Source organism: Topomyia yanbarensis, chromosome 3, assembly GCF_030247195.1.
Source record: "Topomyia yanbarensis strain Yona2022 chromosome 3, ASM3024719v1, whole genome shotgun sequence".
Classification (NCBI taxonomy): domain Eukaryota; kingdom Metazoa; phylum Arthropoda; class Insecta; order Diptera; family Culicidae; genus Topomyia; species Topomyia yanbarensis.
In genome coordinates this window covers 194,495,573-194,567,661 of record NC_080672.1, presented here as the reverse complement: position 1 = coordinate 194,567,661, position 72,089 = coordinate 194,495,573, and the positions used below count along the sequence as shown (strand labels likewise).

Below are 72,089 nucleotides of genomic sequence, written 5' to 3'. Positions count from 1 at the left end.
TGATTCCTGATTCCTGAACTCTAATTTAATTCATTTCTATAAGAGCGTTTGTATATACTATAATTATGGAAATTCTTGCGTATTTCAAATTGGGTAATATGGTTGTTTGAAGACAAAAATGTTGAAAAGAGACATCCCACGTACACTTTTTTAAACTTTTCGTAAATTTTGAATGAAACATATGTACAAATGTGTCATTTGAAAATGGAGAACACCTGATTTGGGTTGATAGTTTGTTGTCAACTTCGCTTGTGTACTGATCGTGCCTGTGGACCGCTCCGGAATTTCAGTGAAATTTGTCGCATTGCGGATGAAAATAGCGTAAATTGTCTGGAGGAGTTTACCAAAATAAAGCAACAAATAAACGATATTCAGGAATTCTATTGCTGAGATTTCTCGTTTACGTTTCGATGATACATGCGTGCAAAATAATTCTTCCCCCGCTCAGTCATCTCCGATGTCTTCTACGAAACTACAGCAAGGCACCGGTAGTGTTTCGACAGTTTCGCACCACTCGAAAATTTCTGTTTCATCGCTCTGCTGGCTTTTCTTCACACGAATCAAGAACTCCGTTAGTGAGAAAGAAATCGCCGATATGGTTGCGGGAGCGTTAGGAATTGATTCTATCATTGTAAAAAAGTTGGTACCCGAGTGGAAGGATGCAAAGTTAAAGCGCATTGCGTTATCTCCGAGTACATGGCCGCCCGGAATTTGTTTTCGGGAATTCCACGAACAGTTCGACGTCTGGGAGCCCTAATATTATTAATGGTTACTGTAAATTTCACAATTTTCTTAATGTGTATTGCTTTGTGTGTTCTAAGTGATTTGTTTTGAAATGTATAGCAAAGTAGTTTAAATTGTTTTAGGTTAAGCAGTAGTCTGTATGGTGTTTCACACCAAAGACGATATAAAAAAAAATATTGAAAATGTAGATTCATTGTATTGGAATGCACTTTTATGATAAATAACGGATCAAATTCTAAAAATACCCACAAATTATATCTGGGAACAATGGCACCCTTGAACTATCGAACTATACTTGCATCCCAGTAAAAGGATGCTTTTAACTTATAGCGATGGTTTCAATTGCTCAAATTTGCCTTATGCTGAGAACGCTTCAATTGAAGCTTCAATGCCAGTATTAGTAAGGCATTGGACAATTCAATAGACGTTTCGTTTGAGTGCTCCGTATTCTACACGTAAATTAGCGAGGATTTATTACAGTTTATGCATTGGACAGATAGTTGATCTCACTGAATTTAGGTCATACATATTTCAGTGTAACTACAACTGATACTGAGTTGTACTGAAAATCCCAATATACATGATCAATGTGACTAAAAGCATATTTATTTGCGAAAAAATACGAATTGTAATTTCAAGAATCTGTCTCAAAAGCATGAACAACCACGTTTTCAAACAGCTTTTATTTTGGGGTTAGACAAGATTTTCTCACAAAAAAGTAAAACTAATAATTGTGGATATCACCGTTTATTTGGGCGCAAATAGTTACAAGAAATATCCGTAGAACTGAAGTTATTGCATTATTATAATTATTATCTCACTGAATTTAGGTCATACATATTTCTGTGTAACTACAACTAATACTGAGTTGTACTGAAAATCCCAATATACATTTTTCATGATCAATGTGACTAAAAGCATATTCATTTGCGAGAAAATACGAATTGTAAATTCAAGAATGTGTCTCAAAAGCATGAACAACCACGTTTTCAAACAGCTTTTATTTTGGGGTTAGACAAGATTTTCTCACAAAAAGTAAAACTAATAATTGTGAATATCACCGTTTATTTGAGCGCTAATAGTTACAAGAAATATCCGTAGAACTGAAGTTATTGTAATTTTTCTGATTGGATTTCACTGGAGCAGTGCTGCCAGAGACATTTACAGTTGTCGGTGAAAAATTATATTTAGATATATCTCCGTTGTCTTCAAATATTGTTGAAAACTGATAAATTTGATCAATGTAGACTGCTTTCGGCTGTCTTTTCTGCCCAATCGAACTATTGAAAACTTTGCAGGAGATGTGTATTAAGGATCGGTATGTAAAAATTGAACAGCATCTCACACTGCTAGATAAGCATCTATCTTGATCAAAACAGGTTTTTCGTGTTTCTTTACTCTAACACTTTTGAGAAAAACGAAGAACCATATAAGTGCTAGAAAAATACTAGGTATGTAATGGTTAATTTTATCCATATTATTCATATTATGTATCTCATTAATTTAACAATTTTTGTTTTGTTTTATTTATATTATTTGTTTAATTTATTTTAATCATTTTATTAAATTGTTAATTTTTCCCAGTTTACATATTTTATTTCGTTTCTTCATTTTATTAATTTGGTTCACTCAGTTCTTTTTATTATTGGATGACAGTTTGTTAACTTGAAACAATTTAATTTACTCCCTTAATTTCACAACTTTTTTAATATTGTCTAATTTTTGTTTGAGCTAACATGATTTATTTTATTATTTTGATTTACGTTTATCATTCTATCCATTTCAGGAAGAACAGTGATATGTGTAAGAAATGTATCATCTCACTTATGGGTGGATTAAATCGGTTTTTAGGGTATAATCGAGGATTTTCATGCATCTGAAGGGAAAGCTGAAAACTTTTTTTGTACCTAAATCATATTTTATTGTTTCGCATAATATATGATAAAGGCGTTTAAATCAACTGTTATACGGTCGTGATTCGCTGTTTGGGCCACAGCCTCTGTCCAAGTAACGAATTTTATTCGCTAGTAGGACCGACTGACAAATGTCAGAAACTCTCCAAAGAAGACGTTAGTAGTGTAATTGATTGATAGATAGATTGTAAATTTGACATGAGATTTTTGTGTTCAAATACTTTTTAGTTTGACAATGGTCCAACTAGCGGATGTCCAACTAAAAAGCGGCACAATTAAAAAGTGGCACTTTCAGAAATGATTCCGAATTCATTACTCGTCCAGCATGGATCACAACAGCAAACCATAAAGAAAACTTCGCACTGGACATACTTCACTCAGTAAAAAGAGTATTTAGCGACGTTTTCTTGTATAATGTATAAAAAATGGCGTAAAATCCAACTGCCACAATAAACTTTAATGGAATTTCGAATTAATCGTTACATGCCAACCACTAATTTGGACAGTTTCCAAAAAACAAAAGATTTCGTGTACTGTTGTGGTTTGCGTTCGACTAGAAACGGTTTGTCCCAACATTTCTTCTTGAAGGAGCTTATAATAGTTGGCTTAAACGAGCATCATCGGTTCTGTAAGCCCCAGCGGAAGCATCCAAATTTAGAATAAATTTTACATCGGTTTCTAGGAGATGGCAGAACCGATTTTAATAAACTTAGTCTCAAATGAAAAGCGTTATCTGCCGGAGGATCTTTAAAACTGATCCACAAATTTGCTTGATGCTGTTTGTAGTACCGTCAAACCCGTCAACCTAGGGGAGGGAAAAGTCGCCACACCCAATATATGGGATTAAAAATTTAATATTAAAGGAACAATATAAACAAATACAAATTTAAATATAAAACAACACATTCACTTAGTTGATATGATCATAGCTGAAGAACGGTGAAGCAGACATGTTATTGGATAAATTAACTTCATAATCTGAAACCGTCAAAATAAGCAAACGCAAATCATTTTCTCCTATACCTGTATTTACCTAAAAACGTTGAAAGTTATATTCATTGTTTTCTTTCGTATGTATATCAGTACACAAAAATAAAACATCTTTACATTTTTATTAATGGCCTGAGTCCTAGTAATTTCATCCCATTGTAGAGTACTTTCCGCGCAGCATTGAATAGTAATATCCGTTGAATCCGTTTATCTTTGCATCGTTCGTTTTTCACATTAAGAGAACGCAATGCACGATTTGTGGAATTGCTGTAAATAAAAAAAAAATGAAATTTAGCCCAAATGGTGTTTATTTTTGGTCGACAATACAAAATAAAATGGACGAACGACACCTCTGAGTTGTGCAATACGCGTATAAAAAGGCAACGAAAACTCAAATCGATTGTCCCATTTTTCCCCATCCCATTTCACTGTTCATAATCGCACAAAGAATAGTTTCTCCAAAATGTTTACCTTAGGGAGATTACTCATTTTTTCTCTAGGTAGAAATATAGTATATTATCGTTACAGTTGAAACCTGGAAAATCCAACCAGCGCCAATCTTTTTAACGTAGAATACATTTAAGCTTTCAATATAGGGGTCCCGTTTCAAAATATCGGCTGTGGCGCCGCGTCAGATTTTGAACGTTAATAACTTCCATCATACTTAACAGAATGATTCGATTTTTAGGTCAATTTGTCGAAAATATGTTCCTCTATGCAGTATTAAAATTTGAAGTATGTATAACATGCACTAATAACGAAAAATCTTGCTTTGAAAAATCTTTCGAAAACTACTCGGGAATGGTGAAATTTTTCAGAGCATCTCGATCAGAGCCCTCTATATGGTGCACCAACCGAACACTTAAATGATAAAAAGTTTTAAATATAAGTCCGTTACAGATTTGTTTCTATTATCATTCTTATTTGGCTGCTTGGGATGAACGGAGGACTGTACAATACCGAGAAGAAAATATGTGTGAGCTGTACAAGACTGGAGGATGAATCAGTTTTTGTCATTACGTGCTACTTGCAGAGGCTATCATTTTCATTTCTGATGGTTGGAAGATAGCATACACTCCCAAACTCACAAAAGAACCGATTTTCAATCATCTGACCGAAGCTCATTGGTGATTGGTTCCCACTAATTTCATGCACCGAGCCGCAAATCTCAGAAAGATTTGTGATTTCATTCGGTTGCGGCAAGTCTTGTCAAATGTCCAAAGACTGTATGTCAACACCGGGAGAGAAGGTCCTGATTACTAGCATGGAGCTGCACAAATTAATACACGAAGATGAATCCTAATACACTCAGGTTTTTTTACGCGGGGGATACGAGCCGCGTAAATGAAAACCGCATAAATGAAAACCGCGTAAATTTCAAAATCCGCGTACATGAAAACCGCGTAAATTTCAAAATCCGCGTAAATGAAAACCGCGTAAATTTCAAAATCCGCGTAAATGAAGACCACTTAAATTTAAGAATCCGCGATACAGGGAACCTCATTGATGGATACCGCGTAAATTCCAAAATCCGCGTAAATGAAAACCGCGTAAATTTCAAAATCCGCGTAAATGAAAACCGTGTAAATTTCAAAATCCGTGTAAATGAAAACCGCGTAAATTTCAAAATCCGCGTAAAAAAAACCGCGTAAAAAACACCGCGCAAAAAAAAACGCGTAAAAAAACTTGAGTGTATTAGGATTCATCTTCGTGTATTAATTTGTGCAGCTCCATGCTAGTAATCAGGACCAATTAGAACAAAAATCTCCCACCTGGAGAACATTTACTTTGGCAAATAAATTAGCCCTTTTCAACGCTAACGCTTCAAACCTCTCGAATGAATTAAATTTGAAAATCTTTTCCGTCATCAACTATTATTGTGACTACGACTAACGGTTAAATATAGGCACCTCATTTCAATATTTCGAAAGAAACGGAACAGAAGGTCGAGTTTAGAAAGTTTGTAACTTTCATTGTACTTAACCAAATTACACAATGTTTGCAGTAATGATTCAGAAAAATTGATTTTCAGGCATCAATTATTATCTGTTCTGTCATTGGCCAGTACTATGAGACTTGAATCTATGAGACTTGAATCTAACAATTGATTTCATCGTTAGCCACGCCTTTTTACGACGTTAAACAATGCAACGATTATAAGACACAAGGCCTGTTTGAATTTTTCGTCATTCGTTTACCTGCTGCCGAAGTGCCGACAGCAGTGCTAGCAAAAAAAATCGAAGCAAAACAGGATCAGCTTGAGAATACAGCGGCAGCAGAAAACTAGCAGCTTGTAAAGTGCAAACGAGCCAAAAGTACACCCGCCGCTTACGACATGTGTGGCATCGCCAGGCTGGCTTTGTTTCTCAGGCTGGAAAGATTTTAATGCCGGTGCCGAAATGGAAAAAAATCACAGACCACGAGTACTAGCGCTTCCGGATCGTTGAAGGTCGAGGATAAGAAACCGACAGTCGATAAGAAGGCTGTAGCGAAAAAAAGACAACCGCGCACCTATCAATGCTGCCTCGCAGATCACCGCCAGCAGAATCAGAATCAGAATATATTGGCTTAAATGGCACGTTCCCGTATGTAGTCGGGGATTTGTGCCTTGCCGTGTGTTTTCATCATTTCCTGAGCGGAAGGAAAGGACAAGGAGGTGTGGGGAAGTAGAATTGGAAGGGTGGGAAAAATAACAGCACAAAACAAAAATAAACAACAGGCAAGTAAAACTCACAAGTAATTCAACTTGCCTGCGAATGAGCCTAAAGCTCTTTACCACATTGTATAAGAAACTTTAGTATGTCTCTGAGTTTCAGTCGTCCAAACAAGGTTTCGTCTATATAAGGACGGCCGAAGACTCGAAATCGCAATTGCGCTACCGCTGGACAGTTGCATATCAGATGATATGAGGTTCCGTAGTCGGATTCACAAAGATCACATGAAAAAGACTCAGCGCGCTGAATAGTTGCCATGTGATAATTGAGTTTGCAGTGACCGGTTAAAGCCCTAGTCAGCATGCCGCAGTGGAGCTTCGAAAAATGTAGGAGATTTTTCGTAATCACTGGGCACGGTTGTTCTAGAAACGCCTTTGTTTGGTGACACGTTTGTAGATTTCTCCAATAATAGCGGTGTTCAGACAAAGCCCAGAACCGTATTTTTCCCTTATCCAACTTGTCGAAATTGGCAGCGCGAGCTCAGGACCAACGAAGTCAATCGCTGAACCTGCCCTGGCCAATTCGTCAGCCCATTCATTTCCAGTTATACCGCAATGTCCGGGCACCCAGACAAGGCAGATAGTGTTGACAATGCTTAGTTCTTCGATTTGGGTTCGGCACGCGATCACTAGCTTGGACCGGGATTTGTCTGAGCTAAGGGCCTTGATTGCAGCCTGACTATCGGAGCAGAAGTTTATAACACTGCCGGACAAACTCAGTTGAAGGGCCGATTGTACCCCGCACATAATCGCAAAGATTTCTGCTTGGAATACAGTACAGTATCTACCTAGTGAGTGAGATTGTTCCAATCACATTTCACGACAGTAGACACCAGTACCAGCACGTCCCTCCATCAGAGAACCGCCAGTGTAACATACCACTTGCGTTTGTTGTTGTCTTTCCATATAGCCAGACAACCACTCCTCTCGAGAGGGAATCTTCACGTGGAATGTCCTGTAAGGAAAACTACATGTGAGTGTAATATCGCTGGGTGAAAGAATATCTTCACCCCATGTAACCATTTGTGACCACAATCGTGTATGACTGGTAACAAGATCAACATGATTACTGTTCCAAAGCCCAGTAACCTGCAGTCTGTATGCACATGATAGTGCTTGTTTGAGGTGTATGTGTAATGGTTTGATATATAGAAGTGCCTCAAGAGCAGCTGTCGGAGTCGTGGTGAAAGCACCAGTCAACGCCATGAGCGCCATTCTTTGCAGATGGTTTAGCTTTGACTGGACTGTCACCACCTCTCCCCTCTGCCACCACACAAGGCATCCGTATGACAGTATTGGACGTACAATTGTCGTGTAAATCCAATAGATGTATTTAGGTTTGAGGCCCCAGGTCTATCCAAAAGTTCGTCTGCACTGCCCGAAGGCCATGCACGCTTTCTTGACTCTGAACTCAATGTGAGCAGACCAACTCAGTTTGGAATCCAATACGACTCCAACGTATTTGACTTGATCTGCACACAGTAGCTCAGAATCAAAGAACTGCAAGGGACGAACCTCGGTTGTTATTCGCTTCTTCGTGAAAAGAACCATTGAAGTTTTGCTTGGGTTAACTGATAATTTGACTTGTCGACACCACTGTTCGACAGCTCTTAATGCCTGTTGCATTAAGTCAAAGATTGTTCCGATGCTAAATCCAGTAATTAGTATTTGGTAATCGTCAGCAAACCCGTAGGTTGGAAATCCAAGCTCATTGAGTTTCTTCAACAAGCCGTCAGCTACTAAGTTCCATAACAAAGGTGACAGAACGCCGCCCTGAGGACAATCGCAAATACTCAACTTCCGTATCTCAGCCTGTCGCAGTGACGAGCAAAGTATGCGGTTACTAAGCATTGCGTTTATCCAACCCGAGATACATGCAGTTATCCCATTACCGCGCGTCGCTTCCAGAATAGACTGGAAGGACACATTGTCAAAAGCACCCTCAATATCTAGGAATACACCCAAGCTAGATTGCTTGAGCGAGAAGGCTTTGTCAATGTTGTAAACAACATCGTGAAGCAGAGTGATCGTGGATTTCCCACACTGATATGCATGTTGAATTTTGTGCAGTGGATATTCCACTAAACTAACGTTCCTGATGTGATGATCGATTAACCGATTAACCGTTCCAAAACATTCAGAAGAAAAGAACTTAAGCTGATAGACCTAAAACTCTTGGCTTCTTCATAGCTTGAGCGCCCCCCTTTGGGATTAAATCTAACAGTTATTTCTCGCCATGCTTTCGGGATATACCCAGTAGCAAAACTGGAAAGCAAAATCTTTTTCAAGACATGTTTAAGAATATCAAATCCCTTTTGCAGTAGCACGGGAAGTATTCCATCTTTTCCGGGTGATTTGTATGGAGCAAAGCTGTCAACTGCCCACTTGACCGATTCAGTGGAAACCAATGTGCGTGCTAACGCCCACGAGTCCGAATCACCAGAATAAGATCTGTGAACATTGTTCAACTCTGGATTGAACCTGGAAAGTGTGTGTGTCGAAGAGACAATTAAGACCATCTTTTTCGTCCGTCACATGAGTTCTTCTGAAAATCATTCGATTTGGAGAGAATGTTATTTAACCTGCTATCCTCGTTCAGACTAGAGACATTAGTGCATAGGTTTGGCCAGCCAGCCCGTTCTGCAGACCTAAGACATTTCTTATATGCACTACGAGCTGACCTGAAAGCCCTGGAGTCATCACGCTGACGCCGGTTCCAAGCTCTTCTCATAACTTTCTTCATTCTTTCAAGCTCAGCCCTCCACCAAGGGGTTCCCCTAGTCGATTTAACAGTACGAAGTGGACAAGCTCCATCAGTTCAGAGCCTCTCAGATTGATGTCTGAGCTGCCCCAAATGATGTGATGAGCATTCGCATCACTGCCGATAATGAGCGGAAGCCCATTTCTGCTACAGTATGATACGCTTTTGAAATCATCAGAAGGAGATGACTCGTTATGCGGTAGATATGCTGAACAATATATTTTTTGTCTACGTTTCCGGCAGTCAGTGTAACTGTGACAACACAGATATCGCGAGTTGTGAATGCCGATATGAGACACGCGTCAATAGCCTGATTTGCAATAATGCAAGCACGAGGCATTTCACATTGGTTAGTCATGCCTGTCTTGTTGTAAGCAATGAAGGCAGTGTTAAGTAACTTTCCGAAATAGAAGTTTCCTTTATGGAAATACGGTTCTTGAACCGATGCTATGGAAGCTTTACCTTTCTGCATGAGTCGAGATAAATTCATAGTTGCTGTACGTTTATGCTGGAGATTGATTTGTGCTATTCTAACCATTGTTGATTAGAGAACTGTACATTTCATTTCCAACATAAATTGCACAACAACTAGAGGACACCAAGCGAGTTGGGATGTTAACGCATATAGCGAGCCATATAAAGTTTAAATGGGACACGATCGTTTGATTCCCACGATTTGCGAAGAAAGTAATGGTCCACTGTGTCAGAAATTCACATAACACAGTAAGGGCGAAACCCAAAATGCTCCGTGTGCGAATGGCATATTTTAGACCCTCCAGTCATCAAGTCCTCGGCACGGAACTACACCTTGACTTGGGGTCTCCTACTTTCAGTCGCCTCCTACGACATGGGAGCAGGACCCCAGTGGCTCAATTCTTGGCCGGATACCACACGGCCTCTGGACAGGTTCATCTGTACACATCGAAATTTGATAATCGAAACTCAACAAAACTTTACCGAACTACTATCAGCCGAGAGTCTCAGCCAAAAAAAATTCGGCAAAATTAAGCGGATCATCAGTGAAAACAAAAAAAACTTCGTTGCGTAGAGTGAACGTTCCGCTGCGTAATGCAGCGTACTGGGGAGTTCGCCCAACTCTTCTCAGGCTCCGTTCGCCATTGAGAATATTTTAAACCCCCTCAACAATTTTACCCATAGCACGGGTCGCATGACGACACTACACGGCTTATCTAGGCTGTTCGGAGAAAGAAGCTGACATTGAAGGACAGCTTCCATAGATGGCCGAATAGCCGACAGCAAAAAAATCGAAGCAAAACAGGATCAGCTTGAAAATGCAGCAGCAGCAGAAAACTAGCAGCTTGGAAAGTGCAGACGAGCCACAAGTACACCCGCCGTTTACGACATGTGTGGCATCGCCAGGCTGGCTTTGTTTCTCAGGTTGGAAAGATTTTAATGTCGGTGCCGAAATGGAAAAAAATCACAGACCACGAGTACCAGCGCTTCCGGATCGTTGAAGGTCGAGGATAAGAAACCGACTGTCGATAAGAAGGCTGCAGCGAAAAAAAGACCACCGCACACCTATCAATGCTGTCTCACAGATCACCGCCAGCAAGAAGTAAATTCGCGCGTCCAAAAGGTTGTCAAAACAGTCCTTTTCAGGACTAACAAAATCGGGTAAAGAGTTATTAGTGCATTTTATTCGTTAGTGCTTTTTCTCATGTTTCTAGTTTGAACAGTGTAAACCTATTCAAATTGTCATAAATACTAGAGTAAAAAATCGAAAAAATCTGATATTGCAAAAAAGCAGTGTAAATGGCTACCCTGTCATTCAGCAAAAACCACACAAAAAATGGGAAAATATATTTTTTACATCGATTTCACGGGCCATACGTTGGAAGGGCAGCTTGTGGAATAGTAGCTCCGTTCACTTCCGATAGCGGCGAATTTCTCACAGAGCGACAGTTCTTATTTCGTAGCACTTGGCTTCTCAACGCCACCAGGGGTTGGGGTACGTTTGCGGATGGACTTCCTTGCTGACTGCTTGCGGACGTTGTTTGGTACGGGCCATGGAGCAAAAATTCCTGCTTTTCTGCTGGCTGGTAATACTTACAACGATGGCCATTGGCCACACGAATGATGACAAAAACCGACCTACAAAATTTTAGTACTGTAAAACGGGGTATCTTTGATCACCGGGGTAAATTTGATCAAATGAGACTTTTTCAGTAACGTGCGATAAGATGGAACCCTCTAACAAAATCATCGAAACAATATACAAACCCTATTCACAATATGTTCAGCAGTGACGATTATTTCGTCAGTTCATGTACTATTTATGAACATAAATTCAAATTGAAAATGATACAACTCTCATGCATCATTTCAACCTGTTCAAACAATACCTTGTATATTAATGAAATCAGTCAAATTCAACTAGACTGATATTTTTTTAGAAACCGTAAATATTTCATTTTGGATATTTTCCTAAAAAAGTTTGATAAAAGCCAACTGTATCCTTCTGGGAAATTTTGTTCTCGTTCGAGACGTCACAATATAGAGCCATGAAATTGCCTGCAGATATGCAATTTACACAACATTTCAAGCGTTATCTTTCATTTCGATGGACATATTTTGTTGATCGAAGTTACCCCAAAAGCAACGAATGAAAATTTACAACAAAGTAATTTTATTTTTATAGTAAAACACAATAAAATACAAAATTATTTGAACACTGTCAATCTATGATTACCAGTACTTGTTTTTAAAATGCAAACAGTTACTTGAAGCGAAGACAGTTATTCGAAAAACATTGGAAAATGTGATCAATGTTCCTCCGTTTTACGGTATAGTAGAGCGAATACGCACTACTATCGCTCTATCGCTCGCTCGTTTTCGGGTCATGTTCCTTTTTATTACTTTCTGCTACTAATACTTTCATAATCAAAACGAATGTGCGTCTTCCCACCATCCATTTAGTGAGCAGTGTTGCTAAACGCATTTTCAGTATTTCATCAATAACATTTCAACAATATTTTCAAAAAATGCTGTAGATTCGAAAAAAAGAAAAATAGTTGGTGATGGCAAAGAATTCCCAATTAGAATTTTTTGACCATAATTATAACGAATCATTTGAAAATTTCACATGCAAACGTAATTTCGTTGCATATCATTAAATTTGGATTAACGTCACGAAGTGTAGTCACGGCACTCCGGTTATGTCGCAGACATTACCCACCCATATTTTAAATCTAGAAATCAGAAATTTTCGGAAATTTGTTATTGATATTTAAATATCGGTTTTTGTTTTGCAAATAGAGAAAACATTCTGATATTTCAGAAATTCAGTGAGTACCCTAGTAACAATTGAGGTTTTATGGCACTCTTCAAGCCCTTCTTAAAACTTAGAATGCACTTGTAGTGTGCTATAAAACTAGGAATGCTACTTGGGTATGGCAATCCTGTCAACGAACGAAAGCCGCACCAAAAAAGAATGAGAAAATATTTTTCGTTATGATGAAAAAGGCGGGCCTTCCATCAACATTGCAAATGTTATAAAAAGAATGAACATCGACTCAGTAGCTATCTATTTTGGACTTGGCTATCATGGAGTGTATCAAATGGCACGATCTCGTTCTTTGAACGCTAAGTATGCGGAAAGTTACCGCAAGCGGAAGAAGCAGGTGCCTCCATCGACTTGTGAAGGAGAGCCGACTCGCTTTTCGAGGCGAGTAGAGCAGCAGCAGGAAGAAGGACAGAGTCGCCGTGTGGGCGAGTGGAGATGGATGGACAGACGAGACGAGCGGAGGAGGAAGAAGTGGAGTGGTGCCAAGTTCGTTGGCACAGACGAGGCGAGCGGAGGAGGAAGAAGTGGATGAACGAACGAGTGTCGAAGTGGTGCCAAGTCCGTTGGCTTCAGGAGCAAGCGCGATTCGTGAAGAACACTCAATTGGATGCATTATTGGTTTGTTCTATTTATTTATTGGTTAATAGTACAGACTTTACACACAGACTAGCAAAGTGTCACAAAATTGCAGCCAAACGCACTGTCAAAAAGTGCAGTCTAACGAGCAAGTTTTTCATATAAAAGTAGGCCTGTTTATATTCATGGTTGCTAGTATAACTGTTTTTGTCTCCGCAAGTCTGTTTGTAATGAGTCTGTAGTTAACAGTTATTTAAGAAAGTTCGTTCAAACATAACGTTACACTCATGTAGGGATACTATTACATTCGCTTGCTACATTTCAATACCAGGCGTTAAGACATTCCTATGACATTGTATATTTATTGGGGCTTTAATTGGGTTGGTCATTCGCCATTATCCTATGATATTATCTAAATGTCTTATCAGTGATATCCAGTGGCATCTTGTCCAACTGTTCAACCTGTGCAGTGCACGGGTTGTGATTTTCAAATACAATAAAAGGCAAAACACTGAATATTCAAATAAAAATTAGTGGAATTGCCAATATAATACTTTTGCTGAGATGTTCAAGTTAACTAGAGGCAGCCACGCTTGCACCAACGAAATCTTTCTCAAGTGTTATTTTTTCAAAACATTTCAGTATACAAACCGTAATGGGATAACGAGAAGCAGAACGCGTGCACCAAAGAATCAGAACAGGTTGAGCATATTCGTATATAACACAGTTGTTAAATTGTGTGCGTTTCCCTTCAACCAATTTATCGATGTGTATTCGTTGAACTGGTGCACCTAATAGTGATGAACAGCTCAATATTGGAAGCTCATATTCTCCCTCACCATCATTCTCTCATGTGCAGCTGGCACGTATATTCGCTAAGACATAGGAATTCCACGAAGATCCGTTCGAAAATCTTTAAAATCGTGACCGACCATCTTAGATTCCAATGAAACTTTACACGTTTCACCGTCATGCGAGACTAAATATTTTCCACAGGTAATAAGATTATTTTGACTCAAGAGCAACTTTTCAAAAGGGCGTAAATGTTTCTACGTGCATGAATTTCAAAAATTTTTTGTTCGATTACTGTATTTTATACAGCAAAACTATCTGAGAACGAGTTACAGGTAATGAATACTTCTGTCTGAAAAAAATATACACTGAAAAAAAAGTTGTGTCATTTTTCAAAAAAACAAAAATTTATGATAAAAATTTAAATTGCGAAAAAACCCATTTTTTAAATTTTTTATATTTTGTTACCAAAAACCTAAAGAGAAAAGAAATATTTTGAATGTGATTGCATGATGGTGAAAAAATCGGTAAAAAAGTTTTCCTAACAATAACTTCGTACATGTTTTTAAATTTCATACTAATAGACATACAAAATTGTAATTCTATTACAGAATATAATTCTAAGCACCATTTAAAATCAAAATGCATTTAACAAAAATCTTCCAAAATGTGGTAGTTTTCGAGATATTTGAAATTTTGCTCCTTCAAAAACAATTAATTCGTGTAATTATGCTCTTTTTAAAAGTTATTCGCGTTACCCCATCAAAAAATGTCAAAAATTTAATGTTTATCGTTTTAAAGACGTAAAAGCAACTTTTTTAGTGTATTTGGATCCTGGAGAAGCTTTCAATAAAAAAGTTTTCCTAACAACAACTTTTGACATTTTTTATAATTCTTACTATTTGCAGTCAAAAATACAATTTTCTTTTTGAATATGATTCTAAACGCCATTTTAAATCGAAATGCTCTTAACAAAAATTTTCTAAAATGTAGTAGTTCTCGAGATATTTTAACTTTTGTTTTAACAACACAATTATTTTGTTTTATTACGACCTTTTCATAAGTTAGTCGCGTTTCTCCATCAACAATAATAGGTTTTTCAAAAGGCCCGTAAACTTTCCTGCAACTTTCTCTTTGACATCAAGGCGATATTGTGAAACATTTTAAAGTTACATGAAAACAACCAACATATGATTCAGCTATATAGTTTAATCAACAGACCCTATGGTTGAAATATATTTTGGTTGCTTTTATGTAACTTTTCACCTTCTTTATGCTCTCAGTTCTATAGTGACGTTGATGATTATTCTCTCGCTGTCTTCATCTTCATCTAGTCGCAATGTTGCTGGAAAGTCGAATAAATACTAATATTAACCCACTATTATTAATGGAGTTCAACTTTACTCGTTTTCGTTCTGTAAGCGATAGAAAATGTGTAGTTTCTGCTGTCAAAATACCAGTTTTAGTACTTTTAAAGAAAAACGGATTTCACAGTGTTGGTTCATGATGAATAGCACAACGAATGTTATTGAGGTCCTTTCTCTAAACGATCCATTGATTAAAAATTATTTCTGACGACTATCCATTCCTCGGCCGAAAATGTATTGCTTGAAGAAATCTTTTACCAGAGGAGACAAAACTGTTACAGGAAATTGAAGTCTGCGTATAATGCGTATGGCTATGCAGAAAAACTACAAAAATTGTTTTGCTGGTCTTGTTTACTTTTGCAAGGAGTCTTGAAAAATATATTTGGAATGGAGCGGGGTATAATGATTTCAATCATTTGTCATCCGCTGTCAAAACTCTCGCCGCTTCGCGAGATCATATCGACAACTCAATAAAGTATCTCACCTTTGGGAAAACACGCATTGGTGAAGCATTGCATAATGGTCGAGAAATACGACGAATAAATTATAATGCATTTGTTAGGAAAAACAGGAACGATTTCTCATTGATTGAGGTAGTTTATTTTTTAGGTGCGCACGGACTAGATTTAAGCTAAGTATGCACCTCTTGCGAAATGAAATTTCCTATACAAAACCTATGTATAAAAAACGTCGCGAAATGCTCGCGAAAAAAATTTTCGTTTCCATTTCGTAAGCGGTACGCAGCTCTCGCGAAAACGATAACGAAAAATGCAGTTAGCCGAGACACGGTTCGACAAACGATAAGTTTCATAATACTTCCGCGAGATAGCGCTGCTTTCTATGCGCTGTCACCAAGGCAAACTTTTTCCTTGCGAAATAATGGTCAATGGTATTATTTCGCACGGAGGCTCGCGAAATTTTGACAGGTTGCAATGAAAAAATATAAAAAAACACAAGATTAGAATTTTTTGTATTTTTTTTCATCGCGACCTGTCAAAATTTTGTAGTTTTGAGAATCAATATTTTGAATTTGAATGGTAAGTTTTAAAATATTATTGGAATTGTGATTGTTTCTAGTAATTATTATTATTTACAGCACACCCGAACAAAGCAGCCACAAGAGCAGCATTTTTCGTCAGCAGCAGAAGCAGCAGCCATCTATCTACTTGATAAGTTTTCATCAACAACAACCAGATGCTACAAATCAGCTCAACTTGACTCAACATCCTGGATCTGGCAATCAGCCAACCAACATTAAATCGATACAACCGTAGCAGTACCAACAACTCCAAATCCAGCAGCTGCCAACAATCTCTCAAAAAAGAACCACAGCAATTACAGCTCAGAACCAACAAAGCAACAAGAGCTTTTTTTACGAATAATGGACCCAACGGACACACTTTATCGGCACATTCTGTCGTAAAACTTGCCTGCCACTATTCTTACCAGCGGTTACCTTCCTGATGTAGAGAAATCAGAGTCAAACACAAACGTCATATTACTGCCTTGGCTCCTACCAGTTGCTTGCATGAAAAGATCGCTGCCTCCACAGTGCTCGTAATTCCATCCCAGCAGCAGCTAGCAACCACAATTCCAGTGCTTATCGCCAGCAACATCAGAAAATTAAGATTTTCCCTAGACCATGACCATCATCCGACAGATCGGTAGCAACAACGTTCAACTGACGGTAGAACCTGGCCAGCAACCGCAACTAGTGCAATCGATCCAAGCCAATGAGGGCCAAATGTAGAAGACCATTGGTCAACCGCAAAAAAAAGATACATCAACAGCACCTTCAAACACAGTAGCAGCAGCATACTGTACTGTACCACGCCGCGCGCAGGAGGACTTTTTTATTCAGTTGGTGCAGCAAGGTGAGTCATTTTTACTACCTTTTTTAGTTTCGAAGGATCAGTACCGTGTTCAGTACATTGTAATGTAATACCCTATTCTTCTTTCAAAAGCTCGCGTTCACTCATTCACGGATATTTTTCATCATAATTTTTTTCAGATCGAACAGCAACCATAGCGGATACACATCACCGAACACCAGCAACATAATGCCATGGTAACCACCCAGCAGCAGAACACGGCGATAATGGGCCAACAGTAAATACAACATCAAGATCCTCGGAAAGGACTTTCTCTTTCGGTATGTGTTTAACAGTAGCTTCTCTCCTCCAAGCATTCCTTTGCATATTTAGATGTCCTTGTCAATTTACAGAACAAATATAATGGAAGCATACTCTACACGCACGACATATTCAATCGGGCCAACCGTGTGACTCGTTTGGAAAAAAGCGCTCATCATCGGTTTCATGGCAGCGAAGTGAGCAGACAAAAGAAGGCGTTTTTTCCGCAAGGTCGCTCTGGGCAAAAGTTCAGCCAATTGCAAGGAATAAACCACCGGAGTGACAGTATCCGTGCTGTTTAGGACCTTTTTCCATATATTGTAGCTTTTGAATTTTAATACCCGGTCGAAACGATGGCAAGTGCTGCCGATAACTGGGTCAAAAAGGCGGAGGGAGGATCAGGAAATTTCTGCACTCGGTAAGTGTTTTTTTTTTGTCATAACCAACTAACCTATTTTTGGAGCGATAATTTTTCCATAGGTTTTGAATTTTTCTTTTCAATGCAAATAGGTTATGGATCTGAGTATCCCTAAGGATAAGGAACCAGAGCCGGCGGCTGACAGCCCAAAGAAAGAGAATGCGGAAAAACCTTCTAGTTCACCGCCAGTACAACCAGCGATCAAATTACTCCCGTAGAAACGGCTGCACCTGCAGTTTTGTTTTCGGTAGCTACAGAAATTAAGACTTTAGCAGCTCCTGAAGAAAAAAAAACTGCTAGCGAAAATGGAGAAACAGCTTCCTCCACGGAAGATGCAGAGGCATTCAAGTAAGTCGAAATCTGGAGAAAATTTTGATTAGGACATAAGTAACATTGAGAGCCTCTCTCTGTTTACTTTCTGTTTCGATTATTACGTCTTTATAACACTTTACACTAATTTTCCAGTACATATCAAAAGCCGATAGTTTTTACTAGAATATTAGGCAAAGAGTTGAGTACTAAATATTGAAACGACCGAGTAATTAACAGAAGAGAAACACACCAAAAAGAATCTCATTGTTACTTACGTCCTATTCAAATTTTTCTCCAGAAATATTTAATATCAGCTTTAAAATTATCCATGATTCATCTTTTAGCCCGGCGGATGCAAGTTTGCTAATTAAACTTATTCGCAAAGGTCTAGTAGAATCAAAGCTGGATCTGGGGGTGAAGGATCCTTCTTCGCCGCTATACTTGGTTAAAACTTTCGAAGCTTTGCACATGAATTCGGAACTGCTTCAGGGAGTCTATGCTATGGGTTTCAACGCTCCTTCCAAGATTCAGAAGACGGCTCAACCTACTCTGTTGGCCGATCCGCCACAGAACATAATCGCCCAGAGTTGGTCGGGAACAAGAAAAACCACCGCCTTCGTGCTGGCAATGCTCAATCGAGTCGATCCGTTGAAAAACTATCCGCAGGTGATTTGCCTTTCCCCACGTATGAACTGGCAATTCAGAAGGGGAAAGTAGCTGCAAAACGGCAAAGTTTTGTGCGGAAATCGAACTTGGTTAAACCGTTCGCGGTGAGAAGATCGTCAAAGGGGCGAAGCTGACTAATCATATCATCATCGGAACAGCCGGGCGTTCGACCTTAAGAAGATTGCAATTTTTGTACCGGATGAGGCGAGCGTTATGATCGCTGTTCTTTTTAGCCACGTACGAGCGGGAGGTGATGGGATTCGCCCAGTACATCGTAACCAATCCGATCATGATTCTTCTAGTGCGGGAGTAAAAATCACTCGATAACACCAAACACTACTACGTCAAATGCCGCAACCAGGACGAGAAATATCAAGCAATTTCAAACATGTACGGTGTGATTACCGTCGGACAAGCGATCATTTTCTGTCATATGATGTATAGGACAGTTGCAAACTCCAAGTAAACTTATTTTCGGCATTGTTAATCGATCGAAACAGGCACGCAAAACGGCCGGTTGGACCAGGATAATCACTCAGTAGCGGTACTGTCCGGTGATCTAACGGCGGAGCAACGGTTGGCCGTTCTGGATCGATCCTGAGCCGGACTAGAGAAGGTATTGATTGCAACGAACGTTTTGTCTAGGGGTAAGTTCCACCACTTGATTCTGGCTGCAGCACCAGGTTACGGAGAGATTCTTCCGCCTTAGGTATCGATGTTGCACAGGTGACCATTGTCATCAACTTCGACCTGCCGATGGATTAGCAGGGACGAGCCGATTGCGAAACACTTCCGGAAAAAGACCAGCTACTGGTGATAGGCATAGGAGCTTTTTGGGTCATACTTGTTATGATTCTGAATTTATAATTTTATTATTTTTTTTTCTTCCTTGACCTGACATATGTAACCAACAGGGTAATAAATTTACAATTAAAATTACAATTTATCTCTACCCAGTTCTATCCAAACATTTGAAAAGGGCCTAACTGCAAAATGTAACAAATTGAAATTTCATGTTTTCCATTAACAAATATCTACCCGAGCACGTACATAACGCAACATTTGATCATGAAGAATTTTGATAGCGATTTTACAACAATTAATAAAAGGGCCTAATTGATTTTTATGACCGAACTGATTATGAAAGGACCTAACTGATTGAAAAGTGCCTAACTAGCAATACACTCGTTTTAAATGGATTATAACGTATTATTGTATTATGACTGATTGTAAAAGGGTTATAACATCTTTTCCATAATTTACATACAGGGTCAATCTGACCATCAAATTAGAATTCAGTTAATTCACACATGGGACAATTATGCTTCTTGTGGCAGTAATGCAAGTAGTAGCAATATGCGCAATTCCTTAAACCTCTCTAGTGTTTCATGCAATAAGAATTACCACGAATTACTTATGGCAATAAATTTGAACTACGATTCTCACAATTGTTATACCAAAAATAGGTTTGTATCCGTACTGATTATTGGTAGCATTCCCTGAGACTTCCAGAACATTTAGTAGTAGCCATTGTTATCATAATCGATTTTTAACGTCAGCCAAAGTTTAAAGCCTAGGGTTTGGTTCGACCTGAAACCGATTGAGTCGGAGTCGGTTGTTATATTTGCGTTATATTTCCGGATTCCGAAGCGTGTTTCGAAAGGTAGTTTCCCCGAGACTTGTGAAAGCGGTAAAGGCGGCCAAGGCAATCAGATTTGCTTCTTAATGGTCAAACGCCGATTAAGAGTTACGATTCGGACAATTACAATAGATTTGGTTTGAGCGAATTTCGATCATTTCCCTGGGTCTTCTGGAACCGGTAGAAGCAGCCAATTTAGATAGAAAATGGCCAGCCAATGATTTAAATTTCCAATTGCAGGAATTGTGCTGTCTAAATTGGTCAGACTGAACTTCCCCGAGACATCCGGAACCGTCACAAATAAGCATTATGATTAATCATGCTCGAAATATGATTCACGCTGAGTACGTCACTTCCCTGAGAGCTTCATGAATGGCAAATAGGTTTACAATTGTTACCGATTTCATACACATCCGTGATGAATTAATAAAATGCATTATTTAAAACATTTCAATGACAACAGAAATATAAAAAAGAAATAAACAAACAACAGCTGATGTCGTTTTCCAGTTATCAAAAGCGACATCTAACAGCAAACACACAGACTAGTTTTCGCGAGCAAATGTCAAAATTCCGCACGGAAGAAGGAAAAATATTTCGCGACCTCATTTCGCAAGAGGTGCATACTAAGCTTTACGTGGGTACGATGAGTCAGAAGGATCGTCAAATCGTGGCAAACTTTTCCAAAAGACCAACTTGATAAACTCTGTGTTCGCTTCTCTGGAAATGACAAGAATAAGCTAATTAATTTAAAGTGTTATACACCAAAGGTGAGTTTGAAGTAAAATTCGCGACTGAGACAAGCGTTTGGATAATACAGTGGGACACGGTTACATAAAAAAAATAAAATTTTGCCACGAGTACACTTTTTGGGTTACATTTGGGTCCTAAAACAATCGTGCAAAGTCTTAGCTCGATCGGTGAAACTATATTTTTACGTCCATGGCTTAAAGTGTATTGTTGGAATTCGCATGGGAAAATTTATTTTTAAAAAATAATTCCTTCAGGAGTCTCCTATCACCTCCTAAAAATAAATCGATATGTGGTTGTTGTGACCAACGGGAAAAACGTGCCACAGTCCGAAAACGGCGCCCGTCCAGCAAGTATCGTGAAGGGAACAAATTTCTTTTCTACTGGTAGAATTAATGCCACAACGCGATATCACAATTGTTGGTAACAAAGCAGGCGGGTATATTTGCGTGTGCCCCACTCGGTGGTTATCTTTAAACTAATAGTTGAGCAGCAGCCGAACCTTCTCACTTATCAGTGCGTGCTTGTAGGTACTAGTGCAAGTAATATTCGCATCTGTGAGTGAGGGGGTTCGCTGTTCTGGTCGAATAATATTTTTATGGCATGGCGCGACTGGCCGTAGGTTGCATCGTTGTAGCAACATCGCCGCCACCTTGAAAATAACAATTTTCTACAAACTAACAAATGAAAATTATTTAAAGGAAAAATTACAAATAGTAAGATTTAACGTGATTCCTAATCTAAATCTAAGCGACTACTGCAGACTGCAGCATATTGTCCTCCTTCTCTTCCATCGGCAGCAAGCAGATCTTGGTGATCGGCCGTACAATGACTCCCCGGCTAGTGCGCAGTGAAGCAACTCGCACCAGCTTGCCTTTGCCTGGGTGAACGGCAATTATTCGAGCCAATGGCCACTTCACCGGCATTTGAAGTTCGTCAGTCAGCACTACGAGTCTCCCCGGTTGAATATCTGCATTGGGTTGACAAACCTTGGAGTCTCGTGGCAGCTCTTGAAGATATTCTGTCCGCCAATGATACCAAAACTGCTGATAGATTCGTTGCAGACGTTGATAATGGTCCAGACGGTTCAGCGGCAATCGATGCAACTCTGGTTCGGGCAGGCAGTGCATTGTGCTACCGATCAGAAAGTGCGCAGGGGTTAGCGCAGCGATGTCATTCGGGTCCTCACTCAGCGGTACGATAGGACGCGAGTTCATGCTCGCTTAGATCTGCGTTAGTAGGGTGGTCAGATCCTCGAAGGACAGCTTTGAATTGCCGAGCTGTCGGTACAGTTGACGTTTGGCCACTTTAACCGCCGCCTCCCACAATCCTCCAAAATGTGGGGCCTTAGGCGGGCTGAAGTGCCATGTGATTCGTTCGCAGGCTCGGTCAGACGTAATTTGTAGCATCTGCGACTCATCTTGCAGCATTCGGTAGACTTCGTCCAGTTCGTTGGCGGCCCCTTCGAAGTTCTTTCCGTTGTCGGAGTACAAGTCACTCGGTAGTCCACCACGGGCGATGAAACGGCGAAGTGCCGACAGGAATCCTTGCGGCGACAGGTCACTCACCAACTCGATGTGCACCGCCTTGGTGCAGAAGCATACGAAGATGCTGATGTACGCCTTAGTTGCAGCAGCTCGCTTGTGTACCGGCTTCAAGTAGACTGGTCCAGCATAATCCACACCAGAAATGGCAAACGGTCGACTGGGTGCAACTCGATGCAGGGGAAGTTGACCAATCTGTTGAGTAGTCGGGACAGGCTGGGCTCTGGCGCAACGGAAACAGCTGCGAAGGATGCTGCGAACTAGTCGTCGACCGTGGACTGGCCAGTATTTTTCTCGTATAGCCGCAAGTGTTAGGCGGCCGCCACCGTGAATAAGTGACATATGGAAGGATTTGGCAATTAAACGAGTGAGGGGATGGTTGCTGGGCAATAGGGCGGGATGTTTGAATAGGAATGGCTGATCTGAAAGTTTAAGTCTCCCCCCTACACGTATGGTTCCCTCAGGGTCTAGAAACGGAGTCAGTAGACGGATTGCAGAACGCTTTCCGACGGCCTTGTTATGCTGCAAATTTTGGATCTCCTCGTCGAATGCATCTGCCTGAGCCAGCTGCGTCAGTTTTTGTTCTGCGATGTTCAGGTGCTTCACATTAAGCGAGATACTGGGAATCGGACCAGTAAGGGGGAGCGGTTGCGTGCGCGCTTTACAGCGAGCATTGGCGATGAATCGAAGGATGTAGGCTGTAGATCGAAGCAAACGTTCGTAGGATGAAAATCTGGCAAAGATCGGATTAATGGTATTGCATATCACTTGAGTCCTTGTGACGGCTGTAATCAGCTTTCTGCGTTCCTTCCCGTCTTCTGGATATTCGGTAAATTTTAAGACTGGCCATTTCGTTCTTGGATTCGACAGCCAATTGGGACCTCCCTTCCACAATTTGCTGACCAGAAAGTCGTCGACGTGCATGCCGCGTGATATTAGGTCCGCGTGGTTTTCTGTCCCAGCTACGTGATTCCAAAAGGCTCCATGCGTAGAGCTTTGTATCTCCGACACTCGGTTCGCCACAAACGTTTTCCAGGTGTTAGGAGGTGTTCGCAGCCATTGCAGGGTTACGGTGGAGTCAGACCAAAAATACGAACCAGCGATTGGAGTTTGGAGCGCCTCAACGATCCGGGAGTGAAATTTGGCGGCAATGTCTGCAGCACACAGTTCTAGGCGAGGTAGTGTAATTTTCTTCAAAGGTGCGACTCGGGATTTGGAAGCAAGCAGTTGAACACGAATCTGTCCCGAGGAGTCGACACATCTGGCATACGTACACGCACCGTACGCCGATTCCGACGCATCGGAAAACGTATAAAGCTGGATGGTGGAGTTTGGTAGTAGGGCGTAACGGCTGATGTGGAAATTTGCAACCTTTGGAAGCTGTGATGCATATTTCTCCCATAACGTCGCTATATGATTCGGTACCTCGTCGTCCCAAGCACATGGTAGCAGCTACAAACGTTGCATTAGCATCTTACCCTTGATGACAATCGGCGATATTAACCCCAGTGGGTCGAACAGTTGAGAGATTGCCGAAAGGATCGATCGTTTCGTTGGTGCATGCTTGTGTTGGCGAATCTCGGAGTCGAAGCGAAGGATATCAGGCTCAGGTTCCCAGGAAATTCCTAGTGTTTTCACCGTCTCGTGCTTGTCAAACTGGATTGACGATTGGGTACCAATTTTATCGGGTGACAGACTTGCCAGCACTGGTAGCTGATTAGATGTTCATTTTCGAAGTGGAAAACCGCCTTTCGCCAGGAGTTCACTGAGTTCTGTCCTTAATTGGATTGCTTCTGTGATGGACTGTGCTCCGCCGATGAAGTCATCTATGTAGAAACTCTTCCGAAGAGCGGGTCCAGCCAGCGAATAGGAATCGCCTTCATCGCTAGCCAGCTGATGTAGCGTGCGTGTGGCGAGGAAGGATGATGGGCTCAGGCCAAACGTAACAGTCAACAACTCATAGCATTGGATTGGATCGGCCGGGTCAAACCGCCACAGAATTCTCTGGTAAGGTGTATCGTCAGGATGGAGCAAAACTAGCCGATACATTTTGGCGATATCACTCACCAACGCCACGGGGAACGTCCGGAACCGAAGAATGGTCAATAGGAGATCGTCCTGCACCACAGGACCTACTAGTAGAGCTTCGTTGAGGGATGAGCCTGTAGAGGTCTTGGCCGACGCGTCGAAAACCACACGTACTTTCGTCGTTCTGCTGGCTTCCTTCACTACCGGGTCATGCGGGAGGTAGTATGCTTGGGAATACTGTCCGTCGTCTTCTCGAACACGCTGCATGTGTCCAAGGGAGAGGTATTCTTCCATAAACTTGTGGTATTCATTCTTCAGTTCAGGATTCCGTGCAAGTCGTTTTTCCAGGAGGAGAAACCGACGGAGTGCCATAGGTCTGGAATCTCCAATCAGCTCGTTGAAGTTGGGTTGGCGGGGTAAACGTACCATGTATCGTCCATCTGTTGTTCTCGTTGTGGTAGATGAAAATGATTCTTCGCATCGCCTTTCTTCCAACGAATAGGCAGACCGGGCTTGTAGCTCTTCAACCTTCCAAAACTGTTCGACGCTCTCTTCAAGCGTGAATAGGGAAACAGCTACGATGCTACAGGGAGGATTCTGTTTAGCTGAAGGAACCTTATCAGCTGAGCCGGAAATTAACCATCCGAAAACACTATCGACAAGCATCGGAAGAGCTTTAGGTAGTTGAATCCTGTTTGCCGTTGGAAAGAATGAGAAGAAATGCTCGATTCCTAGGATCATGTCAATTGGCGTACGTTTATGGAATTGGGGATCCGCCAGGAACAGATTTGAAGGAAGCTTCCAGTAGTCCACTGGAATATCGTGGACGGGTAGATCGGGGGTTACTTTAGGAAGTATTAAAAACTCAACATTCATCGAAAAATCCTGCTTTCGGGACCGGATCTGGACGTGAACTGATTCTCTGGCGTTTTGCGATTGCTCACCGATTCCTTGAACGATAACATTCGATTTGCTTCGCTTCAGTCGTAGCAGCTGGACCATCTTATCGGTAATCAGATTTGGTTGAGATGCGCAGTCCAAAAGCGCACGTGCGAAATGCTCCTTACCATAGCGATCGATGACCACGATGACCGCTGTGAGCATAAACACGTTCTTCCCGGTTCCTTGCAGTGGCAGACTGCAGTTGATTTCTCTCGGTTGGATGGAAGTGGCTGCAGATAGCATGGGAGAAGATGACTCATCACCTGCCGAAGCTAAACTCACGTTAGTCGACGCTCGTGTGAAGTTGCCAGTAGAGGATGAAGCCTGATTGGAGCCAGAGGGGCCTGCACTGTCTCCGAAACCTGCATGGAGAAGGGAATGGTGACGTCGTTTGCAGAATCTGCAGGTGCATTTGGATGAACAATGCCTTGAAAAATGATCGCTCCTAAAACAGTTCAAACACAACCGATTTTCATTGATCAGGGCAAGACGATCAGTTGCATTCATCTTCTCGAACCTTGCGCACTTGACTAATGGATGGCGTTGTTCACACGCATAGCACCTTCCTGGACTATCGACTGCTGTACTGGGCGACGGTTTCATCTGGGAGGACTTGCGAGTTGCCGAAACGTGAGAGGACGTGACGTACTGCGGTGGAGGTTGAACGTGATTCACCGAAATTGATTCCAGAACACGGATGCGTCGATGCAGGAACTCAATGAGGGCGTCATAACTTGGCTTCTCTATTGTCGATACATGATCCTCCCACGCCTTGAGAGTATCATCAGGAATGCGAACGCACAGCAAATGTTCCAGTATTGTGCTCCAGCCGTCCACTGGTTCTCCAAGCTGCCGCAGGATTTTGGTATGCCGCTCGAACTCGTCGACAATCCCATGCAATGAAGCGGTAGTTTCCTTTTTTATCCATTGGATTTCCAGCATCGCCTGTAGATGCCGTTTCTTCAGGAGATACTCGTTCGCATACCTCCCAACCAATGCCTGCCAAGCTAATGAATAATTAGTGGCACTGATCGCGAACGACTCGATTATTTGAGCGGCTTCACCCGTTACCGCTGACTTGAGGTAGTGGAATTTCTGGATCTCCGGAACATCCTGATTCAAATGGATCAACGCTAGGAACGTGTCGTGGAACGCCAACCACTCTTTGAAATCCCCGTTGAATTCAGGCAACGTGATCGTCGGAAGTTTGAGACCCTTAAGACTGGAGGGAAATGTAGGGGGGGTAGGATGAGGAGCACTGCCAACAGGAATAGACGGAGGCAGTTTTGACAGCAGACCAGCCTTTATTTTGAAAAATTGCCCTTCAAATGCAGAGCGGATTTAAGTGTTTAGGGTTATACCTTCATTCGTTTCCTCGATGCCTTCAAGAACCGATTGGATGTCCTCAATATCCTGCCGGATTGCGTCCAGGTTTTCGATCCGCAGCGCCACCTCGAGCCTGTCCCGTTCCTCCTGATACTCCGCCAGAAATATTCCTGCTCTTCTAAGTGAAGCAAGAAGTACCGTACGTCGAAGCACTAGCTGACGCCTCTCCTGGTCGTCCGCCATTTTGAACGACGCTTAGGTACGCCGACGATGTAGAGATACACGTATGCAGAGCGTTGATTTTCTGGGAATAATTAAGACCAGTAGCCCTGAGATGGAAATTTAAATCACTTGGACAGGTACGTACCTTTTCCAAGGCTAAATGTGCCTTGTAATTTTTTATCAGCCAACAGGAATCAAAGTTGCTTCCACCGGCGATCAGATGCTGTAGCCGACACAACTGGGCGATGTAGCTGACGGTTGATGCTCACCAGTGCGAAAAGGAAATGAGCAGCAAATGATAATGAACATGCAGAACCGTTACCATGGAATCACACCTTGCTCCTGGTTCAGTGGTGTGAGGAACAGCAGATAATTTCGGCCTTGATGCATGCAGGCCTGGCTAGTTGGACCGAGAAGACTGCCTTAGTATCCCTATGCTGATGACCAACCGACGATTTGATCCAAATTCCGTCCGAATTGGTACCCGGAACCGTACTCCAACCGTCGCGGACCGTGGACAGTGGAAGTTGGTGTTGGAACTCGGAAAAACGGAAAAGCGCAATCTAGAGCGCACCAGCGGAGAGCAGAAAGGAATTGGACTACTACTAACCTGATATCAGTGAAATATTTGCCTTGTATTTAATTATATCCAATCCGGCTAGCAGTGATCTCCACGAGGTTTATCAGCAGCAAAACCCGATGGCGGATGCCACACAATGCTGTTTCAACAACCGATTGTTCACCTCGAATTGCGATGGCGCCTTGGCTTGGCGTCCTGTAGATTTGCGATGGCGGTGCAGATCGGCGTAGTCGCATAAATGGTCCGTGATCGCATGCAGCAATCAATCCTGGTCACGGCACCAATTTGTTGTGACCAACGGGAAAAACGTGCCACAGTCCGAAAAACGGCGCCCGTCCAGCAAGTATCGTGAAGGGAACAAATTTCTTTTCTACTGGTAGAATTAATGCCACAACGCGATATCACAATTGTTGGTAACAAAGCAGGCGGGTATATTTGCGTGTGCTCCACTCGGTGGTTATCTTTAAACTGATAGTTGAGCAGCAGCCGAACCTTCTCACTTATCAGTGCGTGCTTGTAGGTACTAGTGCAAGTAATATTCGCATCTGTGAGTGATGGGGTTCGCTGTTCTGGTCGAATAATATTTTTATGGCATGGCGCGACTGGCCGTAGGTTGCATCGTTGTAGCAACAGTGGTTTAAGTTAGGGTGACCATATGAGGCGAGTAAAAAACCAAGACAGTCGAAAGGGGACTGCCTCCCCCCGTTATCTATCAATCGACTGTGCTTTCTCCACAGGTTTTCGGCAGTTACAAAGATCTTGGGTCGGGCATGCAGAGCTTTGGCAGTAAAAAAGTTCTGTGGGTCTGAGCGGAAGAGCTCTAACAGAAAATTTTTCGTGGAAATTCGATCACCGTGCTTTTTAGGATTAACACAGTCACGCGAAGTTCTTGCTGTGAAAGTTTCATGTTGTTGTTGGAGAAATCGGAAATCCTGAAATGAGCAAATAAGACGAATTATTATGAGATCGTCTGTGCAGGAACAGGCGAGGAGTTTTAAGCACTAATTACACGTCATTGAAGCAAAGCAGAAACATCAACGGTCCGAAGTAGATTCCCTGCGCTATATATGGCAATCTCGAATGACAACCATTGGTAAGCAGTATCACAATGATCGGACACGCTGTGTGTAGATTCTGTTGTTCCAGCATTCGTCGGTGGCTGAGTTGCAACTCCGGTTGTTGGTGAGTTAGTTAATGTTGTTGAGTTTGCTCGCAGTTGATGTTGTTTCATTAGAGAGTTTCACACATTCCTTCATATGTGCGCAGCGTGATTTGAGATTTGCTTCTAACGATACGAACACCATTGTATATACCTGGAAAAAAGTTTCTCCAGGTTTCAAACTTTCACCGTTATGTACTTCGACATCAACAGTGAATTTATTGGTTGTAAGCAGGTATAGATCGTGCAGGCTCACACCAGTCTTATCTTCGTCAATCTAAACGGGTATCTTAATTCTAACATTGACATGCGCAACGACGTGTTGCATGTTGTTTCCCATAGCCAAACTTTTCGCCATGGCCAAAGTTTTAAACACTATCAGTACCGCATTACGAGTATGCAGCTTTATTAATTGTTCCACTTCGCGAACACAAGGGCGGATTGGCCAAACAACGACTGTATGGGATCGAAGATTGTTCAAATTTTGCTGCTTCAATCATTTTTAAATAAACGATCGATACCGCATCAATGAAAGTAACGGTGCATTATTTTCCACACTGGCTTGGGACAACTGTTATTTTTCGATTGCTTTGCTGGCGCGGTACATATGAACGGCAGACTGTATGTGGAAGCGTTCGTTTGATTCACTGCACTGTTAACAAGCAGCGCGATTGTAGCTTCCGATCCGAATGAGATAGAAAAGTAGGCTTATTAAGAACTGGTATTGATCCTAAAGGGGTTCCATAATTACCAGCTCGAGAGAGCGCTCAATAAGTTTATTCCACGACAGTTATTGTTGTTTCGCCATTTTCCTTTTTATGAAATGGATTTCTAGTAAAACGAAAAACTGCCACTTGCAAGAGAACTCTAGAAGAAGCAGAATCGCCAAAACTTCGATGTGTCTTCTTAGAGGTAGGCACTAAAGGAAATTTTTCGGATCCCGGAATCATTGTTTCATCGACATTGATAGCGGCCAGAGTTTGGTCGACAACTGGAATCGGTTCAATTTGTTCGATTGCCAAATGTTGTTGCAAACAGACTACAGCTCATTCATATGGTACGTACATACGAACGCCTCTTTCTCTTTTCTATTTTCAAGTAAAAAAAGTAAGTTGGAAAAAGAAATAACGAGGTACTATCGAGAGATTAAAAAATTCATCGGATGGTACAATTGAGAGATTCTAGTGTATTAAGTTTTGTTTGTTGTACTCTGGAGCAGAGTGAATAAAACGAAAACTCAATAATTAGAAATATAACGGGTGTTCAATAAAAAATAAGAATGATTTCTGTAATTAAAGAAAAAAGCGTAAATTCTTTTCTCTCCAATAGAATTGCTCTCAGGACTCCCTATAAATGGGAGACATGTTTCTTTTCGCTCGGGTGCTGTCAGTTCAATCGAAGATGGCGTCGAAACAGCAAGTACTCCGCGAGCGTGTTGTGCGGTTTTACGAAACACTTGTCCATCGTGGAAAAAAGTTTACGGTAGACCACTTTCGAGACGAAAACGTGCCCATGAGTACAGTTTACCAGATCCTGGCATCCCTGAGCGTGGAGCGGAAGGCCGGTAGCGGTCGCCGGCAAAGATAGTGACGAAGAAGAAGAAGGAAGCGTTGAAAAAGCTGTTCGACAACAAGGACGAAACGAGTTTGCGTGATGCCGGTCTTGATTAACCGAGCCCTCAAGATGGAGGACATCATCTGTCGGAAGAAGACTCGGTCTCCCGACGACACGGACGAGCAGATAGCGATCGTGAAATCGCAGTGCCGGTGGATGATGAATAACTACCGCGAGACGTTGTTGCTCTCGAACACCCACATTCCAGGAAATGACAGCTACTATTCCAGCGACAAATCGGCCACACACCCCGAAGTAAGTTAAATTCAAGTTTAAGCATAAATTTAAAAGAAATGTTATGCTGTACATCGCCATATCGGACAGAGGGATTTCAATACCGTGGTTCAAGCCGAGCGGTCTGGCCATCAATCAACAAGTGTACCAGGAGAAGAGTCTTGAGAAAATTCTTCTGCCGTTCTTAAAGGAGTATCATGCGGTTGGGAAGTACGTCTTCTGGCCGGACGAGGCGTCTTCCCATTACGCCAAGAAGGCGCTGGAGTATCTTGAGCAGAAAAAGATACCGTACGTGCCGAAAGAAAGAAACCCCACTAACTTGCCCCAGTGCCGTCCCATTGGGGTTTTTTCGGCTCCCTCAGTGCTGTAGTGTATAAAAATAATTGGCGTGTCAAGGATACGAAGCAATTGACCACCAGGATCCGGAATTGTATCTGGAAGAAGGACGTCAGTGCCGTCCAGTGCTCTTGTGAGAGCATCGCGACTAAGATGCGTCGTACGGCTGACCAGGGCCCCATCTCTAATATTCATTGACGTTTTTTGAAGAATAAACATTATATTTTTAATAAAAAATTTTGAATCCGTTGAAGATTTTTTTTTTGTTTTTCAACTACATGACTGAAAAAACTCTCATTTTTATTAAACACCTGTTATTAGGCTTACAGGAGCAAAACCAGGACAAATCAAGCTTTTTCCTCGACTTCCCAGGACACCAGAACAGTCAGTGAAAAACCAGGACATGTCCTGGGAAACTAGGACGTATGGTCGCCCTATTTAAGTAGAAAATTTAGCAGCGAAACAATGTCTCGAAAATCGCGAAACGATCTAACGCTTGTGCAAAAAGTTATTAAGCAAAAACCGATTGATGCTTTGACGATTGATAAAAAATTCTATTTTCATAGCATCACTGCTGCTGATGGTCGAATCATATACAAAATTTTAAACTTTCTCTTATTGTGGACAAAAGAAGACGTATTTTATTCCTAAAAACTATTGTGAAGCGACCAAACAACTCAGATCATTGATTTGGACTCAATAAGAGAATGTCATAGACCATAATATCATATTATGATTCGAAAGCCAACAGCAGTGCACAGTGGTCCAGAATGCGAATTTAACACGAATTTTAACTTTTTGCTAAAATTAAACGACTTAGCCTTACAACATGTTTGGCAAAGTTGTTGTACTTTGCAAGGCCCTTCTTTTTGTTTAAACCAATGCTAGGGTTGTTCTGAATTTAGCAATATTTAAAATAGAACTTTTTAACGGCTTGGGATAGAGCTGTCTTGGATTAAGTTGTAGAGCAACACATTTTAGACAAATTTGCTGAAGACACACAAGCTCTAGCTTTTATATTTTCCATTGCACGAAAAATTCAAATGTAAGCTTTAGGGTGTTTCTCAAAAAAAACGGTTTTATTTCTATAACTTGAAGTTTTTTTTTACGCTAAAATACCCTTTGGACAACTTGAAGATTATTTTAGGGCGCATAATTTGCTTTATAACACCAACTTCTTAACTTTTTACATTTTTTACAAAAGAAATGTATAGAATTCGCTCAAACTTTGGAAACTTTTTCCAAGGCCCGGAGGGTCGAGTCTCATATACCAATCGACTCAGCTCGACAAATTGGGACAATGTCTCTCTCTCTGTGTTTTTTTATTTTTTATTTTTTTAGAGAGCGGTAAAAAAAATTCAGGTAGACCCTGATACCTGAGGAAAAATGTACAAAAACCCCAATGTCTCAGGGAACGGGTTTGGGCTGCCATCACCCGACCCGCCAAAAAACCACTGCTCTTGCCCAGAATCTGATTCCTCCCCGGCACTACCTTACGGCATTACTTCGGGGAGGGGTTTTTATGTGCATAGCACACACTCTAATTCAACTACTTACTAGTTCGTTTCTTCCGCAGGGTTACAGCCCCACTCCTCTACACACCACCAATTCATTACCATCCACCCAGACTGGCAAGTTCTGCATGGCAGTCGGAAAGCTGGGTGTGAGTCGAGGCTTAGTACTCCTCCCCTACGAATACAGTCTGGGCGGCAAACTTCAGACTGTCTAATTCACCGAGCCCTTCGGCTCCCTTGTGCCAGTTAGCACCGCAACTCCCTTCTCGCACCATTCAACGCCGTTAACTCGTTGAGTACCAGACTTGTTCGCGAACTACTCGGTCTAGTCCCCGACGATGGACCTAGCCTACTCCGACGGAGAATTCCCCGGCGAGAGAAGTTCTCCCGAAACCGAGCCAACTAACCAGATGTCGAGGTCAGTTCGGCGATTCCGGTGGAGCAGGGCGCCCGGTTCGCTGATGCCCCGACGACCTGCGACTGGTGGTATTTCGTCGCGATCTACTCAGTCTAGTCCCCGGCGGTGGATCTAGCTTGCACCGACGGAGAGTTCCCCGGCGAAGGAGGCTCTCCCGAAACCGATTCTTCTTTTGTTTTAGCACCACAATTTCTTGAGCCCTTTGGCTTCCTCTCGTTCCGTTTCGCTCTACTTTCCCGATGAGCCATTCAGCTCTCGCCCTCACTTGTTCGCGAACTACTCAGTCTAGTCCCCAATAATGGATCTAGCCTATTCTGCAACCGAGCGGTAGATTTCTCCTGATTCCGATGTTCGTTTTTGTGAGCCATTTAGCTCTCCGCGTCGTCCCGATCTACTCGATCCCCGGCGGTGGATCTAGCCTACTTAACGGGCCACACAGTAGGTGCTGAGGTCTATCCGGCGATTCCGGTTGGAGCGTAACTTCCGGTTCACCGGCGCCCCAACGACCCACTGCTAGCTCTGCGACGCGGTCTACTCGGTCTAATCCCCGGCGATGGATCTAGCCTACTCACGAGCTACCCGGTAGGATGTCGAGGTCGGTTCAGCGATTCCGGTGAAGCTTGACGTCCGGTTCCCAGGCGCCTCGACGACCCAACTCGGTGCTACGTCACGTACTACTCAACTGGTCCCCGGCGGTGGACCTAGTCTACACAGTTGGAGAGTTCGCCGGCGGCGGAATTTCTCTCGAAACCCGATTTGCGGCTTCTTGCTGGTCTCTTCGCCGCTTCCTCTGCAGCTCGGAGAGTATGCTCGAGACCACTCTGTTGACAGCGTCCCAGGTATGTTCGTCACGGCACATCTCTTCGACGATATTGTCCACTGTCATACCAGGTATACATACCCCTACGAACTTCTTCGAATCTAGGGCATTCGAAGACCACGTGTTCCGGTGTCTCTTGCACAGTCGCACACTCCGGGCAAAGGGGTGACGAAGCATGTCCAAACCGATGCAAGTACTTCCGGAAGCATCCGGGCCAGGACAAAAACTGCGTCAAATGGAAGTTCACCCCTCCATGCTTACTATGTACCCAGGCCGATACATTTGGGATGAGTCGGTGGGTCCACCTTCCTTTCTCCGCGTTGTCCCACTCTTGTTGCCATTTAGCCAACGAGTCCGCTCGAAGCAGTCTCCTAGCGTTACGTGCATTTCTCCGCTGATAGCATTCCACTTCCTCCGCCAGAGTAATGCAGATGGGGATCATCTCGGCGATAACGCATACTGCCTCCGACGATATTGTTCTGTAGGCACTCGCGACTCGTACGGCCATCAGTCGGAATGTCCTGTTTAGCTTTTCACGGTTCCGCTGGGTTTTCAGCGCAGCACTCCAGGCAGGAACCCCATATCGGTGTATCGATGACGAAACAGTAGATAGCAGACGTCTCGTGCTGCTTCACCTTCTATGGAGCAGCCACATCGATCGGAGCGGCGACCGAGTTCCCCTCGAAGGGAAAAGGCAAGGGCAATCGCAAGACGGCATCGAACGCGAAGCGCCCTAGGAAGTCGCCAGGCGAGGGTGCCAAAACCGACACCACTCGGCGTGCAACCGTTAAGGCCAAACGCCGTTTGGCCGAGGTAAGCGAGGGCGAGAGTGACCTCGCTGTGGAGAGCGATGGTACCAGCAACCCGGCACGACCGGGGCAGGGGGGCTCAAACCCCTCGACGCTGGTCACCAAGAAAAAGCCGGCACCGACACCGGAGGTACCGCGGCCTGCGAAGAAGGCCAAGGACAGAGGCGAAGCCTTGCGGTTAAAAACCGACAAAAACAAATACGCCGATGTCCTAAAATCGATGAAGGCGGCCGAAAGCCTCTCGGCCCTTGGGCAGGATGTGCGTAGCGTAAGACACACCAACACGGGAGAGATGCTTCTGGTGCTGAAGCGAGGCGCACAATCTAGTGCAGTATACAAGGCCTTGGCCCAAGAGGTCCTTGGTGAAGGCGCCCAACTCAGGTCGCTAGGTGCGGAAACTACTCTCCAGTGCAAGCACTTGGACGAGTTCACGACCGCGGAAGATATCGTCGCAGCCGTCAAAGAGCAATGCGACGTGACAATTGAGCGGGCCTCGGTGCGTCTTAGAGTGGGACCATCTGGCACCCAAGTAGCCTACCTCAGGCTACTGAAGGCGGATGCCAAAAAGGTAACCGAGAAAAGTAAGCTGAAGATCGGCTGGTCAGTATGCCCAATTAGCATACCCTAGCCGCCTTCAGTGGATAGGTGCTATCGGTGCCTTGAGTCCGGCCATAAGTCCTACGAGTGTAAGGGCATAGACAGGAGTAAACTATGTCGGCGCTGCGTCGAGGAGGGGCATAAAGAGCGGGGGTGCACTAAGGCGCACAAGTGCCTTATCTGCACCGCTAAGAAGCAAGCCCATAAACATGCTATGGGCGAACCTTCGTGTCCCTTCGGTGAGGTAAATAAGAAGAAGCCGTGAACGTCACACAGCTAAATCTTAACCATTGTGCAGCAGCCCAACAGCTGCTGTGGCAGTCGGTCTCGGAGTCGAGGACAGATGTCGCCCTCCTCTCAGACCCGTACAACATCCCTGCCGGCAACGGCAATTGGGTGTCGGACGGGACTGGAATGGTGGCAATCTGTACAACGGGAAGGTTCCCGGTTCAAGAGGTAATACACTCCTCCGCCGAGGGTGTTGCGATTGCCAAGATCAATGGCGTGTTCTATTGCAGCTGCTACGCCCCACCAAGGTGGCCAATAGAACAGTTCAACCAGATGATCGACAGGCTCTCGTTAGACCTAGTGGGCCGGAAACCGGTAGTCATAGCGGGAGACTTTAACGCTTGGGCAGTGGAGTGGGGCAGCCGCTACACAAACAGCAGGGGTCAAGCGCTAATGGAGGCGCTTGCGAAACTCGATACTGTGCTAGCTAATAATGGCTCCGCTAGTACATTCCGTAGAAACGGAGTGGAGGCGTGGATTGACCTAACATTTGCCAGCCCGAGTCTGGCTCCAGGCATGGAATGGAGGGTAGACGAAGGCTACACCCATAGCGATCATTTAGCAATCCGCTTTAAGATCAACTATGGTGTGCAGCATCCGAGGGCGGGAGATCCCTGTCAGGTACGCGGGTGGAAGTCCAATCACTTCGACAGCGAAGCTTTCACCGCGGCCCTGGGACTGGAGGCCAACACCGACAGTCTAAGCGGGGATGCGCTGGTAGCTGTTCTATCACGCGCGTGCGACTCCACTATGCCGAGAAAAACACTACCAAGAAACGGTAGATGCCCGGTATACTGGTGGAGTGCCGAGATTGCAGCTCTACGGTCAGCCTACCTCAGAGCTAGACGTAGGATGTAAAGAGCTCGCACCGAGGATGCAAGAGAGAACCGCCGTGAAGTGTTTCGAGCTGCGAAATTAGCCCTCAACAAGGCCATTAAAAGCAGCAAGAAAGCGTGTTTCGACAAACTATGTGAGAGTGCCAACGCAAATTCGTGGGGTGACGCCTACAGGATTGTGATGGCCAAGACCAAAGGGGGCTCCTCACCCCCAGAACGGTCTCCGGACCGGTTGGCAACGATTATCGAAGTACTCTTCCCGTCTCGAGCCACAAGCCCCTGGCCACCTGCACTACGAGACAGTGCGGGCACGGCCGAAATGGTGGCTCCAGTGACGAACGAAGAACTACTCGCAGTGGCTAAATCCCTAGCAATGAACAAAGCTCCAGGGCCGGATGGAGTTCCAAACAGCGCTCTCAAGGCAGCGATCATAGCGAACCCGAACATGTTCAGGCTAGCTATGCAGAGATGCCTTGACGAGTGCCGTTTCCCCGATAGATGGAAAAGGCAGAAATTGGTGCTGTTGCCGAAGCCCGGGAAGCCGCCAGGCGACCCATCGGCGTACAGACCAATCTGTCTGATCGACACGACTGGCAAACTGCTTGAGAGGATCATCCTCAACAGACTCACCCCGTACGCGGAAGGTACGGACGGTCTGTCAACCAGTTTGGCTTTCGGAAGGGTAAGTCCACAGTGGACGCTCTCAACTCAGTGATAAATACTGCCGAGATAGCGATCCAACGAAAAAGGCGAGGTATTCGATACTGTGCGTTAGTGACACTTGACGTGAAGAACGCATTCAACAGCGCAAGCTGGGATGCCATCGCGCTCTCGTTACACCGGCTTAGCCTACCGGTGGGTCTGTACCGGATCCTGGAAAGTTACTTCAAAAACCGCGTACTGCTATACGAGACCGATGCGGGTCAGAAAAGGGTTCCGATTACCGCCGGAGTCCCGCAGGGCTCGATCCTAGGCCCGATGCTATGGAACCTCATGTATGACGGGGTTCTGAGACTGAAGTTCCCTCCTGGGGTCAAGATCGTCGGCTTTGCCGACGACGTAACCTTGGAGGTCTACGGGGAATCAATTCCTGAGGTAGAACTAACCGCAGAACACGCGATTAGCACGGTGGAGGAATGGATGAGCGCGAGAGGCCTGGAGCTCGCTCATCATAAGACGGAGGTAGTTATCGTCAACAACCGCAAGTCGGCACAACATGCAGTTATCCATGTGGGAGAAGTCGCGATCACTTCACAGCGAAGTCTGAAGTCTCTCGGAGTCATTATAGACGACAAGCTGACCTTCGGCAGCCATGTCGACTATACGTGCAAGAGAGCGTCGACTGCTGTTGCGGCTCTAGAGAGAATGATGTCCAACAGCTCAAAGGTGTGCGCCTGTAGACGTAGGTTACTGGTAGGCGTTGCCGTATCTATCCTCAGGTACGGCGGCCCGTCATGGTCAAGAGCACTGAGGGTAACCAGTTACCTACAGAAACTGGAGAGCACCTACCGCGTGATGTGCCTCAGAGTGATATCGGCCTACCGCACGGTATCACACGATGCATCCTGCGTGATAGCGAGCATGATGCCAGTCGGGCTGGTCATTCGGGAAGATGAGGAGTGCTTTGAGCTACGTGGAAATAGGGGAGCCCGCGAGCGCACCAGGGTGACCTCGGTCGCCAGATGGCAGCGTGAGTGGGACAACTCCTCGAAAGGTAGGTGGACCCACCGGCTGATACCTAGCATATCGAGCTGGGTGGGAAGACCCCATGGGGAAGTTCACTTCCACCTGACACAATTCCTGTCAGGCCATGGCTGTTTCGTCAGTACCTCCACAGGTTCGGGCACGCGGAGGTCCCAGTCTGCCCGGACTGCCCAGGTGTAGATGAAACTGCCGAACATATACTGTTCGTATGTCATCGGTTCGACGTCGAAAGAAGAGCAATGCTTGACGTCTGTGGCTGGGACACAACCCCTGATACCCTTATTCAGCGGATGTGTCAATCGGTGGAGAAGTGGAACGCAGTCTCGGCTGCTACCATCCAGATTGCCAGTAGGCTACAGGTAATCTGGCGAACCGAGCAACAGACGACGGGCACGGCTAACTAGTGATTGGTTAGCTGGAGCGAAAAAGGCCAAGCGCAAAAAAAAGGGAGTGAATGGTCTGTTCATGCCGAGGCAGGTTTGGCGCAGCGAATGGCAACCGCGTAAGGGGTAAACCCAGCCACCCCGAAGCAAGACAGAAGAGTGAGTGTATAGGCGTATAAGTGGACTGCCTCATGCCAAGACGGGAGGGTCGTAGCGTAGTATGTTGGAACTTAGCTATCGATGCCTCATGGCGTGGCAGAGGAGTGAAAGGGTGAGCATCCAAGTCAGTCTCACACGGCATGTTAAGGGTGAGCATAAAAGTCAGCCTCACAGGTTGGTAGAGGCTAGCACAAAAGTCAGCCTAGCAAGGAATGAAAAAGGTGAGCACACAAGTCAGCCTCGCATGGTATGTCAGAAGTGGGGCCTAAGAAAAATGTCCCACATGGGATGCCAGGGGGAGTGACAAAGGTACAATAGAGTGGCACGATTGAGAGTGAATCAGGTGATAGGGTGAGCACCCAAGTCAGCCTCACATGGTATGGGTGCGGCGAGCACAAAAGTAAGCCTAACAAGGAACGAGTAAGGTGAGCACACAAGTCAGCCTCGCATGGAACGTAAAAGGTGAGCACAAAAGTCAGCCTCATGTGGGAGTGTTTGAGAGTGAATCAAAGTGCGATTGAGAGAGCACCCAAGTAAGCCTCATACAGGATGTATGAACGCGTGAGTGAGAGTGAATGAGTACATTTAGTACAGCCATCCCCCAGAAGTAATACCGAGAGGTAGTTCCGGGGAGGAATGATGGCGGAGCCCAATGGAGTTTAGTCGGTATTAATGGCTGGTCACCATTCGAGTCCGACACGCCCCCAGTGCACCCCGTGTGGTAGATTGGACCCTACCAATAGCACGTGTACTGGGCTAGGACATAAAGGTCTTCTCCATTGTAAAAAAAAGGGTTGGACCGAGAATGGACCGAGCCCGCTGTGACACGCAATGACTTCTGTCCTTCGCTCGTCTCGTACAGCAGCACTCTGCTCTGAAAGTAGCTCTTCAGGATCTGGCATAGATAGTCGGGAACCCTCATTCTATGCAGCGCTGCAGCGATGGCTTCCCAGCTGGCACTGTTGAACGCGTTCTTCACATCTATCGTGACCACAGCGCAGTATCGATCTCTTCTTGGCTTCTGTTTTGATGACTTCTCAGCACTCTCGAGCACTATCCGAATTGCATCCACTGTCGATGCTTCTTTGCGGAAACCGAACTGCATCTTGGACAGTCCGCGCTCACCTTCCGTGAATTTCATCAACCTGTTAAGAATGATCCTTTCCAGGAGTTTTCCGAGTGCATCCAGCAGGCATATGGGCCTGTACGAGGTCGGGTCGCCAGGTGGCTTCCCTGGCTTCGGCAGCAACACCAGCTTCTGGACCTTCCACATTTTGGGGAAGTTGCCTTCATTTAGGCACTTCAGCATCACTATCCTGAACATGTCCGGATATACCAGGTTTGCAGCTTTCAGTACCACGTTTGGTATTCCATCCGGATCAGGGGCTTTCTTTGATTTTAGGCGCTTCGATGCTTCTGCTAGCTCGTCTTTAGTCACTTGTCGATCCGTGTTTGTTCCTTCTTCTTCGCCGTACGGTGTCGGTGGCCATATAGTTGGATCGTGCTTCGAGAAAAGACCCTCGACGATTATCTTCAGCTTGCTCGGACACATTTCGGCTGGCGTCGTCGGACCCTTCATTTTCGCCATCACGACTCGGTATGCGTCACCCCAGGGATTGGCGTCTACTTCTCGGCATAGCTCCTTGTGGCACTCTGACTTGCTAAATCTGATCTCCCGTTTTAAAGCGGCCCTAGCTTCCCGAAACGCTGCCTTACGCTCTTCTCTATCTGGTTCCGACCTTGCTCTTTGGGCCCGCCTTCTGGCTCTGAGACAAGCAGCGCGTAACGTACTAAGCGTCTCGTTCCACCAGTAAGCTGGACGCCGTTTGTTGCGTGGTTCAAGTTTTCGCGGCATTGTGGCGTCACAAGCCGCCACAATCCTTCTTGTTAGGTCAGCCGCATTCACGTTCTCGGTCCCGCCGTTCGGCCGAAGTGCCTCAACAAAGAGGTCTTTGTTGGAGGCTTTCGTCTTCCACTTTCGTTCGCCGCTCACCCTTCTCTGTACTGCCGCGGGGTTCCGTTGACCAATACGGTAGCGAATCCCCTGGTGGTCACTATGCGTATACGTTTCGCATACTCTCCAATTCATGTTCGCCGTCAATGAGGGACTACAGAATGGGACGTCGATGATAGACTCCCTTCCGTCTCTCCGAAATGTGCTAACAGAGCCTTCGTTGCACAATCGTACGTCTAACTTCGCTAGAGCTTCCTGCAGGATACACCCTCTTGTGTTGGTTACTCTACTGCCCCATTCCACAGCCCAGGCGTTGAAGTCACCACCAATGACTACCGGCTTCCGATCGATCAATTGCTCGGTTAACTGCTCCAGCATTAGGCTGAACTGCTCTACTGCCCACCTTGGGGGAGCGTAGCAGCTACATAGGAAGATGCCGTTGATTTTGGCTATCACGAAACCCTCGTATGAACGTTCTACCACTTCTTGGATAAGGAATTTTCCCATTACTTGTATCACAGCGGTTCCTGATCTATCCGCCACCTAGTTACCGTTATTAGGGGGGACTTGATAAGGCTCTGCGATCAAAGCGACATCGCACATAGTTTCTGTCGTAGACTGCCACAACAGTTGCTGTGCGGTATCACAGTGATTCAGGTTTATCTGGGTCACCTCCATCACCGTTGGCCTGCAGTCGCCTTCTTGTAGGCTGGGCATTTAAAGCCACCTGTCTGATGGTCGTTTCCTTCCGCTGGGGTGCAAAGCAAGCACTTCGGCCTCTGCGTGCTGTCTCTCGCAAGATGGCCCGTCTCTCCGCATTTCCAGCACATCCCGGATCTGTCCGAGCCTTTGCAAGCCCCTGCTAAATGTCCAAAGCCTAAACATTTGAAGCATTTCTCCGCTTGTTTATTTACTCGTGGGGCGGCTCTCAGTAGGCATCTCGACCATCCAACTGTAACTTTACCTACCTCCAGCGCCTTGCCTGCAGCGGTTACCAGTAAACGAATCATCGCTGTCGGCGTTCCTCCGTATCCCTTCCTTAACCGGATCGTCATGGGCACCTCGCCCAGTTTACACTGCTGCTTCATAGCGCCTCTCAGCTCGTCTTCCGTCGTGATTTCGTCGAGGTCCGTGCGCACAATTACCATCTCCGGGCTTAAGGCTTCAACTTCTGCCTTTCCACCCCTTGATTTAGTTATAGTCTCCTGCAAGGCAGAGCTACTAGTCTCATTTTTTTGGGTAGCATCTCATTTTTTTGGGTACGCCTGACTCTTAACACGTTTTCCCCCAAATCTTCCAGCTCCGGGTCCTCTCTGACCTTTTTGAGCAGTGCTGCGTACGTAGTCTCGTCATTTGCTTTGACGAGCACGGCTTCTCCCTTAGGCGCCTTCTGACGAGCCGAGGGTTCTGATTTCCTCTTCTGCTCCCCTTTTCGCTCCTCCTTCTTTTTTGCTGTTTCCCGTGTTTCTTCTTCCGACCTACAACGGTACTCCAGCTTTCACCGTGTAAGATGGCGTCCTTTCCTTCGGCAGCAACAGCGTCCTCGAGCGTCTGCCTTTTTGACCCGCCTGGTATTTCGTCTCCTGGGGAGGATCTTGTCCTCTTTGGAGTTATGGGAACTGGCGTGTTCTTCACTCCAATCTGTCTCTCCTTACCCTGTTTCGGAGGGGCTAGGAGGATAGTGGCCTTAGCCGACGCCGACGCTCGCTTAGCTGAATCTGCCCTCTGCGTTGCCGTATCGTTCTCTTTCACGGCAGACAGTAGCGCCTTCCGGATTTTGATGACCATCTCCTTAATGTCTTTGTGAACATTGTTTCTCGTGTCCACGAACTTGTGGGGCTGCCCCACCAAGTGCCTCGCTACCACTACCTTTGGCGTTTGTAGGGTGTAGCTCATTCCGCTCTGCTCCGCCTGTTTTTGTTGCTGCTGTTGCTGTTGCTTCGGCTTCCCCTCCTCCTGCTCTTGCTGGATGACTTCAGCTACTATTGGTGGTGGTGACCTCACCAACCCACTTCTGGCAAACGGATTCACCGTGCCTGCTCCATTTATATCGGTTGATTGTTGTTTCTCCATTTAATTGGGTCCCAACTCCGGGCCGCTATCTCCATTCGCTGCACATAGTCGCCTCTCGCGATCCCATGATTATCTATGCTGCCAAAAAGCAGCAGTGAGGTCATGCAAGGGTTGACACTATCCTTCATGGGGAGTAGTGTTCAGAGCCGGATCAGCGTAAATCGGGAATGCTTCAACCGAACCTAGTACCACCAACCAAATGATGGCGAGTTTCGAACGTACCCGGAGACCTGCCAGAGTTTTGTTGGGACGGAGGCAGCCATGCTGTTAGCCCACTCGCCATTTCAAGTCGGTGTCATCCTTCCTTACTCAGGGAGTAGAACAGCACGCCTGTCAGCCCAAAGTCGCCATCCTATTCGTCATCCGTGTCCTGTCCGTTGACGTTTGCCATGGCCAGTATACCATAATCAGGATGTTACTGGCGTCGATCCTGATGTGCCGGTTGGCACTCCGGTTGGACTAGAGTGCTTTTATTGCCTAGATCATAGATTATTGGAATCTTAGGATCTTAGCAGAAGCGGCACAGACTCGCTTCGTCGGAGCTGCTTTCGGAGTTATGGCTTTTTGTTAGAGGTTTAGAAGAGCCCAATCTTAGCCCCACCATATCCCAGCAAAACTCCCCAACTCGCAGTACGGCCGTGGGGGGGAGGGGTTCGTTAGGCCCCTAGACTCCTGTCCTTCCTGTCCCTGTTGCCTCTCTCTCACTCTTTCTCTCTCTCTCTGTGTGTGTTTTTTTATAGTAAGGTTAAAAAATCTTCAAAAGCCTGGCTTGTAGTGTATTGGCACTGTGTGGGACTCACGACTCACGTTCGTGCCTAACCACTAAAAACATTCCTTACTTTTTACACCCTTCTTCCCCACGGAACTACGTCATCGTATTACTTCGTGGGGGGGTTCGTTGCGCTTTCGTCGCACCTCTTTCTGCTGCTCTATCTCGGAGCCTCGCTTGGTTCATGGAGTGACACGACCTATGAGCTTTGATTTAACTCTCGGTTCCTCTCCTGCTTCTTGTCTCCATCCATAACGTCGCCGTTTATTTCTCGTCCCTGTGGTGAGCCGTTTGGGTGCTGATTCCCTGAGTCATTCAGCTCATGTTTCCGTGAGTCATTCAGCTCCCGGCCTCATCAGGATCCGCTTGGATAGTGCTCAACGGTGAACTCACCCTACTCACCCTACGACGGAGGAATTTCCCCCGACGCCGATACCCGCTTTCTTGAGCCATTTAGCTCTACTAAAATCTTCCAGCTTTACCGCTTACCCTACTCCGATTGAGAGTTCCCCGACAACGGAATTTCTTTCGTTACCGGTGTTTGTTTCGTGAGCCAATTAGCTCCCCTTTTCGTCACGATTCTGTCGGGTAGTCCACGTCGCCGAATCAGCCCTATCGTGAATTCCCCGGCGGCAGACCGCTCCCGATACCGATGTACGTTTCTGTGAGCCATTAAGCTCCCCGCCTCGTCTACTCGGTCTAGTCCCCGGCGGTGGACCTAGCCTGCTCAACGGCCAGCCAGCAGATGCTGAGGTCCATCCAGCGATTCCGGGTAGAGCGTAGCTTCCGGCTCACCAGCGCCCCAACGACCCACTTCTGGCTATTCGACGCGGTCTACTCGGTCTAATCCCCGACGGTGGATCTAGCCTACTCACGAGCTACCCGGAAGAGTGTCGAGGTCAGTCCGGCGATTCCGGTGGAGCCCGACGTCCGGTTCGCTGGCGTCCCGACGACCCGAGCCCTGCGCTACATCGCGTACTACTCAACTGGTCCCCGGCGGTGGACCCAGTCTACACCGTCGGTGAGTTTCCCGGCGGCGGAATTTCTCCCGAAACCCTTTTTGTGGTTCCACTGCGGCGTTCTAACCAATGACGCTACTTTGTTGGTCCCTTCGCCACTTCCTTTGCAGCTCGGAGAGTATACTCGTAACAACTCTGTTGACAGCGTCCCAGATATGCTCGTTGCGGCACATCTCTTCGACGATATTATCCACTGTTATATCAGGCATACCCCTTCGGACTTCTTCGAATCTGGGGCATTCGAAGACCACGTGTTCCGGTGTCTCTTGCACGTTCACACACTCCGGGCAAAGGGGTGACGAAGCGTGTCCAAACCGATGTAGGTATTTCCGGAAGCATCCATGCCCGGACAAAAACTGCGTCAGATGGAAGTTCACCTCTCCATGCTTCCTATGTACCCAAGTCAACACATTTGGGATGAGTCGGTGGGTCCACCTTCCATTCTCCGCGTAATCCCACTCTTGCTGCCACTTAGCCAACGAGTCCGCTCGAACCAGTCTCCTTGCATTACGTTCATTTCTCCGCTGGTAGCATTCTACGTCCTCAGCCAGAGTGATGCAGATGGGAATCATCCTGGCAATTACGCATACCGCCTCCGACGATATCGTTCTGTACGCACTTGCGACACGAACAGCCATTAGGCGAAAAGTGCTTGTCAACTTCGTCCGGTTCCGCTTTGAGTTCCGCGCAGCAGCCTAGGCCGGTACGCCATATCTCAGGATTGAGGATGAGACATTCGCCAGGAGACGTCTCGTGTGCCTCTTGCCTCTCCGTGATTCGGCATGATCCTTGCCAATGCGCTAGTTGTCCTCGCAGCCTTCTCACATACATAGTCGACATGGCAGTTGTAATTCAACTGATCGTCAACCATCACACCCAGGTGCTTCAGCGCGCGCATCGATGGAATGGATTGTCCCCCGACGCTGATCTCGAGACGCTGGATTTGCTTACGATTGCTAACCAGCACTACCTCAGTCTTGTGGTGAGTCAGCCGCAACCTGACGTTAACCATCCAGGTTTCCACGATGCCTATTGTCTCTGCCGTCAGCATCTCCACCTCCCGCTCGTTATCGTCAGGACAACATCATCTGCAAAGCCGACGATCTCCACTCCCCTGGGCAGTTCCAGTGTTAACACTCCGTTGTACATAATATTCCAGAGCGTTGGGCCGAGTATGGAGCCCTGAGGTACTCCCGCCGTTACCCTAATCGACCTCTGCTCCGTGTTCGTTTCGTAGACTAGTACTCGGTTCTGAAAGTAACTTTTCAGAACCTTGCACAGATAGTCCGGAACCCGCATTCTATGCAGCGCTACGGCGATGGCTCCCCAGCTAGCACTGTTGAACGCGTTCTTCACGTCTATCGTTACCACGGCGCAGTAGCGATTACCCCTTCTCTTTTGCTTCAATGCTTTCTACGCGTTCGCGATGACGATGCGGGTGGCGTCCACCGTCGATATTCCTTTCCGGAATCCGAACTGTCTCTGCGATAGTCCGTTCTCACTTTCAGCGTAGGTCGTCAGCCTGTTAAGGATGACTCTTTTCAGGAGTTTACCGAGAGTATCCAGCAGGCATATAGGCCGATACGATGCTGGATCTCCTGGTGGTTTCCCTGGTTTTGGCAGTAACACCAGCTTCTGGATCTTCCATCTATCCGGGAAGTAGCCATCGTCCAGGCATTTCTGTAGGACTATCCTGAACATGTCCGGAAACGCCAGGATCGCAGTCTTCAGTGCCACGTTGGGGATACCATCCTGTCCGGGAGCTTCCTTCGCTTTCAGCCCTTTTGCCACTATAAGAAGCTCGTCGTTGGAAACCCGATTGTCACCTGCATTTCCACCATCTGCATCAGCGTACGGTGTAGGCGGCCATGCGGTTGGCTCGTGCTTCGGGAAAAGGCCCTCCACGATAATTTTCAGCTTGTCGCCGCACATTTCGGTTGGCGTCATTGGGCCCTTGATCCTGGCCATAACGACACGGTAAGAATTGCCACAGGGGTTAGCGTCTACTTCTCTGTAGGCTTAGCACTATCTCACGTTTAAAAGCGGCCCTACCCGCCCGGAATGTTACCTTACACTCTTCTCTGACTGCCTCAGATCTTGCTCTCTGAACGCGTCTTCTGGCTTTTAAGCAAGTAGTCCGGAGGATGCTTAGCCTTTCGTTCCACCAGTACGCCGGTAGTTCCTCGGCTCCATTTTCCTCGGCATTGTTATATCGCATGCCCTAGCCATTGTTTCCGACAGCTCATCGGCACTCGGAATTGGAGTGGCGCTGTCAGCACGAAGTGCTTCCACAAAAAGGTCCTTGTCGAATTCCTTTATTTTCCACTTCCGCTCGCCAGTCCTCACTCTCTACGTCACCGTACGATTTCGCCGACCAATGGTGTAGTGGATGGCTTGGTAATCACTATGTGTGTACTGCTCACTAACTCGCCAATTCATGTCATCCATCAGCGACGCGCTGCAGAATGTTACGTCGATGATGGATTCCCGACCAGGCTTGCGAACCGTTAACATCAAATTCGACTGGCACCGAATTGCATACAATCACAACCAGCCACAGGCACTGCTGCCACATGCTGCTGTAACATATCAGTGGCTTAATGAGTGCTGCGGGTTACCGCGAGAGGTATGACACACACGAGCGTTAAGCGGAACTCTTCACTTCGTTGCGGTCACCAACAGTAGCCGAAGACATTGCTGTTTCTGAGTGGTGCAGTGTATTAATGAACTTACACGGTATTGCCCAATTCGTTTTGAACTTGTTCTTCGGGAATGTTATGATTTCGAGATGTCATGACCGCCCAAGAGCGGAGCTGTTTCATAGCTATAACAGCGATGTCATAACATTTTCCTTCCGACAGCTGGGAGAGAACGTATTGGTTTTGCCATTAGCAGGACGTAAGGAGGACGGGCGCTAAAGTAGAGTGAGAGACTGGTCACCTAATATAATATTCTTTTTATTCTCACTAAACATTTGGTTTTTTGGATGCATTACGTATGCTTATCGGGCTGGAAAATATCTAAGCTTATTTTCTGAAAATTCCATTTCTATTGGATAGGAGGCAAACCGTTCTAGAAATCGTGTTGCATCCTTGGCTGAAGTCCAAAATGAATCCACCAGGATATAAAAAAAATTCATTATAGAACAATGTTTTTCAACCGGGGGTGAATTAACCCCCAGGGGTACGTGGGATTATGAATTATTCCGGGTAAATTTCAATTTGTTATCCTAATATTTCCATCGAATTATTGACTCTATGATATAGAGACAATAATTCGATGGAAATGTTAGTATAATAAGTCGAAATTTACCCGGAATAATTTATAATCTGACGTACTCCTGGGGGTGAATTCACCCCCAGTTGAAAAAACACTGTTAAGGACGACTCAGACGATACATCAGCTTCCGTCAACGTCAACGGAACGTCACCGTTCCGTCAGGATAAGTTACATGCAGTTAAATGGAGGCATTCACACACAACATCAACGGCACGGAACGTTTTGACGTATGGCACGTGTGAACGGGCGCAAGAGAAACGTATTTAACTTATCCTAACGGAACGGTGACGTTCCGTTGACGTTGACGGAAGCTGATGTATCGTCTGAATCGCGCTTTATAGAAAGCACGTCAAGTCGTGTGACTGGAAAGCTTTAAGCGCGATTCAGACGATACATCAGTTTCCGTCAACGTCAACGGAACGTCACCGTTCCGTCAGGATATGTTAAATACTTTTCTTTTGCGCCCGTTCACACGTGCCGCATGCCAAAACGTTCCGTGCCGTTGATGATATGTGTGAATGCCCCCATTTAACTGCATGTAACTTATCCTGACGGAACGGTGACGTTCCGTTGACGTTGACGGAAGCTGATGTATCGTCTGAGTCGTCCTTAACAGTGTTTTTTCAACTGGGTGTGAATTCACCCCCAGGAGTACGTCAGATTATAAATTATTCCGGGTAAATTTGAGATATTGTTCCTATTTATGAAAGGTAGCTGTGGTAGCTTCCATAAAACGACGAATGCCATTTTCATATACATATTTGAGTTCAGATATTAAAATCTAAATCTTGTTCAATAACAGTGACACCAACTGTAGATGACGCTAAATCAGTAAATTTAGCTAGTTGATTTTCGCTTCAAATGTTGGTGCGCCTGAAAAATTTATGTTCCAAAATTTTTGGGCGCGGAATTTCAAATATATGTTTATTCTACATTTTATTGCATCAAATTGTTGATTTATTGGCCTAATCCTTTATAAATAAATAAATAAGGGTCTTCGTCCAGAAAAAACAGCTTTTTAATGAAAATTTACATTAGGTACTCTTGATTCGCATCATTTGCAGTATCTGACACTATTAATCGGTCGAAAATATTTTCTTCGTGAGCAAATTATATTATATTTTATTGAATGTTGGACAATCCAGCTAAACAGTACTGCACAGTTGGGCAGGAACGAAAATTAACAAGACAAAATATCTAGCGCTTTGGGAGTGCATTTCTTTTAGTTGCTATGTTCAGCAAAGTATCTTGGTTTTACCTGCGCCTTATTCTGAAAATGTAAATTAGTTTAGATTTCCACCGCATAGGTGGTGCTGCTATGTTAACTTTTTTATTCCGCATCTTAGAGGTTTGGTGTCTTCTGCAAAGTTTTAGAACGTTCAAAAATACGATAAGTTGTCAAGACAGTTGAGCTCTATATCTTCAAGTAACAAAGTTATATCGATTAGTATAAAATTCCTCTGACAATAACGTTTTTAAGTAGTGTTTGCCTTGTTTTCGTTAAATTTATCACTCACAACAACAATTCTATCAGGACTGTTGTTTTGCGTCTAACCTTCCGACAGTCACACGAATTCACTAGTTCAGTTACTCCAGCGAAACCGTCTTTGAGCATCAGCGGCTGCACGCTTAGGGAAGCATTAACACGACTTCCGGGCGGTTAATCATCACAATTTCACAACAAGATATATCAAAATATGCATCCAGCGTATTTTCACATTTGGTAGGACATATATGGTAGACTAAAAACGTAGATAACTTGCAACTTTCTGAGAAAACTGATTTTTAGAATCACAATTTTTTTAATACTTTTGCTCATATTTCTCTTTAAACGTGTTGAATATTTGCAAAGTCTTCTATAATAGATGCAAAACATCAGTCCTGATAGGATTGTTATGTTGTGAGTGATAAATTTAACGAAAACAAGGCAAACACTACTTAAAAAGTGATTTTCAGCAGAATTTTATAATAATCGATATAACTTTGTTACTTGAAGATATAGAGCTCAACTGTCTTCGACAACTTATCGTATTTTGAAACATTCTAAAACTTTGCAGAAAACACCAAACCTCTGGGATGCGAAATAAAAAAGTTAACATGGCAGCGCCACTTAAGGCGCAGATAAAACCAAGATACTTTGCTGAGCATAGCAACTAAAAGAAATGCACTCCCAAAGCGCTAGAGGTTTTGTCTTGCTAATTTTCGTTCCTGCCCCACTGTGCACTTATTTATCGTAAATGGCTGAATTAACCTAAAGTAAAAGTTTATCATGAATCTAAAAAGTAATCTTGTTAGATATTACGTCAGGTTATGTGATTAGAACTTTCGTATCTATTAGACATGGTCGGCTTTGTTTTTAGCCCTAGTAGACAGGAGATTATATTACCCCACGTTTTCACGATGCGTCATTTTTAAACTGTTGTCATTACTGACATCCATGATATCTAAATTTACATATTATCCACACCTATTACAGTTCAAATGCAAATTTTGCAATGAAAAGTTTTGTTTAACATAAAAATAAACAAAAACCTAATCAAATGTATCCAATCTCCTGTACATACTAAAGTTCATTTCAAGTTTTACATGGTAAGATACACGTACGAATTTTATTTCTCTAGAAATTTTTTTTTGCCTTGGAGGCAATATAGATGTTGGTATTTGCAACTGCCATACAGGCAATAAAACAGTAGTTGCAATATGTTGACTACTGCTTTAGAGGCGCGAGAACATTTTGACATATTATCGACCAATAATCATAATTTTTTTAGCTAAATCGATGCTATAAATATCAAAATGTAAACACTTTTACCTTTCAACATTTAATGGAATCTCAGTTCTGCAGTTTTGATATTTAGCAAAAATGTGTATAGTAATATAGTAGCTATTGTCTTAGGAAATTTTAAAAGGGAGGAACTGTAAATTTCTGCAGTTGTCTCTCTTTATAAATTCTACTTATAAATAAAAGTCATGTTCGACTTTTAGAATAGTTTGCATGAACTGAGCATTTCGCCAATAGTAAAACTCATTATATGTCTATAAATTAGAGAAGGAATAATTATACGTTTCGTCGACACGTGGCACGAAGACTAAAGTTCATTCAGTACAAGAATATTGATCAATTTTCAAGCTAGCTAAACATAAATACTTAAAAAACGGAGTATTTCATAACATTTGATTTCATTGCTTGAACTGTTCTCAGGCGAATCACGGATTGCTCGTTTTAAATGCATTTTTTTTCGCGAAATACAAGCGGGCAAACGAAAAAAATGTAGCATAATTGTCCCTTGATACGTCGTACTCATAATGTACATATATTCAAAGGAAATGTATTCTACATAAGCATGCACAATAGGGTGGGACAAAAAATAGATTCCAGCTCCGAGCACCTTTTTGGGTACCATTTTAGTCCTAGAACATCTGTGCAAATTCTTAGCTTGATCCCTAAAACTATATTTTTGCGCCCACTGTTCAAAGTTTACACGGGATTTTATAAGGGAAAATTAACTTTCACAAAATAATTCCTCCAGGAGTCGCCCATTGCTTCCTAAAAATAAACCGTTATGTGGCTTTTGTAGGAAATTTAACACAGAAACAAAGTCTGAAAAACTACGAAACGATCTGACGCTTAAGAAAAAAGTTATTAAGCTGAAACCAATTGATGCTCTGACGATTGAAAAAAAATTCATTTTTTCTAGCACCACTGTTGTTGGTTGTCCAATTGTATGCAATTGTGTTTTGATATTCTCTTAATGTGTCTAAATCATTTTCCCATACTGTTTGGCCACTTCGCAAGAGTTTTGAGGGATAAATTGAGTCTTCTTTTGTATATAAAAAGAGAAAATTAAAATTTTTGTATATAATTCGACCATCAGCAGCAGTGATGCTATGAAAAGTAAAATTTTCATCATTCTTCAGGGCATCAATCGGTTTTTGCTTAATAACTTTTTCCACAGGCATCAGATTGTTTTGCAGTCTTCTAGACTTTATTTCCATGACAAATTACCTATAAAAATCAGATATCCATTTATTTTTAGGAGGTAACGGGTGACTCTTGGAAGAATTAATTTGCAAAAGACGTTTTCCCCATACGAAATCCCATGTAAACTTTAAACCGTGGGCGCAAAAATATAGTTTCACCGATCGAACTAAAAATTTGCAGAGTTGTTCTGCGAGCTAAATGGGACCCAAAAAGTTACTCGGAGCGAAATTTTATTTTTTTCATATAACCATGTCCCACTCTAATGCACAATCCATATTACTTTGAGATAGAATACATATATCGGCTCTCGATGGGTACTTGCGCATATAAATTCAATCAACTATTCCAAACGGCTTACGAACTTGCACTGATAGACTAAATGCGTAGAATGCTGAGCTACTGTACGGTGTCAGCCTACCGAGAGGCAGCAGGAAGCGAAAATAAAGAAAACGAAAATTTCCGATGCACAGCGAAACGGGAATATATTATTGAGTGTTCTGTATGGGGTGAGTACCGATAGCAATAATTACACTGAGCGCCTAGCGAAAACCGAACTGTGTAGCTCACCGGTCACAGCATGAAGAAAGGGTAGCTGTTTACCACAGCATGTCGGTCTTGGATTCGGAAGAAAAAGAGAAGTTATAGAAAAGAACGAACATAACATTCCGGAATGAAAATGTGATGAGATCCTTGACATTTTCAGTCGTAGCTGTTATAGCAATTTGCGTTCGGCAGCTGCCGGCAGTTATACTGCATGACTGTCTGCTGATTCGTGTCATTCTCCAGTACATTTCGCAAGCCTGTTCCCGACCGTCTTTACGGAATGTGCTAGCGGAACCTTCATTGCACAGCTTTACGTCCAGCTTCGCCAGTGCTTCCAATAGGCTGTAACCTCGTGCGTTGGTCAGCCTGCTACCCCACTTCACGGCCCAAGCGTTGAAATCTCCTCCTATAACAACCGGCGTTCGCCCGACTAACGAGTCGGTTAATGCATCCAGCATCCGGTTGTATTACTCTGGTGTCCACCGTGGAGGAGCATAACAGCTACACACGAATACGCCGTTTATCCTGGCGATTACGAAACCTTCGTGTGTGCTATCCACCACTTCTTGAACAGGGAAACCGTCCATCACTTGAATTGCCGCCATCCTTGCACTATCCACCACCCAGTTACCGTTATCGGGAGGGACACGATACGGCTCTGCAATAATTGCAACGTCGCACTTCATTTCTGTTGTTAACTGCCACAACAGTTGCTGTGCAATGTCACAATGATTGAGATTGAGCTGGGTAACCTCCATCATTATTGGCCTGCCTTCGCCTTTTTGTACTCTGGGCATAAGAAGCCTCCCGTCACGTGGTCTTTTTCGACCTCATTTGTGCAGAAAAAGCACTTCGGTTGCTTTGTGCAGTCTCTAGCAATGTGTCCCTTCTCCCCACATTTTCTGCACAGATCAGATCTGTCGGGGCCTCTAAAGTTTCTTGCCTGATTGCCAAAACCCAGGCATCTGAAACACCTCTCCATTTGTTTAGTGGCTCTAGGGATAAATCGCAACGAGCACACCGATCACCCGATTTTGATCTTACCGGTCGACATAAGCTTGTTGGCTGCGGTTGGCGATAAGCGTATCACTGCGGTCTGTGTGCCACTGTACGCCTTCCTCAATCTTATTGATATCTGCTCCCTCTCCAGGTTTCCTTGCTCTATTAGCGCGCTTCTCACTTCGTCTTCCGTTGTGATCTCGTCCAGATTCCTGCACTCGACCACTGCTTCTTGAACTAATACTCTCACATTCGCTTCTCCTCCCACCGCTTCTGCCACAAGTTCCCGGTAGGCCGAGCTCTTGATCAATGGATCTTTCTTCAGCTCGAACAGCATTTCGCATTTCTGAGTACGCCTGGTTCCTATAACGTTCTCCCCCAGCTCCTTCAACTTGGGATCCTCTCGCACCCTTTTGAGGATCGCAGCGTACGTCACGCCTTCGTTTACTTTGATGACTAGAGCGTCTCCTCTCTGCTTCTGCTGGCGTGGCCGAAGGTCTTCTTTCTTCTTTTTCTTCTTTTCCTCCTTTTCTTTCTGTTTTTTCTTCCTCTTTTCTGCGGTTTCTACGGTACGCCAATCACTCTGCGATTTTCGGCTTTTTCGCTGTCCTTCACCGACCTTCCTGGGCTTCTTCGGTTCCTCCTCCTCTCCTGGCGTTTCCCTTATTCTTTTCACAGAACGAGAATCCCGGCCGCCCTTCGGTGTCTCATAGGCTTCTGCTTCTTCTATCGCTGTGGATTTCAGCGCATTTTCGGCGTTTTCAGCTCGCTCTAGTAACGCCATATGTTCGCATTCGGCTGCTGCTACTGCGGATTTGATGGTAATCACTAGATCCTTGATATGTCCGTGCACGTTGCCCTTGCTTTTCGCGAATTCGTAGAGTTCATCAATTTTTTGCCTCAACTTCGTCACTTTAGGTAACCCAGACTGCTGGTCTTGTTGTGTAAAGCTTGGTTTCGGTGTGCGCACCTGAAATCCTAGCTTTCTTTGGCGTCCAGTTGGTTTGTTGCCGCTCGTGCTCTGTGTGGACTCGCTAGGCTGCTCTCGCTGCTGCTGCTGTTGTGGTTGCACTTGCTGTTGCACTTGTTCGTTATGCTGGGTCGGTGACCTCGCTAGCCCACCTTTAGCGAACGGGTTCACCACAGTTGCTCCGTTAGAATTTTTGTTGTTTTTGTTGATTTTTGTTGATTTTGTCTTCTTGCATGCTTTTTGGGTCCCAACTCCAAGCCACTATCTACGCCCGTAATAAGTAGTCGCCTCTCATGATCCCATGGTTACCTTTGCGAGCAGTGAGGTCGCATGCAAGGGTTGACGCGGTCCTTCATGGGGTACCGCGTTCAGAGCCGGATCGGCGCTAGTCAGGAGCCTTCAACTGAGCCTACTTGCACCAGCTAAGGTAGCGGGTTTCGAACGTACTTGAAGACCTACCAAAGTTCTACTGGGACGGGGGGGCAACCAGCACCATTAACCCACTCGCCGTTTCGGGAAAGTGTCACCCATCCTTACTAGGGTAATGGAATGGCGTGGCTGTCGGTCCGTTGATAATTTCGATGAAATCCTTATTCACATCCGTGTTCTGCCGCCAGTATGCCGTAATTAGGATCTTACTGGTGTTGATCCTAATGTGCCGGTTGGCACTCCCGTTGGGTAAGGGTGCCTTATGCTAAAGTCTTGGGTAAAACCTTAGCGGAAGCGGCACCGACTCGCTTCGTCGGAGCTGCATTCGGATTTACATGGCTTTTTCTAGAGGTTTGGCAGAGCCCAACATTGCCTTGCCCCACCATATCCTAGCAAGACTCCCCAACTCGCAGTAGCTCCGGGGGGGGGGGGGCGGTGCGTTAAGCCCCTGAACTTCTGTTCTCCTGTCCCTTCTGCCCCTTGTGTGTGTATGTGTGTGTGTGGGTATGTATGTGCACTAATGTCATGTAGTTATCTCAGCAACCGCTGAACCGATCTTAACGAAATTAGTTTCAAATGAAAGGCCTAACGTTGCCATTTGACACTATTATTTTTGTTTTTCGATATGTTGTTTACTTTCTGAGATATGGTTGATTTTGTCAAAACACAAAGGGTTTAAAGCAAATAACTTTCGAACAAAGCAATGCCGCCATTATTTGTGCGCATAATTAGAAAGCCTGTAAAAATACCTTTCAAACAAGCTATAGATTCACGAACGGCGGAGATATTGAACATTTTGTATTTTTATTCCTTGCTTACCAATTTCCACTAACTAAAAATAAGATCGTTACATACAGACTATTGCTTTACGGGTGTTTTAGTAGCAAAACTAAACCGATTTTGCATATCGGGGTATGAAAACACATCGGCGTGATTCAAGGCTTTCAGCCGAATACTGAATATTTAGTGTTTTATTATTCGGCGTACCGTATATTTGGTTTAAATCAAAATCGGCTGGTATTCAGCCTGAATATTCGGTACATCTCTAATGGCAACTGTCACGACTCAGATCTATCCTGATATTTCCAAATCCATTTCTTAGATGTGTCATAAGATCTTCAACTAATCTGAAAAGTTTGTTAGTATCCAAGCTAATTTAATCTTGCAATGTATTTTCTCAGGTTGAAACAAACAAACCTTTTTTTGTCATCTGTTTCCCTATAAATAATTTTCCATTTTAGTGTAGAACAGAGCCACTTGCGGAAACAAACTAAATATTACATTCTACTTGAAAAAGGAAATATTTGTGGTCCTGGCAAAATTTGCAAAATATTTGTATTATGAGAAAACTATAATTAATTTATGTTCCAACCCTACATTCCTCTGAAGATGAGGGACTATTCCTTCGAAACGTTGCACTAAGGAGAGTCATATGACCAAAAACCGAAAACTACATGAACTCCAATTTAATTCAATTCTATACTGAACGTTTGGAAATCCTAGGGTATTTCAAATTGGGTAATATGGTTGTTTGAAGACAAAAATGTTGAAAGAGACACACAACGTGCACTTGTCTATTTTAAACTTTTCATATCTCTACTGAATTTTGAATGAAACATATGCTCAAATGTGTCATTTGAAAATTTAGAACACCTGTTTGGCGTGATATTATTCAAAATTCGGATTCATTGTATAGCAATGCACTTTTATGAAAAATAACGGATAAAATTCCAAAAATATCCACAATTAGATCCGGGAAAAATGGTACCAAAAGACCCCTGAACAATCGAACTATTTTTTTTTTCATAATACGTTTATTTGACACGGCATTTGCAAAAGCTTTTTTACGCCGGGGTTTTTTTTACATAACATGTTACAAAAGTTCTTAAGACTATCGCGTTATAATAAAAATTCACTTTCTAATGCCAACACTGAGGATAATCATCATATTGAATATTTTTATTTATACTTTATTTTCTTGAATTTCATTGTAAACCTATTGATAGTTTTTCTGTAATCTTTGTTTATTTTTTTTTCTTTATCTATATCGTTTTATCTAACTTAACTAACTGCGAGAAAATCTAAATTGTTTGTGGGTAGCAAGGAAAAAAAACTAGAAACATTGTGGGGATAATTATATTTGAATATTTATTGTTTTCAGGAAATGATAAATATGGCCCATGTATGTAAGATCTCGTAAAGCGAGGATATCACGAACAGGAACATAGGGTGGTTTTCTTCTGGTTCGTAAGGAGTCTATTAATTGGGATCTGGCTTCACGATATTCAATGCAAGACCAAACAACATGTTCAATGTCTTCGTAACCCTCTCCGCAAGCACATTGATTATCTTCTGCGATCCCAATTCGGCGGAGATGCGCATTCAACGTATAATGGTTGGACATGAGTCTAGACATCACACGAATGAAGTTTCGACTTACATCCAACCCTTTGAACCATGCCTTCGTTGATACTTTAGGGATAATTGAGTGCAACCACCGTCCCAGATCGTCATTGTCCCATGATGTTTGCCAACTAGTAAGCGTTCTCTGACGAGAAGCGCTAAAAATTCATTGAAGGCAATAGGTCTTTCATATATGTCACCGTCCAGTGCCCCTATTTTGGCTAAATTATCCGCTCTCTCATTACCCGGTATGGAGCAATGAGCTGGAATCCACACTAAGGTAATTTGATAGGATTGATTTGTTAATTTAGTTAAGTATTCTCGTATCTTCTTCAAAAAGAACGGAGCGTGATTATCAAGCTGTAATGAGCGTAGTGCCTTAATTGCGCTGAGGCTATCTGTGAGCATGAAATAATGGCTCGGAAGTAAAGTATCAATGATTTCCAGACTATAGTGCTGCTAGTTCGGCTGTGTAAACAGAGGCAAGCTTGAAAGAGATCGAGGTGTTATTGTTGAAAATACCGAAGTCAATGGCCTCACTGATTCGTGACCCATCAGTGTAGAACATTTTATGGCAGTCAATGTGTTGGTATTTACTTATGATTTTTTTTTTGGATCTCCAGAGAGCGCAGGTGATCCGGGATTCCACGAATTTCCTCTTGCATGGACGTGTCGAAAAATAAAGTGGAATCGGGAGTATCTAGTATATCAACACATGTCAAAACATAACTAGAAGGCGTTATTTCTTGTGACATGTGATTGAAGTACACTGTCATGAATCTGGTTTGGGATTGAAGCTCGACAAGTCTTTCAAAATTTTCAATTACCAGTGGATTCATAACCTCACATCGTATAAGTAAACGAGAGGAGAGATCCCAGAATCGATCTTTTAAGGGAAGAATGCCCGCTGGTTGCACTCAATTATCCCTACTTCAAGACTCATCGTATGTGTCGATTGCATGGAACCTAAGGCGATTCGTAGACAACGATACTGTATTCGTTCCAATTTAATAATGTGAGTGTTTGCAGCTGAACGGAAACACAAACATATTCCATTACTGAAAGTATCGTTGTTTGATACAATCTTATCACGTCACTTGGATGAGCACCCCACCAAGATCCGGTTATTGTTCGCAGAAAATTTATCCTTTGTTGGCACTTCTTTATCAGATACCTAATGTGGCCTCCCCATGTACCTTTAGAATCGAACCAAATTCCGAGATATTTAAAGGTCATGACTTGGGCTATCGTTCTACCAACCAACTTCTTTATCAGATACCTAATGTGGCCTCCCCATGTACCTTTAGAATCGAACCAAATTCCGAGATATTTAAAGGTCATGACTTGGGCTATCGTTCTACCAACCAACTGAATCACGCTTCCTTGAAAAAACAACCAACTCTGTTTTCTCCGTAGAGAAATCGATGCCTAGCTTCAAAGCCCAACTTGATAAATTATCCAAACTATCTTGCAGTGGTTGGCTTTTGGTCCTGTAACAGAAACCACGCCATCATCTGCAAGTTGCCTTAGAGTGCATGGACTGATAATACAATTATCAATGTCATTCACGTAAAAATTGTAGAGAAGGGGGCTTAAACAAGAAGCTTGTGGGAGGCCCAGGGCCGTCGAGAGCCGCGCCGGGCCCCGGGGTTTGAAGTACTGATGGGCCCTAGCATATATGACTTCTTAATTCAATATCGATTAAAGAAACTATACGGATGCAACCGTTTCAATTAAACTATTTTTTATGAAAATTGTTTATTTGACACGATTCAATGCTTTAGCTTAACAGAGCCGTCAGTATTTTAAACATGTAATAGATGGAAAAATTAAAATTAATAAAGGAATATTTGTGGCTGGCTATTAGAATGACTTGCGTCCGACTTGCCATTGCAATTGGAAACCCTTTTTGCGGCGTTGCCATACAGTCTATATCGCCATCGTTCATGCTCCCTTGACGCACGTTAATGCTACCATCGTTAATGCTGCCCAGAATCAGAGCTTAGAAGAATTGACATCCCTTCTTGAGCTTGAAAGAGAAACAAAATTCAATTCATGCCCGCCGCGATGAATAAGATATCCCAAATGAATGTTTGGTTTGTTTCCCTCGTCCTTCACTTTTTCGGTACAACACATTCATGTTCGCATATGTTCGGATTCAGGAGCAAACTGAATCTTGTTTCTATGCTAGCTCTGAGAGGGATTATAAAGCAAAAGTGCACCAGATATAGATTACGCAAATCAGTTATGCTCGAAAATGTAAAAGAACTTCTGCCTTCAAACTGTCCACATAATAACAAATGAATGCTTTGGTTGGTGAATGAATTTATATTTCCTCTGCACTCAACCATTCGATTCTGCATAAAATTTCAGTCAGTTTGGAAGTGAATTAATGAAAGAAGCGTTGAAACTGAATATTGGTTTCAGCAAATTAATCAGAAATAGGCAACTGAATGTAAAATTTCGCACCACTGATGCTGCCTTGTTTCTTGTTGTTGATTTTGAGGTGCTGGATGCAGCTATTGCAGTTGTCACTAGGACCTGAACGAATTTTCTTAATCGGTTTCTGAACATGGCTAAATTCGGTTTTGGAATCAGTTGTTACATTTGCGCTGACATTCAGAGAGAAAACATTCCGAATGCGATGACTGGGATCCAACAGCGAAGTCTGCTGTGTACACTGCAACCTCTATTTACGAACCAAGTCAAGGGTTCGTAAATTGAATTAGTTCTTTTTTGGGATTTAGATCGCAAAAAAAGTTCGCTTTACATTCTTATTAAAATTCGTTGGTTGAGCAACATTATCGATAACCCTAACAATATGGATATTTCCGGAACGGGCTTTACAAGTATTTGATGAAAATGGATATTTGGTACCTTCTTGAAATCCAGGATGGAGACTTCCGATTAAACAATAATCTCGATAGCCCTAACACTTTGGGAATTTGTGAAACGGGCTTGACGAGTAGATGATAAAAATGGTACCTTAGGGCTATTTCGAACAATATCCACATATAGCCACATATAGCATTATCGCTTGCTCTATATGCGTATATAAAGCTGATATAACGCGTACATGCTTCAAGAACTTCTTTAAAGCATGTAAGCTTTACAAGTACATTTAGTGCCATTATAGAGCAAATAAAAAGCCGATATAATGCTATTGTAATGCTGTGGGTTTATTTGTTATGCAACTCTTCTTGAAGATTATATTCGGCATATTTCATTTCAATCGAACATGTGCAATATAGTCTAGGGAGCAAACGCAGCGCACTTACCGTGAAGGATGAGGTACTTCAGTTCGAGACTGACTAAAGGTAATTTTCGTAAAACATTCATATTATGTGAGAACGAAACCCCATTAAGGATATTCATTACAATGCATTAGAAGAGAGACATTAAAGGTTTTAAGCAGAACATCTTATTTTAAATTTTTTTCTTTTTGCTTATCATACTGAAGGGAAACATAAGAAATGGTTTCAAAACCATGGCGGACAATGACAGCCAACTAAAACTTTTTAATAGCATTAGTATTGCCAATATAAGGCTTTTAAAATTGACATTTGTGTGCTGGTGCTATATAATAGCATTAGTACTGCAGAAACAAGCTGTCAATCTCTGCACAGTAATAGCACTATATTTCGCCTTTCCTGGCCTAATATCAGCATTATATCAGTATTTAGGGCTTCACTGCTCTTTAAGACAGCTTTATATGTGGATCTAAAGCAGATATTAGGCTACGTTATAATGCCTATTGGTTACTTGGGAATATTGCGTCTTTTGGTTGCGAAAAGTTTTCTATAATCATATCATTCGCATCACAAATCACTATATCTATTCTATGATTATCTTATATTACTATATATCTATTCTATGATTATCTTATTCAGAAAACGTCAATATTTTAGGTTATAATGATGTCTTAACTGGAATTCGCCATCTTGGTTTTCAATCCCTTGAACCTATCAAAAACTAAATATATGCTGTTTCGTTCATCTAGAAGAGCTATAGGCGTGCATCCAGACCCAAGAATGGGACAGTCTGTAATTCAAGAAACTAACTGCTTCAAATATTTAGGACTTCACTTAGACCCCACACTCTCCTGGATTGAGCATATAACATCTATAGAGAGAAAAGTTGCATCGTTATGTGGGGCTATGCGTAAAGTATGCTCTTTTGTTCCCCAGCATGTACTTCTAAAATTTTATTATGCGCACATCCACTCATTGCTGAACTACCTTGTATCTGTGTGGGACCGTGCCAGTATTTCGAATCTGAAAAAGCTACAAACGCTTCAAAACAGATGTCTTAAAATTATTTATAAAAAACCATTTATGTACCCTACTATTTTGTTATACAATAATAATGCCCATAACATTTTACCTTTGCTTGGGTTGACTAACTACCAAACAATAATGTACATCCACAATGCTTTGCATAATACTATTGCTCATAATAATCTAGAATTTACGACAGGAATTCGAGCTCACAGCACCAGACAAGCCAATCATTTATTATACTCCAGAGTATCCACGAACCTTGGTCAAAGACGCATTTCTTTCATCGGACCTAAGCTATTCAACCAGCTTCCTACGGATTTAAAGCAAATAACATGTCGCACTCGTTTCCAAGCAAAATTGAAACTAATTTTAAAAAATAAAATAGGAGAATTTTTAATATAAACTTCGTTCACCACCAATCGAGCTTATTCCTTTAGCTATAATTGGTTAACATTTTTTAAATAAAAACAATTGATAAATGCATTTTTTATAGCAATAAGTAATAAATAAATTTAAATTATTATGAGCTTCCTGCAAAGCTACGATGGGACCCTTAAAAGGATTCTTTTCCGCTGGGTACTCGCCGTAGCTTCTTGTCAAATTTTGTGTTTTGTCGGTCTCGTATTGTTTTTTTTTGTTCTCAGCGTTTCCGCGATTCGTAACTTTGTTTTGTTGTGCTGACCTTTTTTTTTTGTACGCTGAGAACTGATGTGTCCACTACCAGGGGGCTCCGTTTGTGAGCTTTTTGGTGTGGGGGTAAGAGGCGGGCTATTAAAAAAAAAAAATTAAAATGGCTTCATACATTGATTTCCGTCATCTACTCGTCAACTCCATTCCGAAAATATCCAACTTTTATTAGTAACAGTTAGCTAAGAATATGGTAAATTGTATACCACTTCATACTGCATATTTGCGATAAATGTAACCAGAATGGTTCAATTGCACTGTTAAATGAATCTAATTGGGTTACGTTCACGTACTTCAGAAAACCATTGGAACGATTGGAACGTAGTTGATTGTAATATATTTGCAGTGTCAACAGAAACAATAAACTTCAACAATTAAATTAAAATAAATTTAATTCAGTTAAAAATGCGGGCCCCCAAAACAGACCCGGGCCCCAGGGTAGTTGCCCCCCCCTGACCCCCCCTCTCGTCAGGCCTGGGGAGGCCCATGTAACTTATTCTGAATGTTGCCAAATCACCATATGAAAAATGCATGTGCTTTTCTGACAATAAGTTGTACAAATAATTATTTAATATTGGTGAAAGACCACATTGATGTAGTTTCTCTGAGAGAACATCAATGGAAACAGAGTCGAATGCTGCTTTCATATCTAAGAACACAGACGCCATTTGTTCTTTTTTTGCGTAAGCTAGCTGGATTTCTGACGAAAGTAGGGCCAGACAATCATTCGTTCCCTTCCCCCTCCGAAAACCAAACTGGGTATCTGATAGCAAGCCGTTCGCCTCAACCCAATTGTCGAGACGTCGTAGGATAATTTTTTCAAACAATTTCCTGATGCAGGATAGCATTGCAATCGGTCGATACGAGTTATGGTCGGAGGCTGGTTTTCCCGGTTTTGGAATGGCGATAACTCTCATTTGTCTCCAGTCGTGCGGGACAATGTTCTGCTCAAGAAGCTTATTGAATAAATTCAACAAGCGTCTTTTTGCTACGTCAGGCAGATTCTTCACCAAGTTGAATTTAATTCTGTGTGGACCCGGAGCATTATTGTTGCATGAGATGAGTGCAATTGAAAATTCCATCATTGCCAAAGGCGAATCTATGGAATCATTACTTGTGGGATCATCGCGAATGATTTTCTGCGCAGGAGCAGAATCTTGACAAACTTTCTTGGCAAAATTAAATATCCAGCGATTCGAAAAATCTTCGCTTTCATTAGTTACGTTTCGATTCCTCATTCTTCTGGCTGTATTCCAAAGAGTACTCATTGATGTTTCTCTTGACAAGCCATCAACGAAGCGTCTCCAATAACTAGACTTTTTGGTACGACGGAGACTGTCAAATTTGTTTTGCAAAATCGAATAATTTTCAAAGTTCGCACGTGTACACCTTTTCTGTTTCACAATTTCTTTATAAGCAACTTGTTTAGCTTCATATGCATCCGAGCACTCTTTGTCCCACCAGGGATTAGGAGGCCGGCTATTTATGGTCATGCCAGGATTGCATTTCGTTTGGGTTTGTTCTGCTGCTTCAATAATCAAACCCGCTAGAAATTCATATTCTTCGGTAGGATGTAGCTCTTCCGTCGAAACAAGAGAAGTGTAAATTAACGATTGGTATTTTTTCCAATCAATATTTCGTGTCAAGTCATAAGGGACATTGATTGAATTCGTGAGGCCTAATTCACTGTTAATTGAAATAACGACTGGCAAATGATCGCTACCGTGAGGATCAGGTACAACCTTCCACGTGCGATCTAACCGAAGTGATGTCGAGCATAGAGATAGATCTAATGCACTTGGTCGTGCGGGTGGTCTGGGGATGCGTGTTATTTCGCCTGTATTTAAAACTGTCATATTGAGCTCGTCACAAACATTGTATATCAAAGAGGATCGATTATCATTGAAGAGGGAACCCCACAATACTCCGTTCGAGTTGAAGTCTCCCAGTATCAGCCGCGGAGCAGCCATGGATTCCACTACCTCAAAAATCTGACGTTGTCCAATTAGAGCTTTGGGAGGTATATATATATAGAAGCGATAGACATGACGTTGCCTTTAATGTTCGTTTGGACAGCTACAGCCTCAATGCCCGCAAACAAGGGGATGTTAATTCTATAGAAAGAATAGCACTTATTAATTCCTAGAAGCACTCCTCCGTACGGGGTGTCTCGGTCTAGGCGAATAATGTTGAAATCATTCAAGTTAAAATTAATGTTTGAGGTAAGCCATGTTTCACATAAAGCAAAAGCATCGCATTTCAAATTATGCAGCAAAATTTTTAAGGAATCAATTTTAGGTATGATACTTCTGCAATTCCACTGTAAAACAGTGATGGAATCTTTCACTGGAGGAGGTGAATTATCCATCGAAAGATACAATCGCTGCAAGGATGGGCCATTGAGCAATCAGCTGCTCTAAAAATGTTCTAATTGTTGGGAGGAACGCTGAAAGTATACTTTTTAGTGACTCAGAAATATTGAATGGTTTGAAAATCCAATCAACAATTTCAGAAAATTTCAATAAACCTATCCCCGGTTGAGGCTCGGAGGAAGTTGAAGTTTTATTATTTCCAGTAATGGTGTTCTGTTTGGATTGTACATTACCAAAACCGGGAGGGACTGGCTTCGGTATTGCATCGGAATTCTTTAGCTTTAGCCGCAATTTACTTATTGGAGGAGAAATTTTAAGGCCCTTGCTTGGCAGTATGGGAAAAGAGGATTGTTTTCTTTTCCTGGGTCCTCTAGGTAAAACAAATGATGTACCTTCGGACGCTTCGTCAGAGTCAGTCTCTTTCGGCAATAGAATAGCGTATCTGTTTTCTGGGCCCGTGGGTTCAGGAGAACCTTTTTTACAGTATTTCTGCATAAGATCGCATAGATCTCTCCTTCAAGGATCGTTTAATTTTATCCTCCCGCAATTTATATATGGGACATGCAAGGAGCTCGTGTGAATTTTCTCCGCAATGTAAACATTTTTCTAAGTTTTTATTGCATGTACCCTCTTGGTGAGGCTCCCCACATTTGCCACACCGTACCTTATTGGAACAGTAAGTGGCTGTGTGGCCAAGCTGTTTACAATTGAGGCAATTCATCACACGAGGGATGAAAAGGCGAACGGGGAGACGAATTTTATTATTAAGAACATGGCTAGGCAAAGCAGACCCAGCGAAAGTTACACGAAATGAATAGGATGGTCGGTAAACTTTTTTCTCTTCTTCGAGTTATACTGAGTACAATTGCTTACAATCGAGTATTTTTACTTTATTAAGCAGGGTGTTCTTGAGACAACCAACACCATGCTTAAGTATATCCTCGGCAGTGAGACTGGGTTCGGAGATGACTCCATCGCATTCTATATCGCGCGAAAGTATATAAACTTTATATTCACGCGTGAAGAGTTCGCAGGCTACTATCTCGTTCGCTTGTCCAATGTTATCAATGCTAACTCGAAGTTTGTCTTTATTTACTTTCACGATCTCTGTTACAGCAGAAAATCGTGAAGTCAGATCCCGTGCAATTTGCACAAGGTTTAATGGCTTTCCTTTCCGCCTGAAGAAAACTTGCCATGGTCCAGAAGACCCTTGAGGGTATAATTTTATTCTAGGGGGAGTTGAGAGAGGGGGATCAGAAGAATTTTGCTCTTGTAAAATGGAGGATTCCATCTCACTATCCTCCATCTCGCCTACCATACACAGTAAGTAAATTAAGTACTAACACTAGCAAAATTATATTAAAATCTACCTGTCCTTGGAATCTGCAACTTCACGCTGTCTCTCTCTGTCACACGCTCGTGTTGAACACAGCGCGATCACCACTACCAAGATGGAGCCGCTGTTTACCTGTGGGTCCAGGGGTATTTCCTTACTATGTAGCGTGGCTAGGTACACAAATATACAAAAGACCGTATCTGCACTAGCACAGATGAATAAGTGATGATGACGCTTCACCAACAAGATGCAGCTCTGTCTCACTTCGTCACAAGCGCCGACTGTATGCAGCGCAACCACTACCACTACCAAGGTGGTGCCGCCGCTTACCTGTGGGTCCAGAGGTATTCCCCTACCACGCAGCGTGGCTAGGTACACAAATACTCAAAATCCCGTATCTGCACTAATACGGATGAATGAGTGATGATGAAGCGAGCCGCTTCACCAACCAGATGCAGCTCTGTCTCACTCCGTCGCAAGCGCCGGTTGTATGCAGCGCAACCACTACCACCACCAAGGTGGGGCGCCGCTTACCTGAGACTTCGTTGCCTTCGCACCAACACTCGTGTATCGCGTGGTACCACCACCAAACGACCGCTCTCGCAGCCAACAATCCTGTCTGTCTCCGCACCAACACAGCATCAGACACTGACACGGTACACAAACTTCTAGCCTATTCACGGCTTACACAGCCCTGGTTGCTACAACCAATCAGCAAACACAACCTTTCAAGGCGAAGGCTAAAACTGTTATATGGATCGAACTATACTTTCATCCCAGTAAAAGGATGCTTTTAACATATAGCGATGCACAGTGGTCGGAAACGCCAAAACCGTGAACTTAATTCACTAGAGGCCAAACCATCGAATATATTCACAGGGTGTCTTTGGAGGAATTGTTCGTATGAATATTCCCCACAATCTGATAACAATTGAAATTAGGCATGGCTTACTATGATCGAACTAAAAAAAATAACTTTTTATCCTAACGAGGTAGAAAGTTGGTGTCTTCGACAAAGTTTTAGAAATGCTCATAGTGAAGAATTTTGTTGAAGAACTTGAGCTTGTAGGACTAAAGGTTATCGATTAATAAGGCGGCAATCCCCTTAAATCTAGTTTTTTTAAATCTAATTTTTTCATTGTGACTTTTCGTGCAAACTATGTTCTAGACAAATGTGTAGGTATCAAAACTACATAATATTGTTGAAGACTGATTGTAAAAATACTCATTCGTTTAAAAGTTACTGAAGACTTTTACGTCTTTTTACACCAACTTCAACTATGTATAAGAAAGAAAGGTGCAAACCAAAATGCACGAACAGGCAATTTTTTCGCTGTCTAAACTATGCACAATAAAGCTAAGAAGGTTTCGTGCGTGGCACTCTAGAACCCTATGAATAGGGTAAGTTTACTTTATCATGTTTTTTGACATTTTCCATAAAAAAATCAGCAAAAAAAATTGTTTTCAATTTTTTCCGTAAAATTTAGTAATTAATGGTATGACATCCTTGTGTAAGCATTAAATTCATTATGATATGTCTAACTGAGTACCCGATCAGAAAACCATATCAAAAATATATCAAAATTATTGCCCGATTTGATATTTATATCATATGATCATATAATTTTGATATATGTCGCTTGGAACAAATTATAAAAAAAATTAAATTATATCATGTTTTGATTTGTCAATAATGATATCATATAATATATCATATTTATATCAACCATATTGTCTTTTCAACATAGTAAGAACAACAAAATAATATCTTTCCAAGATAGTTTTACGAAGCTATAATGATGCCATTAGAAATGAATCCTCCCAAGTACTGGCTCCAAATCGCATTACTGGTAGTCTTGTCTTGTCATAGGTTGGAATGTAAATACATAAGAGAATGTACATTTGTAAAGTTACTCGCTGATTACAGAACACAACAGAGAAAATGTTCCGCTGTAGGCCCACGAAGCAGCAAGTAGCTTTAGAGATTTGATTAGACCGGTTTCGGCATACGACAAGCCAAAAGAGCAGCACTCTGTAAACCCTGAAGAGGAATGGAAGCTAAATTGCAGGCAAGCTATTAAAGAAGAGTATAAAAGACTGGAACATGCGAAAGAAAAGGAATAAGCATTTTGAATATACTAAGGATGTAAAGCGCAAAACAGGAACGCCCCAGAAAAAAATTAACAAATTATAAAAGTACGCTGAACTAACTGCGAGTTCTAAGTTAGAACAACTTCTAACAAGTAGCTGCGACGGTAATAATAATAATCAAATTAGTAACACAGTGAAATTAATGTAAATTGTACTAATGAGAATTATCTTTAACAAGAAATTATTTGATTTATTAATTAAAAACAGAAAAAAAATATTTGGATTTATGTGATACAATTCTGATATTTTCAGATATAATTACTGTCCTCAATTAGATATACACTATCTTAAATATCCGTCTGTGTGATATAATTATTATATCAAACCAAGACTCAACAAAAAGACTTTATATCAAAATAGACTGAGATATAATGAGATATAACCGATGCATTTTCTTGGTATTTTAACAACTATCCAGCTATATTTTATAGCAAGCAGAGATATATATTTTTCCATGATATAATATCTTATTTTGATATAATTTTGATGTTGATTTCTGATCGGGTATATATCAGTTTAGGATCTCCAATGATGTTAAAAACTTCACATTTTTGCTCCCGCGCTTATAAAATCTAAAATATTCATATATATGTGAAAATAATACTTGTAATTGAATATTAAACCAAGAATTTCAAAAATTGTGGCAAAAAAACTTAAAAATTTTTTTTGCTGATTTTTGTATGGAAAAGGTCAAAAAACAAGATAAAGTAAACTTACCCTATTCATAGGGTTCTAGAGTGCCACGCACGAAACCTTCTTAACTTTACTGTGCAAAGTTTAGGCAGTGAAAAAAGTGCCTGTTCGTGCATTTTGGTTTGCACCTTTCTTTCTTATACATAGTTGAAGTTGGTGTAAAAAAATATAAAAGTCTTCAAAAACTTTTAAACGAATGAGTATTTTGACATGCAGTCTTCGGAAATATTAAGTAGTTTTGATACCTACACATTTGTCTAGAACATAGCTTGCACGAAAAGTCACAACGAAAAAATTTTATTTAAAAAAACTAGATTTAAGGGAGTTGCCATAGAAAACGCCTTATAAATCGATAACCTTTAGTCCTACAAGCTCAAGTTCTTCAACAGTATTCTTAACTATGAGCATTTCTAAAACTTTGTCGAAGACTATACACTCATTATTACCAGATCATTCATTTCATGGATTATATTCGTTTTGTTTATTTTTTTATGATTTGAATATTCGACTTATTTTAAATATATAATCATTCCATTTATTTTTTTTTTTGCTTTAGCGTTTTGCTGATTCATTTTGTTCATTTGGCCTCATTTTATCTATTGTATTCAATTTATTGTCTCATGCATGTTATTCGTATCATTCATTCAATTTATTTTTTCACTTTTTTCGTGTTCTGCAATTTTATATTATTTTTCGGGTTTACAAATCTTATTCATTTTAATAATCTGACTAATTTTGTTCAGTAATTCATTTTATTCATTTCATCTAGAACATTAATTAGACACAATTTAATTTATTCTCTTAATTCTATTAATATTTAATATCGCTGTTTTTTAATTTCAATCACATTATTGTTTAAAAGCAAACAAAATAATAAAATTATAAAATATGTAGAAAGAAAACACTATTTATTTTATCACTTTCTTCATGTTGTTTATTTTATTCACTTTATTGATTTTATTAACCCTCTGCATACCCTGTTATTTATGGACAACTACGTTTTCGAACAGTTATAACTTTGGGGTTAGACAAGAATTCCTCACCAAAAAGTAAAACTAATAATTGTGACTATCACCGTTTATTTGAGTGCTAATAGTTACAAGAAATATCAGTAAAACTGAAGTTATTGCAATTGTTCTGATTGGATTTCACTGGAGCAGTGCTACCAGAGACATTTTCAGTTATCGGTGAAAAATTATTTTTGTCTTCAAATATTGTTGAAAACTGATAAATTTTATCATGCTGCTGCTTTCGGCTATCTTTTCTGCCCAATCAAACTATTGAAAACTTTGCAGAAGATATGTATTAAGGATCGGTATGTGAAAACCTACTTGAGCCCTAAGGTTTTTACAGTAGGAGATGTATCCAAGTCTAGTACGGTGCGTTCATCATGACGATCGGTTGGAATGTGTGCCAAGATTTCTTGGCTATTGGATGACCATTTTCGTAGACTAAACCCAGCAGGTTGAAGCAATTGTAGGAGTTCCGTGCATAAAAACTTTCCTTCTTCGATTGTGTCGGTGCCACTGATCATGTCGTCCATATAGAAATCATTTGCAGTTACTTGTGCAGCAGTAGGATGCGATGATTGGCCCAGTTTAGAAAGCTGTTGCAGACTTTTCGTCGCCAGGTATGGCGCAGCTGAGGTGCCGTAGGTCACTGTCATCAACTCGTAGATCTGTATTGGTTCGGACGGTTCGTTTCTCCAGAGAATTCGCTGGAGTGGATGATCGGACGAATGGACTAACACTTGCCGGTACATTTTTTCCACGTCCGAAATAATGGCATACCGTGACATCCGAAAACGCAATATTATTGAGACAAGATCTTCCTGCACCACCGGACCCACCATCAATGCATCGTTCAGTGAAATGCCAGTGTCGGTCGCACACGATGCATCAAATACAACACGTAGCTTCGTGGTGAGACTATCAGGACGCACGACGCAATGATGTGGGAGATAGTAGGACGGGGACGTGAGGATTTGTGACTCGGTTACTTCTTGCATATGATTTAGGTTGCGGTACTCGTCGATGAATGCCGCATACGCTGACCGAAGTAGACTTGTAGACAACGTTCCAGGGAAAGAAAACGGTGTTTGGCAATTCCATCGAGTTTCCTAGTAGTGGCATAACGGATGGCTTCTTTGGGAGAACTACAACGAACCGACCGGTAGCTTCTCTGCTCGTAGTGGCAGCGAAGTGTGCCTCACAGACTGTTTCTTCGACGGACAAGATGCTCCAAGACTGGCAAGATTCTAGCTCCCAAAACTTTGCTAGTTGGTCGTCCAACGGTTTTGTACTACATACATTGGCGAGGCTTGGAGTCGATTGATAAGATTGATGGATTCCTACTCTTCCGGACACTACCCAACCCAGGATAGTTTACTGCAACACCGGCTTTCCTAGGCCTAACCGGATTAGTCCTTCGAGGTGATCATGTCAACATATGCCGGTTCGTTGAATTTAGGATCAGCAAGAACAATGTCAGTAGGCCAAACCCACTCAGTTGTATCAACGGCGTTGTTGGGAAGTTCGCGAGTGATTTCCTCCAGAAATTAGAACTTAAGATCTGCACTGAACTCAGTATAGTGTGACTGAATACGAGCTACGATTGAGTGTGTAGATAGGATAGTGGCCTTGCCAATACCACCAATAACGTGATGGTCCTTGACCTTTCCGTTGATGAACCGTTAAACGCTGCACGAAGCGTTCAGAAACAACGTTGAGCTGCGATGCGGGATCGAGTAGAACTCTAGCCCATAAGAATTATCCAGTGGGATCGAAAACTTTCACTAACGCTGTCTGCAGTAGGACAGTCGATGGAATCTGGCGAACATTGGCAACCAAGGAGGTGGAGTAATGGCTAAGCGATGACGATGTTGATGGGACTTGAACATCGGTAGGAACAGTTGGCGAGGAAGTCTGATTCGAAAAATTAGTCGTGTTTCGATTGTTCTGAGTTTGGGACTGAGTTTGATCAGAGACGAGCGAACTGGTAGCCGATTTGGAGGCTTGGCTTAGATTGGGACTACGATTGTTAGTTTGTTGGTGTAACATGGTGTGGTGTTTTTGTCCACAAACACGACACGCACTGGATGAACAGTTCTTAATTTGGTGGTCTGGTGAGAGGCAATTAATACATAGTGCCTTTCTATTCACTAACTCGCACCTTTGCTGGATTGGCGAAATTCTAAAAGCTTCACATTTGAACCGACCGTAAAGGATCGGTGGTACGAGATTTTCTTGGCGCGATCGATTGCAAAACTGTGCTATGACGTCGTAGAAACTCGATTAGATTATTGTACTCGGGTGCCTCCGTAGACTGGTTATAATTTTCCCACTGTTTCAACGTAGATGAGTCGAGACGCGAACAAACCATGTGAGCCAGTAGGATGCTCCAAACCTCAATGTCTATCCCCATCTTCTCGATCATTCTCAGATTACGTTCGAAATCGTCTATCAGCTTAACGAGGGAATCGTAGCATTCTCGTCTGACTGGTTCTACAGAGAAAAGCGAATCGAGATATGCTTTGACCACCAGCTTTTTATTGTCGAAAC

General features: G+C 43.0%; 1 protein-coding gene and 2 long non-coding RNA genes across 4 annotated transcripts; 2 read left to right on the top strand and 1 right to left on the bottom strand.

The window, feature by feature from the left end:
- Positions 1 to 16,107: 16,107 nt before the first annotated feature.
- LOC131689607 (uncharacterized) lies at positions 16,108 to 17,344 on the top strand. Its single transcript, XR_009305429.1, has 3 exons — positions 16,108 to 16,197; positions 16,257 to 17,034; positions 17,172 to 17,344. It is a non-coding gene; the product is annotated as an uncharacterized LOC131689607 (long non-coding RNA).
- Positions 17,345 to 17,401: 57 nt separating this feature from the next.
- LOC131689606 (uncharacterized) lies at positions 17,402 to 18,881 on the top strand. Of its 2 annotated transcripts, none has more exons than XR_009305427.1 (3): positions 17,402 to 17,710; positions 17,803 to 18,058; positions 18,367 to 18,881. It is a non-coding gene; the product is annotated as an uncharacterized LOC131689606 (long non-coding RNA). The 2 variants fall into 2 exon arrangements; XR_009305428.1 differs by having other exon boundaries at positions 17,773 to 18,058.
- Positions 18,882 to 22,300: 3,419 nt separating this feature from the next.
- LOC131687534 (uncharacterized) lies at positions 22,301 to 27,160 on the bottom strand. The gene is made up of 4 exons (XM_058971626.1): positions 26,953 to 27,160; positions 24,413 to 26,724; positions 24,078 to 24,334; positions 22,301 to 23,972 (listed from the first exon to the last, which is right to left on the bottom strand). Exons 1-4 carry the CDS (start codon positions 27,158 to 27,160, stop codon positions 22,301 to 22,303), a joined length of 4,449 nt encoding a protein of 1,482 aa, XP_058827609.1.
- Positions 27,161 to 72,089: the final 44,929 nt, after the last annotated feature.

Bases quoted from the DNA above. Each gene is read 5' to 3' on its own strand.
- LOC131687534 (XM_058971626.1), bottom strand. From the start codon at position 27,160: ATGGCGGACGACCAGGAGAGGCGTCAGCTAGTGCTTCGACGTACGGTA. The intron at 26,725-26,952 runs GTATAACCCTAA...ACACGTTCCTAG, and splicing joins CATCGAGGAAACGAATGAAG to CGTTGATCCATTTGAATCAG. The intron at 24,335-24,412 runs GCAATCCAATTA...ACATCTAATCAG, and splicing joins GAGCACAGTCCATCACAGAA to CTACCAGTGCTGGCAAGTCT.